General features: G+C 39.5%; 4 protein-coding genes and 2 pseudogenes across 4 annotated transcripts; 3 read left to right on the plus strand and 3 right to left on the minus strand.

Moving 5' to 3' along the window:
• Positions 1-2,683: 2,683 nt before the first annotated feature.
• On the minus strand, positions 2,684-16,037 carry LOC139644130 (gap junction alpha-1 protein). Its single transcript, XM_071519505.1, has 3 exons — positions 15,956-16,037; positions 14,112-15,011; positions 2,684-4,975 (listed from the first exon to the last, which is right to left on the minus strand). The coding sequence occupies exons 2-3, from the start codon at positions 14,988-14,990 to the stop codon at positions 3,794-3,796; spliced, it is 2,061 nt and encodes a 686-aa protein (XP_071375606.1). The 5' UTR covers positions 14,991-15,011; positions 15,956-16,037; the 3' UTR covers positions 2,684-3,793.
• A 3,017-nt stretch (positions 16,038-19,054) lies between these two features.
• On the plus strand, positions 19,055-21,470 carry LOC139644131 (gap junction Cx32.2 protein-like). Its single transcript, XM_071519506.1, has 2 exons — positions 19,055-19,159; positions 20,141-21,470. Exon 2 carries the CDS (start codon positions 20,154-20,156, stop codon positions 20,901-20,903), a length of 750 nt encoding a protein of 249 aa, XP_071375607.1. The 5' UTR covers positions 19,055-19,159; positions 20,141-20,153; the 3' UTR covers positions 20,904-21,470.
• Positions 21,471-26,262: 4,792 nt separating this feature from the next.
• Positions 26,263-39,842, minus strand: slc25a27 (solute carrier family 25 member 27). Its single transcript, XM_071519507.1, is given in 10 exon segments — positions 26,263-26,368; positions 27,127-27,229; positions 29,407-29,499; positions 29,695-29,779; positions 29,862-29,974; positions 30,127-30,249; positions 31,807-31,891; positions 35,364-35,394; positions 35,396-35,535; positions 39,755-39,842. Coding segments are annotated over 10 exon segments (933 nt in total). The 3' UTR covers positions 26,263-26,296.
• Positions 39,843-41,722: 1,880 nt separating this feature from the next.
• On the plus strand, positions 41,723-61,453 carry cyp39a1 (cytochrome P450, family 39, subfamily A, polypeptide 1). The gene is made up of 12 exons (XM_071519511.1): positions 41,723-41,899; positions 46,366-46,501; positions 48,934-49,108; positions 49,545-49,694; positions 50,552-50,645; positions 51,239-51,334; positions 51,614-51,704; positions 53,177-53,310; positions 55,213-55,308; positions 56,141-56,229; positions 58,378-58,465; positions 60,388-61,453. The coding sequence occupies exons 1-12, from the start codon at positions 41,723-41,725 to the stop codon at positions 60,454-60,456; spliced, it is 1,395 nt and encodes a 464-aa protein (XP_071375612.1). The 3' UTR covers positions 60,457-61,453.
• A 3,630-nt stretch (positions 61,454-65,083) lies between these two features.
• On the plus strand, positions 65,084-67,542 carry LOC139644133 (zinc finger BED domain-containing protein 5-like; annotated as a pseudogene).
• A 1,860-nt stretch (positions 67,543-69,402) lies between these two features.
• LOC139644134 (putative nuclease HARBI1) overlaps positions 69,403-72,089 on the minus strand; it is a 3,880-nt pseudogene continuing 1,193 nt past the window's right edge.

Here is a 72,089-nt window from a genome sequence, read left to right on the forward strand (position 1 = left end):
ACTCTATCTCCCTCCTACATCTCGATCGTGTCACGGTTTATGTGGTGCGCATAAGGCCTTGCCAGTATGAAGCTGGACAGAGTTTAGCTCTATTTTGAGCACATGATGCAATCCTCCATAAACGTTACAATAGTTCCTCAACCTGACGCTGACACAATAGAAAAGACAGTGGACTGCTGCAATGGAATTTCGATTCTGTTCTATTCTCAACTATTCTAGACACATACACACACTTAACCCATAAGGTTACATTCCCAAAGAAGCACATTTTGAGAGCAGAGCAATAGAAATCACCATTCATACCTATCTATTATCTTTATTCTCAACCTTATTCATATCAAGGACTCCTAATTTAGTCCACAATAGGGCCACGGACCCCCATTTGATGAGATTTTGTATGTCTGAGAATATTGTTATTGTTAGATATAATTTTGTCCAGAATTCCATGACTATCTGTATTGTAGGTAGAGAGATAACAGTGAAACTATGATCAAAACAGTCATTCTTCTACATTCTCTAATCGTGTTAACTTCTTGTAAGGGAAATAATGATGAAGTTTAACAATTCATCACTTTGCTTGGGACCCCCTGAAACCCCCTCAAGGACCCCTGGTGGTCCCCGGACCCCATGTTGAGAACCACTGCCCTACGGTGTAGGCTTCATTTCAACTTTGGGGGGGGACACACTCTGGATGAAACCCTGAGCAACAAATCACACTGACATACTATGAGCATAGGAGTGCAGGTATGAGTGAGAGTGAGGAGATTTATTGTTAAATGTGAAATACAGTGCATTGCTAAACTGAACCCCTGATCTGAAGGGCAAATATTAATCAAAATATGAAACATGGCGGTCTAATTTATTGTCAAAATGCCTTTAAAGTCGTTAAAGGAATAGTTCACCCAAAAATGAAAATTCTGTCATCATCTACTCACCCTCATGCCAAATGAAACACAGGTGAAATGTGTTAGTCCATATAACACACAGGGAGGTTGCCAGCACAACTTGGTAGCAGCCTTCTCCAAAACAACTGAAGTCAATGGGAACCTGTTCTTTAGAGTTCCAAAACAAAAACAGCCAAACAATCACACTGTGAAGAGAAGGATCTATACACCATTATTTGTTGCAAATCAATCAGCTGTAGTTAAGATTTGCACTAAATGATGGTGTAAATATACTGTAGGTCTTTTTGGAACTCTGAAGAACTGGTCCCCACTGACTTCAGTTGTTGTGCTGGCAACATCCCTGTGTGTTATATGGACAAACTTCACCTGTGTTTCAACTGGCATGAGGGTGAGTAGATGATGACAGAATTTTCAGTTTTGGATGAACTATTCCTTTAAGTTAGTTTCAAACAACTAGAAGGGCTCCATATTTTAAAAGGGGAAGGATATGTGTGCTTGTGACCAAAACCAATCCAAAATGGGCTTCAGTAAAACTCAAGTGTGCGTATGACCAATCAGAATGATGTAAAATTATGAGAAAATAGGGTCCAATTCGAAAATGGTTGGAATGGAAATTACTTGGAATTATGTTTTTTGACACTGTTGTGTTGCCTTTTTCTAGATCATGTAAAGTTTTTACCATGTGTTAAAAACTACACAGAGCCATGGCTCAATTTATCATTTAAACAACGATTGAAAGATTGAAAGATTGAAAGATTCAACCATGCACCAGTCATATTGGGCCAACAGACCACACAACTATAATAAAGACAAGAGAATGGCCAACTGGAATTAAACAAATCAGTCAGATAATTAAGAAAGAAAAATCTTTATTGGTTAAAATAGCTTTTCACAGATACAATTAATGAGTTTTTGTTTTGCTATCATGCACTTACACACTGTACAACAGTGGATCCCCATGGATTGGCATCGTCTGACCAACTGCAACAAATGAATACTCCTGTTCTGTGAATGGAAGACATCTGTCATCCAGCCCTTCAATGAAACCAGCAGTCAAACGAAAGCACTGTTTGAATGAATGCACTGTAGTGATTTCTGGGTTGTAAAATAAATTAGTAACATGTATATCAGAAAACACTTGCCACTTATTTTTGCATCATATTACACCCCTATCATCAAGATCTCAGTGCAAATGCCATTGTAGCTGAAAAATCCATGAAAAATATAAGTACCGACATACTATGATGCAAAATTGAAAAGAATAAAAAAAAAAAATGAAAACAAAAACACAAATAAACATAAAAAGCCCAAATTGAGATTCATTCTAGTGTTTGGTAGTTGTGGAGCTACATTGGCATATACCTTTTTAATATAATTGACTAAATATTAGTCCAGATCTATAAGCAGTCTTCTAAAAACTCACATTTTTATTGTGACACAGTTAGCTTGATTTACAGTACTAAATATCTATTTCTCAAGCAGCAATGATTACATTGAGTTTGAAAAACAAAACAATACGAACAGAACAAAAAAAAAATCATTCACTCAAATAGGTAAAACACAAATAATAATCATTCTACTGCCTTCCTCTATCACCCACAAAAGAAGAAAAAAGAGAACACGCTCTTTTTTTTTTAATGGAAAAAAAAGGCCTTTTTTTTCTGGGACCCAGATAAAAGCAGATAAAAGGTTTGCTGTGTGATTGTGTCCTACAGCAGCCTGAAACCTCTACCCCTGCCCCCCCACCCCCCCACCCCAGAGAAGACAAATAAAAACCACAAAATGAAAACATAAACTGACACCACATAAATTCAAAGTTTATCAGGAAACAACAGTCCATGGTAAGTGAAAAAAAGCTGAAAGATTCTTACTTTAAGAAAAAAAAAATGCTATCTTATTTTACTGTCAATAAATATGCAGTTTTTTTGGGGAGTGCCTTGACATCTTTTTCTGTGAATAAGAGACAATGGATAGTAGTCAAATTTTACTCTTAGTGGTGGGTGTCCTGCAGATGCCAAGCAATAAATAAATAGTTATTGAAACTGATATTGGGCATTCTCCTCAAAACCCTGTTTTACTATAAGTCATATGCAGAGGATGGTAATAGGAGGATCCAAGTGGTTAACACTTAACATAAAGTTGCTCTTTGTCTATGCAATGACATTGGAAAAAAATAAAACAAAAATGCCTCTGTTGTGACTATTCGGAAACTGAAATGTGATTATATATGGGAACTGGGATTAGATAGTTATGATGTTAAGTGGAAATAGAAAAAGTTGTATAAATAATGCTGATTGACAGATAAATTCAGCTTTATTTCACAAGCACAAGAGCGACTCAATGCAAAGTGTGGCCAACAAGTCTATCAAACTACCCTTCAAGACACTGAAAAGAAACATATCGGAAATACATTGAAGTGCAATATTTCTAAACATGGAATGTTGTGTCATTGAGTGTGTGTGTGTGTGTGTGTGTTGTGTGTGTGGCAACTGAAAACCAAATTAATCACTTTCACCAATGTGGCCCTCTGCTCTTAAACTGAAAATCAGGGAGTGTTTTAAGGACCGTTACTGTTAGAAAGACTCTTACACCATTCCTGTAGCTGTTGTTCTGTTCTGTTAAAGCTGGGTTAGCTCCACTAACAAATTTCAGTAAAGTTCATCAAAATAAAAACATTTTGTAGTACCTTCGACAGTGTTAAGTAACATTTTTAATGTCTCTTTTATCGACTAAGAGTCTCTAGGTTGAAGACAGTGATTGAGGTTAGCCCCGCCTCCTCTATGAGAACTTTCCCCAAGTACTTCCTGATTCTCTGGCTGTGGCCACACCTCCTGTCGGCCAGGTGAGCGGGAGCTAGGTCGAGGCGAGGAAGGGGGAGGGAAGCAGGGCTAGACGTCCAGGTCGTCCGGCCGGGCCCGGCTGCTCATGCGGCTGCTGGCCCGGCTGCAGGGCCTAGCGTCCATCAGCGCCAGCGGCTGCAACTCGTGTCCCGCCGCCGACGAGGACAGTTTCTTGTGCTCGTGGGTGTCGTCGGGGAAGTCAAAGGCTTGTGCGTGGGAGTTTGAAATAGTGCTGCCTCCGCCGTTCTGGCCGAGCCGGTTCTGCTCCGTGGAATAGTTGGCCCAGTTCTGCTCGTTGGCTTGCTTGTTGTAATTGCGGCACGAGCCGGTGCCCCGTTCCCCCGTGGCGAGCTTGTAGCCTGGCGGAGACATCGGGGAGAGCGGGGCGGTCGGGGAGGAGCAGCCGTTGTAGTACGCGTACTTGGTGGTGGACAGATCTTTGGGTGTGGGGCTCAGGGTGCCTCCGGTGGGGTAGAGCGTCGGCTGCTGTTTGCCCTTCACGCGGTCCTTGATCCTCTTAAAAAAGACGTAGAAGAGCTCAATGATGTTGAGGAGCAGGGAGACCAGTGAGACCACCAGCATGAAAATGATAAAGACGGTCTTCTCTGTGGGACGAGACAAGAAACAGTCCACCCTGTGTGGGCAAGGTGACCTCTCACAGGTGTAGACCGCAGCCAGGCTGAAGCCGTACATGTACCACTGGATAACCAGGAAGCCCACCTCGAAGATAGACTTGAAGAAGATGCTGACGATGTAGGTTCTGAGGAGGGCGCCCTTCATCTTCACCTTGCCGTGCTCCTCAAGCCCGTGCTTGAGCTTCTTCATCTCGATTTTCTTCAGCGGGATGTCCACGTCGCCTCCATCGTTTTGCACCGCTTTGAGCTCCTCTTCCTTCCTGTTCAGCTTCTGCTCCTTCCTCATCAGGTAGAAGACATGCGCCAGGTAGAGGAGGGTGGGCGTGGAGACGAAGATGATCTGGAGGACCCAGAACCGAACATGGGAGATGGGGAAGGACTTGTCGTAGCAGACGTTCTCGCAACCGGGCTGCTGGGTGTTGCATTTGAAGGCGGACTGCTCGTCTCCCCAGGCCGATTCCACGGCGGTACCCAGGACCAGGATCCTGAAGATGAAGAGGACCGAGAGCCAGATCTTTCCTCCTGCGGTGGAGTAGGCCTGGACCTTGTCCAGCAGACGACCCAGAGCACTCCAGTCACCCATCCTCAGGGAGCGTTAACTGGAGAAACAGGAGAAAGAAAAGGGAAATGTGAATATTGTTAGAAAAAACTGAAACAAATGTGTTGACAACATCATATCTGGTAAAGAAAAATGTAAGGAAAGAAGATTAGTGATCAGCAATCATGCAATCAGTGTCAGAATGAAGTGACACTGTGGGCCTGTTAGAAAGCATACTGGGTGAACTATATCTACACAGCTACTGTGTAATGTATGCTAATAAATCTACCCCAACCAGTAGTTTTAATTTTTTGCAGGAAAGATAAATATCCTTGGTTTTCCTGTTAGGTGGTATTTTCAGCTACATGATGTGATAAAACACATTCGTTATTGGAGGAGACAGCATTACAACTGGAGATTTCATGACGCAAAACGCAAACTAATCCAATTACTGAGAGTGGGGAAAGAAAAACAGATTTTGGTCCCTCTATGCAAGACTGTGTCTAGGAAGACTCCACTTCTTATGCCCACTTTAAAACAAGGCAAGGATATCAAAAGATTAAATGTTTTTTTTATTTCGGAAAAATGTGCACATCTGGCTCTAAATCTGGCTCTAAATCTGGCTCATCAGGTAAAGAACACCTCGAACACTCTGCACGTTCGTTAAAATGCTGCGGTAATAAGTTATAAAAGTGTGTTGGATAAAAGTGGTATGAGAGGTTTTAAGAAACACTGACATACACCAAGATTTTTGAATCCCTTTCATCAGCAAGACTATAAAACCCTGCACCCGCGAGCTGGTTTTCATCAGCCCATTGTTTGTTAACAACTCCAATAAACAGAGAAGAATGCAGAAATAAAGGATGTGGAGGGAAAATTAAAGATATCAAATACTATGTTTGTGAGTGTTTAAATGCATAGTTTTGGCCTCGTGCGGTGCTAAACATCTAAAAAGAAAGTAAATTGCTCTCTCTGGTGCAAAACAGACCTCGCTCGATTCCAAGTACAGTCACTCACTGGGTTCACTTTCCCCTGAAGAAGGCCACACTTCAGTCACATGAGTAGACTCTGTGCTTTTCAGTCGGGACTAAGGTGCAGACCAAACATTTTAGGAGTCACATTTGTTCTCAGGCAAACAAAAGATGAAACCTCCAGCCGGAGCAGCGGATATTGCCTTGACGTCGACAAGGTCAAAGGGAAATAACTGCTAACTATGGGACTGTACAGCTGCTGGACCAGTTTGTATCCCAAAGTTTACACACATTAACAAGTCATTATAAGTTACAGTGGAGTCTTTAACTCCTGCTCCCATTTCTCAATATTGTCATTGTCCGTAAAACGAAGGGAGCCTCTAACTATCTCTGTTTCACCTCCCTCCCAAATTTGACACTCATTTGCACGTCTTGGATCTTTGTAAGTACAAGTTCTCTATTGTTTTCCTTCTCTGTGAGCCACGCAGAGTGAAAGGAGCTTGTGCATATTGTAAACTAAATAGATGGAGGTATAGAAGACACAACGCTGGTCCATCTGCAGAACTGGGGGGCTCCGTTGCGTCTGCTGGGCAGCAATGCAGAAAGGCTTCAGCAAATGCTACAAGATTTATTGAACATCGTCCTTAGCCAAGCTGTTCAGAATGGGGCTTGCTGGAAAAAAAAAACAAAAGCCACTGCTGTGCGACTCTATACCCAATCTGATAAATGCGTGTGGTGGGAAAGTCACTGGAGCTAAATCTGGTCCGAAAATCTTGTGGTGAGCTTCTTTCCTTTCTTACTTACAAAGAAGCAATGGAGAGCTGTAAGAACATTTGCTCTGGGCAAAAGCAGCCCATTAAATGGTCTGGGATCAGCTTAGTTCCTATTGACAGTTTAGTCTTGACCGAGGTGACAAAATATGAATTCAGCCCAGAGTCCAAAAGATCTGTATTTCATAGACCGCTCAACAGATTACACCCTGGTTTCCCCAAAAGCATCTACTCGTTTGTTCAATTGACCTCCAATGGACCTGAGGCAAACTGATCTGTGCTGATTTGTCTCTGTGCTTCAGTCTACACCAGTGGTTCTCAAATTGAGGTCCAGGGTCCCAATTAGAGACTGTATAAGAATGACTATTCTAATGCTAGGTTTCACTCTGGAGTGAAGCCTAGCATTAAAATAGACGAAAATAGTATGCATACAGAGTAGACAATCCAGTACTGAATCAGCAACAACAAGAATTTTCCCTTCCCTCAGGCAAAATCTTATCAAACTGATCCTGAGTGACATGAAATATGTTCGAGAACCCATGGTCTACAGCAGTGGTTCTCAACATGGGGTCCGGGGACCACCAGGGGTCCTTGAGGGGGTTCCAGGGGTCCCCAACAAATTGATAAATAAAGTGAACACAATCACAGGATGTAGAAGAATGACTATTTTGATCATAGTTTCACTGTTATCTCCCTAACTACAATACAGATAGTCATGGAATTCTGGACAAACTCATATCTAACAATAAAAATATTCTCAGATTTGGGTCCGAGAGACGAAATTTCATCAAATTGGGGGTCCGTGGCCCTAATGTGGACTAAATTAGGGGTCCTTGATATGAAAAAGGTTGAGAATCACTGGTCTACAGCACTGTGCTCTTCCTCTGATTGTGAAAAGCAGTGCCCCTGTTGGTCAAAACTAACCATGAGGGTCTCCCATACATGCAACATAGATGCATTAGTACAGAAAATACAACTACCACAGCTGACATAAGGCACACAACACAAGGAACTGAACAAGGAACAAATGAAATAAACAGTGGTCCCTGGTTAGTTATATTCAGTACAGATATCAAACTTTGTGTTAGAGCAGTGGTTGTCAAAGTTGGGTCAGGGGACACCAGGGGTCCTTGAGAATGTTCCCAGTGGGTCCCCAGCAAAATGAGGAATAGTTTTAATTGAATTCACTAGAAATTAGAGATTGTATAAGAATGACTGTTGTAATCCCAGGCTTCACTCTCATTACTATTAAGTGTAGAAAGTTCTAAAATTCAGTACTCAGATCTTCTCATATGTGTTCCTGGGATTAAATCTGATCAAATGGGGTCTAATGTGGGTCTAATTTGGGGAGAGCTACGACAATATTAGAGTAGACCTTTTGGAAATATCTCATGAAGAAGAAAGAAAATCCTGTGTGAATGTAAAATATATATGAACACATTTTAATAGGCCTACCATGGAAATACAGAGAGCAGGCAGTATCTCTGCCTTCCCTTGATAAGGCAGTTGCTATGTATAAGTAGGGACCTTCAGTCTAATCCACATGATACCAAACTAACAGCATGTGCCCTCACTTATCTTATAATAAACCGCATACACTGTATCTTATGCCTGGAGACTATGTAGCCCATTCACTGTCATAGAAATCACCCTCAGTTTGTAAATCTTCAACCTTCAAAAGAGTAAAAAAAAAAAAAAACTGAGGTATTGATCCAAAATCGATCACCGGGGAGAACTTTAACCCAAACCCAAACGGGGGGAATGGAGATTTTGAATCAGACCCAGGACGTCCCGCCAGTTTCTACATGAGTGAATTTGTCTGGTGGAAAATAACTAAGACAGAGCAGGAACAATAGACTGGCCCCCTCCGATACAATGACCCCCACATCGAATTGTAGCCACATTCACATAGAGAAGCTTTGAAATGTCACTGAAAACATGAATTAGTTGTTATTAATGAAAAATCACATAAAAAAAAAAAACATTCCCAAACCACAGAGGTTCTTGTGCAGGTAAATTTACCTGGTTTTAAAAACATAAATCCTCTCCTTTGATTTCTAGTGCCATGAGGCTACTGGATAGTGAATAGTGATTTTTATTTGTTTGTTTTTTTTACAGTGTAGTTATTGGGTTTTGGGACTTTCTGTTCAATATCAAAACCCAATATCTCCTTCATGGCCAGAAGATTTAAAAGTCCAGAGGACAGAGAGGAGTTGTACCACAAGAGTCATGTTGTACCATAAAATAAAACCATCAGTATAATATATTCAAACGGAAATATTTGGATGGAGCCGCTCAATTTCGCCTGGTTTGATCAATGAAGCGAAAATCCCAATAAATGAAAAAGGCACGTCTGTCTCCTTTATCACATGTTGCTCTCAGTAGATTTGAGCCTCGGGTTATTTTCCTGGACCATACATTTAACGGGAAAAAAAAAGTTTAAGGCAGTCATTCAGTTAGAAGAAGAGAGAGAGAAAAAAAAGAAAGAAAGCAGAGAAACAGACAAGGACGGAGTTTTCCTTGAATGAAGGGAAATCCTGGGCAAATAAAACAGTTTCAGAGAAGTGGATAAATTCAGAAAATAGAAAACTTAACAGTGTTCGTCTCCTCATTTACACTGTGTCCCGTTTGGGAACGCGCACCAGAGTTTCTCGGACTATTTCTAACAGGAGTGACGACAGGAGGGGGGGAGAGAGAGAAAGTTTCTTCATCCCAGACTCTTTCAAGAAAATAAAAAGGTGAATTTCGTTCATAGCTTACCTGGAAAAGTTACAGAAAGCTAGAAGAGAGCCCGGAGGGACTTTCTCCGTCACTCCTTGAAATCTCAATCTCTGGCTGGCTTGAAATCCAAGTTTGGGACCGGGAGGGAAACTGATTCCAACTTGTCAAACTTCCCTTATAAGAGTCCCGTCAGAGAACTTGGGAGTCACCTGATCCTCCTACGTCAAGGCTGGAGGCTCATGTCTTTTGCTGGATGGATGGAGAGGAAAAGGCTCAAGTTTTGTTAGAAAAACAACCACGGCGTGCGGGGAAGCGTTATTATAGTGCGGGGATCACGCAGGATAGACGCAGCCTGTGATTAGAGAAAATCATTTAACACGCGAAAACAAAGATGGGCAATGGATTCCCAGGCTTTTCCCAACAACACGCATATTTAAATGATAGGCCAGGCATTTCGGCCTGCATCGGCTTTTGCCTGTTTTCCTCAAATGTTGTCATAGATATTAACAACTTAAGAAACAGTTTACCTGAATTTATATTATCAGATTATAATCGCATTAGCCGCAGAGATAAACTTTTCCCATCAGATTAACACCAGAAAATTACATTCAGTTTAATATTAACTGCCATTAACTGTACAGTTGACCAATAAAGTATTCAACCTCTTACATTTTTTAACTCAGGTGTTTATTATAGGCTATCATGTTCTGATTATAATAATTTGCATGTGCTCACTGTGTGATTGCGCTTATAATGCCTTATAGTGTCTTATCATGCTATATGATGCCTTATAGTATCTTATGATGCCTTATAATTATGATTCCCTATAGTGTTTTATGATGTTTTATAATGTCTTATAATGTCTTATGATGTCTTATGATGTCTTATAATATCTTATGATGCCGTATAATTATGATTCCTTATACTGTATTATGATGCCCTATAGTGTTTTATGATGTCTTATAGTGTCTTATGATGTCTTATAATATCTTATGATGCCTTATAATGACTTATAATGCTCTTATGATGCCGTCTAGTGTCTTATTATGCATTATAATTATGATTCCTTATACTGTATTATGATGCCTTATAATGTCTTATGATGTCTTATAATGTCTTATATTGCTCTTATGATGCCGTCTAGTGTCTTATTATGCATTACAATTCTGATTCCTTATACTGTATTATGATGCCCTATAGTGTCTTATTATGTCTTATAGTGTCTTATGATGTCTTATAATGTCTTATGATGTCTTATAATATCTTATGATGCCTTATAATGACTTATAATGCTCTTATGATGCCGCCTAGTGTCTTATTATGCATTACAATTCTGATTCCTTATACTGTTATGATGCCCTATAGTGTCTTATTATGTCTTGTAGTGTGCGTGATGCCTTATACTGCTCTTATAATGCCTTACGATGCATTATAATGTATACATTCCTCTGATAATGCCTTTTGATGTCTAATGATGTCTTATAATGCCTTATAATGCGCTCATGATCACGAGCTCAAGTGTAACCAAAACTTCCTGACGGTGAACGGATCCTCTGCATTAGAGCAGCCGTTCTCACTGAGAAACCGCTCTAGTCTCCTGTATAGTCATCACCAAGTAAACAGCGCCACCCAGTGGTGGAAATAATGTAGTGGTAGTAGTGTGTGAATGGGACGATCCATAATGCAACATAGACAGTGCATCTGCTGTGCCAGTGGTTTAACAAGATAATGTCTGGTGGACAACAGGTGGCATAGTGTTTAAGAGACAAGCCACAATACAACACACACACACACACATACACACACACACATACACACACACACATACACACACAGAGGAAGAGGCTTCATTTTTAAATTTAACCTCCCCTACTCTTTACAGTGTAGTGAAGAACGCTCAAGATAAAGCAAAACAGGAGAACACAAGAAAAGCTGCATATGACTTAGTCAAATAAACAATGTATATACACTGCCTGTCAAAAGTTTGGACACACCACATTTTTCTATATTTTCACTATTTTCCACATTTTAGAATACTAGTTCAAACATCAAAACTACTTGTACCTTATACTTGTACTACAGTACATGTGTGTTGCTTTTACTGATTCACACCAAGTCAGTACAGTAACGTCAATACAGATGTGTGTGACCCATATGTTGGTCCACAGGTAGGCAAATTTATCTGGTTAGGTTGGGATAGACTAGGTAGGTGTGTGTGTGTGTGTGTGTGTGTGTGTGTGTGTGTGTGTGTGCGTGTGTGTGTGTGTGTGTGTGTGTGTATGTGTGTGTGTGTGTGTGTTAGAGTGTTTCCGACACATGTAACATAAGACATAAATTGTAAGCTGAAATCAAACCCACAACAAGCTGACCAGCAATAAGGGCTGTCCTTGATAATATATTTTATTCAAAAGTTAACAGCTATGACATTTTGGTGTACATGGACACTACAGTACGACTGATATGAGACACCGATATTTTTAGATTGAAGCTGCCAATAGCCATATTATGCCATAAATTCCATGTATTCAGAGTTTTTCCCAGAAATGTATTCCTGTCAGGGTGGAAATTAAAGGTAAATTCTGGGATACATTAGGTCTAAATGAATAATTAATTTACATAAAACATTACTGAACAATTAAATAGAATAAACAGCGAGGAACCTCCATCATATCAAAGGTGGTCATGGCCGATATTTAATAAAAGGCCAATATTGGCACCAGACATAATATTATATTCATTGCTGTGCAATTTCCTTCCTGTATCGTCAGTTATACAAACAAATATATTAAGAAGATGGTGTATATCAGTGGTTCTCAACGTGGGGTCCGGGGACCATCAGGGGTCCTTGAGGGGATTCCAGGGGGTCCCCAGCAAATTGATGAATTGTTAAAATTCACCATTTTTTTATTCACAAGAAGTTAACACAATTAGAGAATGTAGAAGAATGGCTGTTCTGATCATAGTTTCTCTGTTGTTATCTCTCTACCTACAATACAGATAGTCATGGAATTCTGGACAAAATCATATCTAACAAATTTGGTTCTGAGAGACAAAATCTCATCAAATGGGGGTCTGTGGCCCTAATGTGGACTATATTAGGGTCCTTGATATGAAAAAGGTTGAGAATCACTGATGTAGATGATAATAACAGAGAGCTCTTATTTCCGTAAAGATCCCCATTATAGGAATTCAAATTTCCCTCTAATTATATACAGTACATATATGATCAAAGATGTTTAATGAAGACATTGTTAAATTTTGATTTCTGTATTTATTTGCATTTTCAAAAAGCCATCCCTTTTTACAGGCAGTTTCAGACAGATATTCAAGTTGTTGCTGATATTTTGTGTCCTGTCTAATGTTTTGTTACAGATTTTAGTATAATATTGTTTTTCCAAGTTCCACGCATGGGTATTCATGGTGGTACTAGGCTGGGGTTCAAATACCTAACAGAAGTGTCTGTATGCAACAATGGTAACACTTTAGATTAGGGAACACATATCAACTATTAATAAGTTGCTTATTAACATGCATATTAGTAGTGTGCTGGTTCATTATTAGTCATTACAAACCACTTATTAGCACCTTATTCTGCACTATTGTATTCTACAAGTATACCCCATTAACTATGAGTTTTCCCTCAATCACCTCCTAATTAGCGCTTATAGCAGTCAGTAAGGAAGTTATTGCACATGAATTGGGCTCTTAGTCTGCTTTGCTCAGTATGGGGCTTATAAGGTGCTAGTATCACATATTATTGAGAAAAATTATTAAACTATTGAGGTAAAGCCCATAGTTGGTAGTTAATATGTGTTCCCTAATCTAAAGTGTTACCACGACAATAAGCACATCTAACATAGTTAAATTGCTTCACAGAGATCACGTGCTTAACTACCAAGCCGACTTGGAAATGTTATTTCAGACCTCTCGCATTTGGCCAATTCAAAAAGAAAACCTAATAGCGCCCCCTGCATTTTGTGCGGTTATAGTCACCCCTCTATGAACAAACTCGCCAGTTTCCTGGAAGTTCTGGGTGCGAGATTGCTCAGCAGGTTTACCTCATTTATATTAGAGCAGTGGATCAAAGTGGGGTCCGCGGATTACCAGGGGTCCTTGAGGGGATTCCAGGGGGTCCCCAGCAAATTGATGAATTGTTAAACTTTAGCATTATTTCATTTACAAGAAGTGAACACAATTAGAGAATGTAGAAGAATGACTGTTTTGATCATAGTTTCACTGTTATCTCTCTACCTACAATACAGATAGTCATGGAATTCTGGCCAAAATCATATCTAACAAATTTGGGTCTGAGAGACAAAATCTCATCAAATGGGGGTCTGTGGCCCTAATGTGGACTAAATTAGGGGTCCTTGATATGAAAAAGGTTGAGAATCACTGTATTAGAGGAGCTGGTTTTGTTGGCCAATCAGGGTCCAATATTCTGAGGATTGAGTCTTCAAATTCATTCAATTTAACTAACTGAAATAAACTTTTAACGAAACATTTATTTGAAAAACATCATGGACAACAGCATTCTTATCCTGAGCCATAGTAGATTTGAAAACAAAATGATGAAAACTGTATACTATGGAGCCTTTACTGTAATACAATCAAGTGGGTATTAACTATATAAAAGCAGTATCAATTTGGCAAGAGCAAATGTTACATTTTGAGAGGATGATAATTCACACATCAGCTGAAATATAAAATGTCGTCAAGTCAAACCGTTCATGTGTGCTTCTCTTTATTGACTAAGTCAATGCAGCTGTCGTCATTGCAGATGTCCGCTACACTCAGAAGAGGAGGAGGAGGCGATGATGGGAAACCTCCATGGCGGCTCGTCACATTGGAGCTCCTCGCCAGGTCGGACTGGTGCTGCTCAAAACTCACAAAATGCTCCCGAGTGTGCCGCTTCTTGGCGTCTTTACACCTGACGCACAGGAGGTAGATGATCTCAACGATGCTGAGGAGCACCGAAACCCCGGCCACCACCAGCATGAAGATGATGAAGATGTTCTTCTCCGTGGGACGAGATATGAAACACTCGGCGCCGCTGGAGCGGGCGCAAGGTGGACTCTGGGTACAGTGGAAGATGTCGTCCATGAAGATGGAGCCGAAGATGTAGAACTGGCCCACGCTGAACGCCACCTCCAGGAGGATCTTGAAGACCAGCTGGGTGATGTAGCTGCGGAGGAGGATGCCTTTGATCTTCACCTTCCCTCTGTCGTCTGTGTACTTGGGCTGCTTCAGGTACACCCCCGTTCCTGCAGTTTGGTTCTGCAGCTGCTCCCTCATCCGCTTCTCCCTGTGGACGACGTGGATGGCGTGGCCCAGGTAGAACAGGGTCGGCGTCGACACGAAGATGATCTGGAGGACCCAGTAGCGGACGTAGGATATGGGGAACTTCCAGTTGTAGCAGGCGTGTTGGCATCCCGGCTCCTGGTTGTTACAGTAGAAGTCGGAGTGTTCGTCTCCCCAGACGTTATCGGCGGCAGCGCCCAGGACGAAGATCCTGAAGAGGAAGAGGACGCTCATCCATACCTTACCCACCACGGTGGAGTGAGACTGAACCTTGTCCAGCAGACCCGACAGGTAAGACCAGTCACCCATGGCTGGAAACTAACCTGTGAACTATATGAGAGAACACACAGACAGCAAACTCACTATTAGGTTTTGATAAGAGGAAAAATGTGGTCAAGTTTTAGGGGAGAATTCCTGCACAGATAAAAAGATACAGAGGAGAAATAAGAGACTGTAAAACTTTAAATGGAAAAAAATGTGGAAATGTTTTAGCTGGACAAATTCCTTGGTCAGACTCAATCAGTGTTTGGGTTAAACTTTTAATTTGAAGTGAGATTAGTACAAGGATGCAGTTATATATTTCAGGTCATTTGCAACTCTCGTCCACTTAAATTTCAGACATTATTAATGCCAATGAGAACGAAATATGAAGACTATATGGTAGGGCTGATTTCTCATCAGGAGAACAATGCACCAGGTAACCACAGCATTTTTAAGACCTATAAAACTGAATTTAAGACTTACAGAGATTAGACAATATAATTATATAATAGACATTTTAGGGACTCAAAATAGTAGATAACTAAAAACATATAGGGGTAACACTTTACAATAAGGGTACACTAAGTTAAGGGTTAGTTAATGCTTAATAATAATAATTAACAGTTAACTACTGTGTAATTTACTAATGGTGTTCATGTTAACTAAGGTATTAATTTATACATTATTTAATAATTTATAAAGATGACTATTAAATAATGTATAGTTAACATGAACACCATTAGTAAATGATTACCAGACACATTAGTTAACTGTTAATTAAAGTTAGTTAACCTTTAATTAACTAACCCTTAATTAATGTACCCTTATTGTAAAGTGTTACCCATATGGAAGAGAGTAACTTGGAATAGCTATTGATTTGTCTTTAAGAAACACTAAAATACATAATATTCAATTTCTATTACTGACTTGCTGCACTGCTGAGAAATAATAATACTGAAACAATGTCCTTAAATTAATGTTTTCATTAGAGGTTATTGTCAAAATGTACTCGCCTGTTTGGGCTTCAGCATTGAAAGCACAGAAGAGGAAGAGTGCCGGTAAGTAGTAGACTTACTGACCAGGATGAGACTTAAATACTGCTAACCTCTATGGGTTGGATCTGCCTGACTCAGGCATCTACACTTCTGCCTGCAGCTTCTCCTTTCACTCAGCCCAACTCCCGATAGTTCTTGGAATGTTGCATCACACTCAGTTCCTGTTAAGAAAGACTTGATGACCCTTATAACTAGATATTCTCATCATAAGGCATGTAACATAAAAAAATTTTTTTTGCTTTACCTCCCACGTTGACCGAGGGATATGTCACGCACACACACCGCACCCAAGTTGCTGTCACAAATACTCCCTATTCATCTGAGATAAGGCGTTTGAACAGATGTGTACTACTCTCTCAAAATGAAGACGTGAAAGAGTGCACGTCAAGTCCAAGACCGGGTGCAACTGAGTCTAGACCAAGTCCTGAACAAATCAACTCAAAAAAGCATGCTGTGCATCTTTTAACAAACCATAGATATGCTGAGAAAAAGGCAGGTAAAACAAAACATAGAGTCCACATCCAATAGTGACGGAGAGCAAGACAAGTCCGAGTCTACAGAAAAGTGGACTCAGGTCCGGACTCGAGACCAAGTCCGGATCGAGTAGCTACTATAGCCTTTACATCATCAACTTGATGTATGTTGTGTTGATAGCGTGTGGTATAGGAAGAATGCAGAAGTTAAATTTTCATTTTTTTCATTTTTTTCATTTTGGTGGTTGCTTGTCTTATGATGATCACGGACTGGAAGTCATGATTTATTATGCTGATTTGACAGTATTTTGACATTGTACATTGATGTGTGTTGTTGGTCTGCAACTTTTTCCCTTTGTCATGCTGCTGCTTTCTTGGCCAGGTCTCCCCTGAAAAAGGGATTCTAAATGCCAGTGTGACTAACCTGGTGAAATAAAGGTTAAATTAAAGTTAGAAAAGACTCCTTATTGTCTACAATGCCTCTTCCACACTGGTGTCACTTGCCACCATGACAGGGATACTGATTGAGGCTGTAGATCTAAATCCTGGGCCACCATAGATACTCTATCCCAATCACTCAGGAAACCAGTATAAGAGTAGGGCACTACTGGGAACTGTGGTCTCTCTACCAAGATGTGCCATTAGACAAATAAGACTAGTAGACTAATTACAGTAGAATATTAAATCTACCACAGTAGAACATCTAATCTACCATAACCCTAACCCTCCTGCTCCATACTGGACCTACTGAATCGTCACCACATCACTTGAAAAGTGATTGAAAAGCATCTACAAGCTGACCAGGAATAGCTTGGAACCATCCACTATGGAACCTGGTAGTTTGTATTTACTGCACTCTCTTGTAAATCCTAAACACTGCACTGTAAAGATACATTACTATGCAACAAGCACAGCGTGTGTTCAATTAAATTCAATTATATGAATTAAAGCAATGCGACACTGTTATTGCTTAAATAATTCCACTAACGTTACTTAAACCTGCAATAAGCGATATCAAACCTTATAACCAATCCTGAAACTAACGTGTGCTATTTGGAGATTTCATTGAGACATAGTAATATAAACCAATATCCACACATCGGGCCAGCTGTGTTGTTGTTTTCACCTCTTTTCTAAAGCTCGTTGTCAAAAGTCGGACCGACTCTAAGCTCCTCCCAACCCATTCAGTAGCTTTTCATTTTTTTAAAACTAGCTTGTCTCCTCCCTCGCTGTTTAAAACCCCCTCCCATTCCTGAAAAAAACTCTTGTATCGGCGGAATGGATGAAGCGGGCAAGTAAACTTGTTAAACTAGTAAACTTGTTAAACTAGTAAACTTGCTACCTACCTCTTCACTTGTCACTGTGGGACATATAACCTTCAGTGGGAGAAAAATGTGGCAAAGTGAGACTGGTAACCGGCGACTCTTCTCTCTCTTTATGCACGGTCCTTCACTAGGTTTGTTTTTAGGGGCTTCCGTAGTCCAGCAGCTTTGCTGTGCTTTATTTACAAATGTGTTGCGGTACCTGTCACCCTCTAGTGGTCGGAAAATTGCTTATCACAGATTTTTTATTTTATTTTATTTTTTTGAACTATTATCTATTGAGTTTTAAATTTCATGTTAATGACAAGCAGCAAGCAAGAACAACAGTATAATCCTCATCAAGGATAATGAAAATATAAAAGTGATAGCTAACAATAAAAGCAAACGAAAGAACAAAAAAACCCCAAGAAAAACAAGAAAACAGTAACAAACAATGAACAATCATAACAACAACAACAATAACAAAGAATAACAAAGAATGCCAACCTTGGTTAAGATGGATAGAAAGAAAATTAGAACGGAGTACTGAAGTGAGTAATAGTACGGGTCCAATTGTCAATGGTGTTACTGTGAGCATTATTAACCTTCGAAGTGGACAACTCAAGCTGTAATATATCAATAAAGATTGTATTCCAGGTCTCCTGTAGTGGAAGATTTTCCTCAAACCAGCTCTTGATTATTGTTTTTCTTAGCAGCTGTTGAGGCTGCCAGTAATATTCTTTTATCCTGATAGGTTAAAACTAAATTAGGATTATAACCAAACAGAAACAAGGCTGGACAGAAAGGTAGAGATTTAGAGAAAAATTCCCCCAACAATTCAGCCACAGATGTCCATAGATGCCTAACCGGGTTACAAAACCAAAACATATGGGAGATATTTCCTATAGCAGAGGCACAACACTTATCACATATATCACTGCTGATGATATTTAATTTATGTCTACAATCAGGTGTGAAATAGTGGGCTTATCACAGCTTTAAATACCACAAGATTTACCTACCGTTAACATTTGTAGGGCAGCAGAAAATGTATTATCGGGTTACTGTTTACAAACCCTGTTAACACAGACTGATGGCTGTTTTGTTTGACATATCTTGACCTTAGGCCAGAGTTGTCATTTCTTGACATTATATATTTCAACACAGTGGTGATACTCATAGATGAATGCCTGACAGTCTAGTCACAGCAGGGGGGAAGAGGGGGGTGTCTGGGTGTGGAGAGTCTGTCAGTGGCAGGTTGCACCAGATCTAGACTGGGAGGAATCTGATGATTCTGCAATGTAAATCTTCAGAGCTATAAGAGGGAAGCGAGAGAATCAAACTCAGAATACAGGAACTGGTTGAAGGAGGCAATACTCACTACTGAGGTAGGAACAGTTGCTATTCTATGAAGATTATAAAATATACTGTATGTCCAGAAAATATAATATCAGTTTATTACCAATCAGCTCAAAGGCAAGCAAGGCTAGTGTCAGTTCACTTTTTGTTTAGTTTAAAAAGTTTAAAGCGATTTGAGGTAAAGGTTTCTTTTTTTTTTAAAATACTTCTTTAAAATTATTTGTTTCTTTTTTCCACATAGAACAGGTGAGGAAGTTGCTAGAGATCATCTTGCATATATAATGATTCAATGTCTAATAAAAATATGGAATTATTTACATGTTATGCAGTTTCACATATAGTTTCCACAGGTTATTTTGAACAATTTTACATATTTATTTTGAAGGCATCCAATTGTATGTAAATGAATAAGCAAATAACTAAACATAATGAGATACATACATACAATGAGATAAACAAATCAATCAAAATTAATGTCGAAAAGGTTTGTAATACCCAGTGTGAACATAATGATTGAGAATGAACGTTATTTAACCATGGTAGAATATTTTTTCAAACCCTGCAGGAATGCAGGTTTGGATAAATGAAATGTTCAGAACACTGAAATGTATTGGCATTTTCAATTGAATTTTTTAATATCCCATAATGGTCTAAATCCTGTTTCTGAGGCTTTTTTTTGCCCTGACCAGAATCAAATTTGGGGGGAATACTTTTTGTTTTAGTATGAACATTTTAAAATTTAAAGATATTGAATATTGGCACAAAATTGGCTATGGTCAGTCCAGTAATATCAGTAGATTCAGATGTCTGAGCTGCAAGTTTATATCTTTTACTTACTGACATGACACAAACACAAGTTAATTCTGTATCCATAGTTGTTTTCTTTGCTTGTTCAGGGTAAATATCTGATGGGAAAAGGGTTGCATGGGCAACAAATTCTTACATTTTAGTGTAAAACACATATTCTATGAAAATTAATCTCCTGTTTCTCTTTCCTACTGTTGCTGCAGCCACACTGTCATCATGGGGGAGTGGTCGATCCTGGCCTCCTTGCTGGACAAGGTGCAGTCACACTCCACTGTGGTAGGAAAGGTCTGGATGAGTGTTCTATTTCTGTTCAGAGTCTTCATCCTGGCTGCTGGGTTAGACAAGGTATGGGGAGATGAACAAGGAAACATGGACTGCAACACCAATTCCCCCGGCTGCAGGAACGCCTGCTACGACAAATCCTTCCCCATGTCCCACCCACGCTTCTGGGTCCTCCAGATCCTCTTCGTCTCGACGCCGACGCTGATCTACCTGGGCCACGTCCTGCTCGTCATCCGCAGAGAAAACAAGCTGAGGAGTCGCCTGGAGAAGAAAATCGGTAAGAACGGGATGATGAAAACTCCGAAGTATTCCGACGAGCACGGCAAAGTTCAGCTCAAGGGCTGCCTGCTGGTCAGCTACATGGCCCAGCTATTCTTCAAGATCCTGCTGGAGGTGGCGTTCATCGTGGGCCAGTACTACCTCTACGGCTTCATCTTCATGCCGTCCAAGATCACGTTTAGCACGTACCCCTGCAAGGGCGAGGTACAGTGCTTCATAACCCGTCCCACAGAGAAAAGCATCTTCATCATCTTCATGCTGGCGGTGGCCTTCGTCTCTCTACTCCTCAACATCGTGGAGGTGTTCTACCTGATGGTTTCCAAGATCCGGGAGAGGAAGAGGAGGAACAGTGGAACTTCCTCAACAGAGATGTACTGCCTGAGTAAACCAGCATACATGCCATGACAAGGCCACATTTTGCTGAAGGACAAGCTGTCACTTGTACATTAGTACTACTGATGAGAGTCTTTAACCCTGAAATTAGGACATCACATCTATCTTGAGTCTGTCTTCAAGTGACTCCTGCACACATTCACAGTCCTTGCTTTGCTGCATGTTATCTCTGCTAGACATAAACATCTACCTTGGATCACCTTATGTATTATTGTAATTTACTTTTTACTACCCTGACTGTGAAGCACTTTGTACCTTTGCCTTTGAAATAATTAAATGACCATTATCACAAAATAAGCCACAAGTAGTCCAGCATGACTCTCTGCAGTAATGTAGTTACAGTAATATAGTAATGTTGCAGTAAAGAGAAATGTTGTTTTGGCAAATGTTAATTTGTTTAGACATCAACAAAATGGACTGGATTTCTTGACTGCAGAATGACATGATTAGAAATAACAGACCTCAGAATGCCTTCATTGGCCAATCAGAAGTGAGTTTTCAACAAAACTGTAATGATGTCATTTACTTTTTTGTACCTTCCTGACTATGAAACACTTGAAACATTTGCTTTTGAAATAAACGAATAAACTTAAGTTTATGTTATTATTTTGCTTTGTCATTGTGATGAGATGTTATGGATGACCTAGAACAGTGATTCTCAACCTTTTTCATATACACATTGGGACCAATAACCCCCATTTTGTCTCTCAGAGCCAAAACTGAGAATATTTTTATTGTTAGATATGATTTTGTCCATGACAATTCCCTGTATTTTAGTTAGAGAGATAATAGTGGAACAATGATTAAAATAGTCATTCTTCTACATTCTCAAAATGCGTTAACTTCTTGTAAATTAAATAATAGTGAAGTTTAACAATTCATCAGGTTGCTGGGGACCCCTCAAGGAACACTGGTGGTCCCGGGACCCCATGTTGAGAACCACTGACCCAGAAAGTGGAGTAGTGTAATAGTGATCATTTCAATGACTGAATCACTCTTTTTTTGCACATGCTGGGAATGGCTATAGATGTCACTACTGTCTTTGTAAATCATGTGATATAATGTGGCTGTGTGAAAAAAATGATGGAACATGAAACAAACGTTATAGTGGTTGAATGTGTTATTCTACAGATTTAATGTAAATTATATGATAAATACACTATGGCAGAATATTGGATCTCATCTGAAACCATGAAAACATAACCATATCATTGTGGTGTTATGCTGTTTTTATTGCCATAACACTGCTGAAACACAGTTGTGAAACAGCATTGAGATAACCAGTGCCGTTCCACTGCAAACTGGTAATAACGAGTTAGGCAGAAGAAGAGGAAATGGAAATCTGACTCAGACTTTCCGTCATCAACACCTCCTTTCCACCAGCTTTCACTATACAGGGGGTTAATATATGGATTTTACGACCCACACATCTAAAAAATGATCATAATGGGGAACACTTATACACACAAATAAAACTGAAACTGTTTCTGAACCAGTCATACCGTCATGTTGTCTTTCTCTCTCTTTCCTCATTTCTTTTTTGTTATCTTTTTGTTACATCTGTTTTTTAACAAAATGTGGTAACATTTTACAATAAGGGTACATTAATTAAGGGTTAGTTAATGCTTAATAAACATTAACTAACCCTTAATTAACAGTTAAATAATGTGTCTGGTAATCATTTACTAATGTGTTCATGTTAACTAAGGTCTTAATTTATACATTATTTAATAGTCATCTTTATAAACTATTAAATAATGTATAAATTAAAACCTTAGTTAACATGAACACCATTAGTAAATTATTACCAGACACATTAGTTAACTGTTAATTAAGGGTTTAACTAACCCTAATTAAGGGTTAGTTAATGCTTGTTAAGCATTAACTAACCCTTAATTAATGTACACTTATTGTAAAGTGTTACCAAATGTTTTTTGCAAAAGCCCATCTAGGGACAAACATCGCAAATTAGCTTAGGCTATAAATGTTATGATATGTGACATCAGACTATTTTCGTTAAAATGCTCTATGTCTACGCATCTGTCCCTATTCAAATAAACATTGAAAATGGAAAAAAAACATGTATCTCCAAACAGTCAATGTTTTAGAAAATCAAAAATTCCAAATCAGCAAAATGGCAACCTTGCAATCGCATACAACGGGTTAGACATATAGACAGATAGATTTGACAAAAATTGAAAAACATACATGATAGACTAATCATGATAACAGTCCCCATATAAGATTTTTTAAATTGTCGAGGATTAAAATACACAAAAAAGCTCGAGGGCTTATTTCCATTGTGGTCCTCTAACACACCACGACAAGACAAACCATTTCAAAAGTGTTCCAAAGGGCTGTAGGGTGGCAAGTATTAATCATTGCATAAAGGACCATGAAAAGACCATGAAAGGACCATGAACTAAAAACTTATGGTCACATAAGTATTGCATTTGAGACTTTTAGTTTAGTTTATTTATTTGACAATTCACTTTAAAAGGACAATTCCATGGTTGCAACACCAATCTACACCAATGTATGACTGTTTTTGAAGTTAGTGCATTGTCATCATTATCATAGTGCATGATTATAGTGACAGCTTGAAAATCACAGTTTGATGGAATATGGGTGAAACCTATTGCACATTTAATATGCAAAAGTACATTTCATTCATTATTAATCATTATAGTCAACTAACGTAAGCTACCTGCTATTTGATAGAGGCCCTCTAGTGGGAAAATGGGCTGGAAATGCTACAAAGACGCATCTGATATAAAAAATCATGGTGGACAATCAGCCTTGGCAAAATGAGAAAAAAACATTTTAAACATGTTCCAAAGGGTTGTAGGGTGGCAAGTGTTAATCATTGCATAAAGGACCATGACTTAAAAACTTATGGTCACATGTGTAAGTATTGCATTTGAGACATTTTTGAAGTGCATTGTCATCATTATCCTTATCATTGTGCATGATCACACTGACTGCTTGAAAATCACAGTTTGTGTGAATCAAACTAATTTCTGCTTTTTTAAGCAGAAATGAGCTCATTTCTGCTTTTGTCTTTTAGTTAGCTGGAAACCTATTCCTCATGTATTACTCATGGCTGCATCTATTTGATAATATAACATATAAGAAGTTACAGCCTATCCTATAATAATAATAATAATATTAACTAGAAGGGCACTCAGAGAGCGCAGACCTCCGCCAAGGTTCGTGCTATTATTGCTTGTTCGTGAGTCGGATCCGGATCCGCTCCAAAATTTAATGGGTTCTTCCTTGGCCCATGCTACACCCTTCCACCAAGTTTCATGAAAATCGGGCCAGTAGTTTTTCCGTAATCCTGCTAACAGACAAACAAACAAATGGCACAGAAAACATAACCTCCTTGTCGGAGGTAACAATAATAATAATAATGCATTTTATCTGCACTTTTCATTCACAGTGAATCTCAAAGTTCTATAGAGTTAAAAACAAAACGAAAACAACAAAAGAAAATCACTGAACAAAAGTTAACAAGAAAAAGCCTTCCTGAAGAAAAAGGTTTTTAGGTCTGTCTTAAAAGAGTTCAAGGTCTTTGGTGCCCATATTGGTTAGGGAGGCTGTTCCCAGGTGTAGAAGAAAGCCCGATCCCCCATGGTGTGGAGCTTGGTACCGAGGGCCCAGAGGAGCAAACGGTTGCTAGATCTGAGAGTGTGGATGGAGGTTTGTGGGGTAATCAGTTCCTTGAGGTAGGGAGGCGCATGTCCATTTACGCAAAGGTAAGTAGCAGGACTTTGTAGTCAACCCTGAAAGAGACAGGGAGCCAGTGCAGTAAAAACAAAATCGGTGTTGTGTTCCTATTCTCACACTCTCATCAGGATCCTGGCAGCGCTGTTCTGAATATACTGGAGCTTCTGGATGCTCCTGCCAGGGATCCCCGTGAGGAATGTGTTGCAGTAGTCCAGCCGTGAGAAGATGAAGGCATGGACAGCAACAACGATGGGTTCTTTTGTAACAGGAGGAGGATTCTATTCACAAAAGTCGCCTCATGTTCCCCAGAGCTGCGGTGATGGAATATGGGTGCAGTCTATTGCACTAATCACTGAGGAATCCTATGAAAGAATGTCAGCACATTAATGATGCAAAAGTACATTTAATTCATTAATAATCACTGTAGTCAACTACTTACAATGTAAGCTACCTGCTATTTGATAGGCCCTCTAGTGGGCAAATGGCCTGGAAATGCTACAAAGATGTATCTGATACAAAAAATCATGGTGGAGAACAAAGTGGTTCTGCCAGTCTCGATTAAATTCTGTGCAAAAAGAAATTATTAATTTCACATCTTTACTAGCCAGACGTCGCCTTCTCCTACAGTGGAAATCAGAGTGACTCAAAGACACTTACTGTCACTTACTTCCTTACTGTCACTTTTCTATGGTAAAAAAATTCTAAAATGTACACCCACTTAAGGGGGGGGTAAAAAATGTACGTGTATTGTGATGTATTTTGTTGATTTTCAATAAAAAACAATTGTTCACAAAAAAATGTACACCCACTTGGTCATTGTTGTCTTTTAATACTGTTTTCAATAAAAATATTTTGCCAAAAAAAAAAAAAAGTCGTTCTGCCAGTCTCTAAACCCTGTTGCCCTGAGAAGACCCTTCTTGCTATGCGTTGATTCAATAGTATCTCCCTGTGCAGTTATTTTTACTACTTCATTTGAATGCAATGTTCTAGGAGTTGATTAGTGAGGTTACCATGGTGATGTACCCCGCTTAAAAAAAAATCTGGAAATCCAGGTTAAACCTGAAGTTAACTTGCAAACCCCATAGTCTAACTTTGTAATATACCCCTCTAGTGACAGTAAATAAAAAGAGAACAAGGAAAGGAACATGTGTCCCTTGCTTGGTGCTTGGTTGTACGACCAGGTCACATCCCAAGGGTTGCTCAGTAACTTCAAATACTTCCTAAGCAGACCTTTGTCACCAATGGCAATGTCTCTACAGCTCGCAAAACAGATGTCAATATCAGCTTTACACAAAAACATTAGCTACAGATTCCAGTGACACCATAGTCAGATGACTATGGTGGTGACCATGGTTATGATGGTTATGTTTATAGTGCAACATTTCCCATATTTGTGGCAGTGCTGGGATTAGAGTCAAGTACCACAAAAGACTCATTTTATCTGTCAGTGAATACAGGAAATACTGCAGTGATAAACTGTTTCACCATTTATAATAGAAACCTTGAGATCTCACTACAGGGGAAGGAGCATCCACAGATGAAACATGTAAACTTGCTGTTCCTGTTTGTTAATATGTATTTTTTTAAGCCATCATCCAGCTACTAATGTAGACAACCAAACATCTGACAAGAGTAGCAGTTTCTTGTCATGAAAGCACATGAAGGTAATCCAGGTGTCAGAATGAGCTGACGCCTACTGCCTTCCTGATCTGTTCAAATGTCAGCCAGAATGTCATCGACCATGGCGCCTGCAAATGGAAATGATAAAACAGTCAGTTGTTTGAATTCAATTATTTCTAATTCAATTGATCTCGCTGAGTTATCTGTAACACACAGGGGCGTAGCTAGGATTTTTGGGCCCCCTCCACTACTCTGTCATCCCCACACTGCCATTATTCCATCTATGACAAACACACCTCCACACCTTCATTTTCTGATCAATTATCAGACACATCCCTAATTGAAATCATAGGTTTTGGGCGCTACCTTTAGCTAATTGGATGTCATAACCAAACTTTCACCTGTAGTCCCTTGTTCAAAATCTGTCTTTCTGTCAAATTCTGCTTTTTAGTCTGCACTGGAAAAACAGAGCCAAAATTTATTCCTGCTTCCTACTTTTTAACACAATAAGATGTGCTGTTTTTATTGTTTGGCACACACTCAAAATGTGGCTTTTGGCCCCTTTGGATGTAATTGCACAGAATGTAGTGGCACCAGTCCAAATAAAGGTTGAGATGTGATCGTTTTTTAGATTTCAACCAAACCCTGTTTCAAAGAGCAGTGTGAAATGAAAGTATACAGTATATATTACACACTTTAGGACTACAAAAGGCACTTTAGACACTTTAGAGGCCCTCTGTCAGCTTGGGGCCCTGGGTATTCGGTACCCCTATTTCCCCAACTACTGCACCCCAGGTAACACATTCTAGATCTTGGCCTTCATTGAGAACTTTATTTGACCACGTGACTGAAAGATTGCAAGAAAGATAACAGTATTGTGCAATACCATTCTCATCCATGTTGGCAGGAATCCTTTGTAGAGAGAAGCGAATCCCTCTCCTCTGACAGACTGGACCAAGCAATCAATAGATGACTTGTAGAGCCGGCCGCTGGGAAGATAAGTAGTGGTTTATTAGTGACATAAGATCAGGGCTGGATTCAGAGGTAAAGTGTAAAATTATGCAGGTCTTACACAGATTGAGATCTGCACATTTGAACAATTCTGATTCAGACGACTATTCAGTGCAGAGGAAATAGAAAACTAGAAATAACCGCCTCGTGGTTGTATGCCTCTGCCAATAAACTTTGTTTTATCATTGCAAGGACAGTCTTTATTTATTGAACATATATAATTAATGTGATTATTAGGTCAACTTCAAGGATTTTGGTGTCTGCAAAAGTAAGTGACAGCACTTCCACCGTTTTTGTAGAATGACCCAAGATGGTTTTCTCAGCTACAGTGGTAAGCAAAACATTATGATGTCACAGTGAAGTTGACCTTTGAACTTTTGGATATAAAATATCATCACTTCATCATTTTATCCTATTAGACATTTGTGTGAAATTCTGTCATAATTAGCCTATGAATTCTTGAGTTATGGCCAAAAACATCTTTTGTGAAGTCACAGTGACCTTGACCTTTGACCTTTGACCACCAAAATTTAATCAGTTCATCCTTGAGTCCAAGTGGACATTTGTGCCAAATTTGAAGAAATTCCCTCAAGGCGTTCCTGAGATATCGCGTTCATGAGAATGGGACGGACGGACGGACGGACGGACATACGTAAAAAAGCGTATCCAAGGCACTCTTCTCACACAAATATTTAAAAAAACCTTTATTTGAATGGCTAATGCATGGCATAAATATTAAAAACCTACACCGACGTGTTGCGGTACACGATGGCATTCCTCAGGGTTCCAGCTGTGGAGGTGCAACAAATCATCTGAACTGAGACACATGATTGGTTTCTTGAGACACGAGTGGTCACATGATTGGTCTATAGACAACAGCAGCTTCCCATAAGGGATATTTCACATAAATACATACAGTATTCCAAATATTTAACACAGAGTTCATTCAATGGGGAAAAAAGTTAAATATTTGCGTGGGTTTCCTCCTACAGTGACTGATATGCAAGTCAGGTGAATTGAAGACTCTAAATTGCCCATAGGCGTTATGTGTAATAGGGCATATGATTTATAGTATGTATATGAATTATGCATATGACTATTGGATGTAGCCTATATGATGACATGTCACACGATTGTATGCAAAGCCCTTTGAGACTTGACTGTGATAAAGGACTATATAAATACACAAGACTAGACTTTGAGACAGATGTTTAACACATCATGAAAGTAATTCCTCTATAGGAACAGAGGTATGTAAACCTTGCACATCCATTTGCTATACAACACTAGGGGGCGCTACCTTACGTCTACTGTCTAAGCAAGCAAGTGCCATCTGCAGGCCAGTCTGTATTACCACCAAAGCTGCAAGCTATGACAGATAACTTAACCCACATCCCCATCAGCTGACACCTAAAGGTTACTACCACAGTCATTTCAGACATAAGCAGTTCATCACCAACTTCAACAATCCTTCAATTACCAACAAACCAAAATCAAGATGCTAGCCATAACTGCTTCCTAGGATTAAAGGTCTCATTTCGTGTAAAACTGGATTTCCCTTGCCTCTTTGATTATAAAGGAGTTGGATGTGCTATCTAAACATGGTGAAAGTATCAAAACGCACAACTAAATCCACACAATCCATATTAGAAAAGCGAGCCTCTAAACGAGCCGTTTGGACTTCCGTAACTTTGTGGCATCACAAAGGTTCGCTCATTATCATTTTTGTAAGAAATAATAAGCTAACAAAGTGTTTTTTTCAAAGCGGTTGAGCGGTTGTCATTGTTTATCACCGGAGAGTTTTCCCTACCTGTAGCTGAGACGCCGCGGCCCAGCGTCTCATGTTTCACTCTTGAAACGATTAGCCAATTGGAACAGAGGGTCGTTAATATTAATGAGCCTTAAAGACACAGCAACAGAAATAGTGTGTTCTTGGTAAGGCTCAGAGAGATGCTGGAAAATAAACGTGTAAAATTGGATTGCGAGTGTTTTTGGTGCATGACACCACACACACAGCTCTGAATGGACCTCAAGAGATAAAATGAAACACTGGGAAGTGTAGAATATGGGACCTTAAAAAAATTTTAATGTAATGGTAATCTTGAGGATTACCACATGAACAAGTGCACTTCATCTTGTGATCGAGTAACCTCACCTGCCATTAACGTCCCTGGGCTGATTCATGATTCGGGTTTTGATGACATCAGCAGGAGTTCCCATGGTGGCCGCTACCAAACCTGAACATGTGCTGGATGCGGCAGGAACATTTAATGAAGTTGATTTACTGAAATCCTATTTGTTGGTCTTTTATACTAGATCGTTCTTTCAGAATTAACACTGATAGATAAAGAAACACCACAATATAATTAATTTGCTGAATGCAATAATGTATAGTTAAAACATTATTCACACGATAGCCACTATAATCATTACATTATCTTACCTTGCTAAACCATGACAAAGGCTGTTGTCTTGTAGTGAGGTATTTCTCAGTAGAAAGTGCTTCACAGTGTCATATGTTGTGAGATCTGATGAAAAAAACTAAAGTGAGAAATATTGAGCAGGATTTTACTGTAATCCCATTTTACATGTTTCCATTTACGCTTGTACCTCCTAGGTTGACCAGGGCAGCTCTCTGTACATTGGGTACCCATCCAGCCCACAGTCCCCGGATTCCCCCCTCTGAGAATATCTTCATGAACGCATGGTACACTCCATGCACTCTGCAATGACAGTTCAATTTCCTCTCATACATTTGGAGTATGACACAAATGCTGTACATGACAGTTTTAAAACACACACACAGGCCCACTAAGAACTGCCATGCACTACAGAGAGAAAGAGTTCTAAAGAGAAAAAAAGAAAACATACACACCGTGGTGGTTTGCCCTCCAGCCTACGCCTTCCCTCCATTTGCATCTGGACCTTGACCAGGTCAGTAGGACTGGCCAGGAACTGCCCCAGAGCCCCAGCCAACATACCCCCGATTACTGCCTTCCTGTGGGGTATTTACAAAATACACTAGATCAAAGCCATTTATCCAAAAAAACCTAAACAGAAACTGAGTTTTTAAGCCCATATTTACTTCCTGGAATTAAATTGCATTTTTCAAAAAGTTGCTCCCCAGTTGGAATTTTAGGATGCACTATTTGCACTAGGACTTGGACATATGTGCACAAGTTATGGTATTAATTTTCACTGTTATGCTGACAATACGCAGCTTTATGTTTCCACTAAGCCCACTTATACTCTCCCCTCCAGTATTCTCACTGCTTGTCTCCATGACTTACAGATATGGATGACAAACAACTACCTAAAATTCAACAGTAGTAAAACTGAACTACTCCTCACTGGCTCTAAATCTACTCTCTCAAAAACTAATATTTGTTCAGGCTGACATGGATGGCAGATGACCAAATTTTCATTTTTGGGTGAACTATTCCTTTAAGTCCATGTCACTGGAGCATGCTACTGCCAGAAATCATAGGGGTGGGCGATATGAACTCAAATTAATATCACAGTATTTTCCACTGTCTGGACGGTATCGGTATTATATCACGGTATTCAAAATGTAATATTTAATTTTTATATTAATGTATATGAATTTAATATTTGGTAATAAAATAAATACATGTGTTTTATCTTTATAATACCAAACACAGTGAGACGACGGACAATATTATGCATCTAAATGTTTTCATTGTGCAAATGTTTTCTTTCTCCCCAAAGTCGCCAGAATTGTCGCTAGTATAAATGCCTTATATTTTAATTAATTTATCACAGTATCCATGGTATTGCAAAATCCATATCATGGCAGAACATCATACTGACTATATACAGCTCTGGAAAAAATTAAGAGACCACTGCAAAATAATCAGTTTCTCTGGTTTACTATTTATAGGTATGTGTTTGAGTAAAATTAGTAAAATGAACATTTTTGTTTTATTCTATAAACTACTGACAACATTTCTCCCACATTCCAAATAAAAAATATTGTCAATTAGAGCATTTATTTGCAGAAAATGACAACTGGTCAAAATAACAAAAAAGTGTTTTCAGACCTTGAATAATGCAAAGAAAACAAGTTCATATTCATTTTTAAACAACACAATACTAATGTTTTAACTTAGGAAGAGTTCAGAAATCAATATTTGGTGGAATAACCCTTATTTTCAATCACAGCTTTCATAATTGACAAAACATTATTGTGGCCAAATAACTAAATAAATAAAATATACAAAATACATCAAAAAAGGAAAAAAGAAAAAATTATACACTGGTGAAAGTAAAATACTAAATAGAAATTGAGAAAAGAAAAAGGATAGTCTCACCACTTAAACATTTCCCGTTTCCTCAGCCCCTTGTGGCGCTTCAGACATATCCATATTTTCCATAAAGAGAATGAATGGTTCCCATATGGAATCAAAGGTCTCCCTTTTACCCTCCAAAATATAGGTGATTTTCTCCATTGACAAGCAGGAAGACATCTCCACTTTCATAATACTACTCACATCCATATGTGATAACAGTATACAACAAACATCAGCTTTCTCACCAGAGAGGGAAACTGTTGTCGTCAGACCGGCCAAGCACAGACTCCCTCAGCTGCTCATACGCCAACATTCGCCCTCCTGAGTACACTGGACAACACACACACACACACACAAAAGTTATTATACACACTATTCAGTGTAACAGCACACCGTAACTGTAGGAGCCAAACAAAGGGAATGATTGGAGGAAATTAAATTGTAGTACACGCCTTACATCAATCAGGGATGTGATCAGGGCAAACACCCAAACACACATAAGAACGGCGATGATGCAGCAAAAAGGCCACGCCTACAAATGCGAAATCCTATTAAATTTCTATCAGCAAAACAATAAATCAACATTTTCTGTGGTTGCCTTTTCTGTGTTATAATAATTTATGTGAAATGTATATGGTGTAAATCAGTGGTTCTCAACGTGGGGTCCTTGAGTTGACTATTTTGATCATAGTTTCACTGTTATCTCTCTGCCTATAATACAGATAGTCATGGAATTCTGGACAAAATCATATCAAAAAATATTCTCAGATTTGGATCCGAGAGACAAAATCGTATTAAATGGGGGGTCCGTGGCTCTAATGTGGACTAAATTAGGGTATGAAAAAGGTTGAGAATCACTGGTGTAAATAATTTTGTGACTTCCAGAAAAAAAAAAAAAATAATGATAATGCAGTTCTTTGATAACAAATTATTTACACCATACACATTTCACAAAAATTATCAGAACACAGAAAAAGCAACCACAGAAAATGTAGATTTTTTGTTTTGCCCATAGAAATAGAGCGGTAACCCTATACCAAGGAACATTATATATTATATTTATATGATAAGCCCAGATGCAGTAGCCTGGCCTCAGCCCTCCGAAGCACCTGTGTTTATATAGTTTTTTCCTCAGAATCGTTCGTTTGTTTCTGCATGTTAACCATACGTTGTTTGGTAGGACCGGTCGCCTCCTCGTCAAAGGGGTTGATCACTGGGATGCTCTTGCATTTTGATTGGATGACTCAATTGTGGGGCAGAGTGTTAGATGATGACATAATCAGTCAGCGCAACGTCTGAAGTCGAGAAGAAGCGATGACGGGAAGCAGTTATCAAGAAACGGAATTCTATACCTGCACTGAAACCCAAGCAGTATACGCTTTTAAAAGCATTTGCTGGGGGACAAGATTTGTTGTCTTGCCAACGGGCTTCGGTAAAAGACAAAATTATCAACTAGCCCCTCTAGTACATGAAGAGATGGGTAGCAATAGGTCAATTGTTATGATAGTTTCCCTTCTCGTAGCACTTATGGTGGACTACGTAAAGGAGGCTAACAAGCTTGGAATAACAGCACTGCAAAGCAGTGGTGGAAGAAGTACTCTGATCATTTACTTAAGTAAAAGTACCAATAGAGCAATGTAAAAATACTCCATTACAAGCAAAAGTCCTGCATGAAAAATCCTACGAAAGTAAAAGTACATAAGTATTAGCAGCAAAATGTAGTTAAAGTATTAAAGTAAAAGTAATGGTTTGGTCCCTCTGACTTATATTTTATTATATATGACATCATTAGATTATTAATACTGAAGCATCAGTGTGTAAGCAGCATGTTACTGTTGTAGCTGCTGGAGGTGGAGCTAGTTTGAACTACTTTATATACAGTTAGCTACTTTAGTCCAGTGGTTCCCAACCTAGGGGTCGGGCCCCTCCAAAGGGTCACCAGATAAATCTGAGGGGTCGTGAGATGATTAATGGGAGAGGAAAGAAGAAAAAACAAAGTTCTGAGACACAAATCTGTTTTCAGTTTTTGGACTTTTTCTCTAATGTTTGATTTTTGCTGAAATATTGGATCATTTGAACATTTATTGAAATGAAGTCATGTGAGGTTTAGAGGGAAAAATCACTATTTGGTGGAACTGTTAACAACTCATAGACATCTGAAATGTGACCCCGACTACACACTGCTTTTTGTAAGACGTCAAAAGCCAAAAAGGTTGGAAACCACTGGTTTCATCTTTATCAATGTGTTGTATTTTAAAAGCTTGTTATATTATCCATTGTGTCAAATCCCCATCTGAAAAGTAACTAAAGCTGTCAAATAAATGTAGCGGAGTAGAAAGTACAATATTTCCCTCTGAAATGTAGTGGAGTGGAAGTATAAAATAGCATCAAATGGAAATATTCAAATAAAGTACAAGTATCTCAAAATTGTACTTATGTACAGTACTTGAGTAAATGTACTTAGTTACTTTCCATCACTGCTGCAAAGGTTGCAGGTTCAGTTAGTGAACGATATTTTGAATGGACATTGTTCACTAGTGTTTGGGAGCCCTGTAGAATAGATGATGAAGGACAAGTGGAGGCAGATGCTGCATTCTGAGATGTACAGGAACAGACTGTGTATCACAGTGGATGAGGTCCATGTTACATATAATTGGTAAATACATATTTTCTTGTTTTGCAGTGATATATTAACATCACTGCACTAGTGCATTATTTGCAATAGCATTATTGCATCAAATGACTTTATAATAATATAATTTATAATTCCACAGAGCCGACAGAAATGTTTATTTTGATTAGTGGTATCCATCATGTTTTGAAATGTGAGGCGAGCGGCACTTTGCAGTAACGTCATCACCTTCCTTGCCTTTTTGGGCAATCCAGTCGCTGCCAATGCACCCACCTCTGTATCGACATCAGAGAAAGTCCCTAGATGGACAATTCCACCAGACCTACGGAGCGCCAAAAAATTAAAATGAACAAAAACAAATGAGAAATGCCAAATGTAAACACAGGAGGGCTGGGGTCAGGCTACAGATGCGGCACTCTATATTCTCGGTTTCTTTCATCATGTCGACCTGCATGTTTGCAAACATTCCATCCAACTGTCAAATGAATATTACTCAAACTTTTGAAATGTTGCAAAAAATTTAATTGGAATTTAGTGTGTTTCAATCAGCTGGATTGAAGATGAAAACAAAGAAATGCAAATGGAAATATTTGAATGCAGCGGTTCCCAACCATGTGCCATCATGACCCAAGAATAACGACCAAGGCTTGGCATGAGCCGATTTCACTGATTAATTCCAGGACGTCCAAAGCTACTTTTGTGAACTGTTGCGCAATGAAACTGAACCAGTCACGCCATTCCTTATTAATTCAACAAATGCCTTTCCAACACCGTGTATCACATAATTTATTTGACAAAATAATTTGCCAAATTTCCATCCATTTTTTCTAATTCATATGGAAGCCCATTTCCGCCAGTGTGATGAAAAAAAAAAGATCCTGTAAGTCATTATAATGAGAAACTTTCTCAAAATAATGAGTTAGTATCTCAAAATAATGAGTTAGTATCTCAAAATAATGAGTTAGAAAGTTTCTCATTATTTTGAGATACTAACTCATTATTTTGAGATACTAACTCATTATTTTGAGATACTAACTCATTATTTTGAGATACTAACTCATTATTTTGACACTGGCGGAAATGGGCTTCCATAAATTCAATATGATGTGATTCCCAAAAATATACTTGGATGGAACCCCAGCTAGTGTGTCTGAAGGTAGTGGGTTCCACCTATGTGTCTGTAGATAGCTGGTGTGACCCCCCTGCCACAGTTTAAGGGCCCCCTCCTCCCTGACGATCCCTACTGCGGTCCGCAGCATCCCACGATACGGAGCCGTGACACCACTGGCTGCCTCTCCCTGGATCTGCAGACGAGTCTTGGTCAGGTCCAGAGGAAATGTCACTAGAGGAAGGAAGGAGGGAGGGAGGGATAGATTAGATAGATAGATAGAGATCAGCAAAAATAGTAATGGTGAAAGTGAAATGACTACAATAGTCATTCTTATACATTCTCTAATTGGATCATTTCTAGTGTATTAAGTGAAAGTGAAATGAAATTATTCCTAATTTTGCTATGGGACCCCCTGGAACCCCTTCAAGGTCTGTTGGAACCCTCTTAAAGCAATATTCCACTTAGTTTTAACATGGGGGTTATTTGGCACTTGACCACCATGAAAACCAGAATATATACTACTCACCAAGATCGGATGCAGCTGGACGACTGTGTAGTGTTTGGATTCTTACTTCCCATTCATTTGAATGAGGCCAGGAAAATAGCCTGAAAACTGACACGTTCGTGAACATGTTCAACAACAGATCCCGCTTTTAAGACAACAATGCAGTCCTGGGTCCTTCATCATTTTGCATTTCTATTCTTGCTTTACACTAAAATTAGTATTTAAAAATCAAAGTAGATCCGTTCTCCCAAACAGGAACTATCTCTCCTAAATGGCATCCTTCCGCTATGTCCTCTTCTATCAGTAAAAATGCTATTTGGTGAAATCATATTCTAAAACTTTGGACAGGGTTCCTACACATTTTCAATTAAAAAATGCCATACTTTTTCCAGACCTTGATGTGTTTTGAAGATTTTGTCTGGTGTTCAATATGATTCACGCAGATAGACATCTTGCCCCTGCTAACTAGGTCATATCACTGTATAGATGAAGATTGTTCTTCACAGCGACAAATGTCAGAATATGTGAGATGATTGGCAGGGTTCCTACACGGTTTCCATTTTAAAATTCCATATTTTTCCCAGACCCTATGTTCTTGACTGGATTTGATTTTGGTGGGTATTTGATATAATGCATGCTGACAGCGGCTGGGTAATAAGAGCGTCCCTCTATCTGAACATTATTCTTCACATCAACAAAAACTGTGGACTCAAAGTGGCTCTACAACAACATAAAAGCTAGAATTATGTGTGTATCGGACCTGAACCGCAACATTTTCCATACTTTTCCAGACATTTTTTTCAAATTCCCAACTATTCAAGACCTGGAAATGGTCAAATTCATTTTTTATACTTTTCCAGACTTCCCAGACCCAGAAAATCACAGTAGCAGGATCTGCTGTTGAATCGCTTCACAAACGTGTTAAATGCCAGTTTTCAGGCTATTTTCATGGCCTCATTCAAATGAATGGGAAGTAAAAATGCAAAAATGTAAGAACGCTACAAACTCGTCCCAGCTGCATCTGATCTTGGTGATTAGTTATAAGTGATTATGGTTTTCATGGCGGTCAAGTGCCAAATAACCCCCATGTTAAAACTAAGTGGAATATTAATTTAAGTGGGTTCGAACAGATCTTGAAGAATAACCTCCAAGTCAGCAGCAGATAAGAAAGACCTCATTTTGGCAATGCTTGAAAGAAGCAGGACTGAACAACTCTCTTTACTTGATCATCAAAGCAGAGTTCAGAAGAAGGTTAATGGAGTTTTGTGGGCCAACTAGAATAATCTCAGATTTGTTGTCATTGAGTTGTAGAACCTTCCGGGACATCCAGTACTTGATATCTGACAGGCACTCCTTAAGATAAGATAAGATATTTATTTATGAATCCCCTTGGGGAAATTCAGGTGCCACAGCAGCAACTGGCAGAACAGTACCAAGGAAAACAAGTACAAAGAAGATAATAAAAGAGAAGAGGTACTAAGATAACAAAAATAGAGGTAATGAACATAATATAAAAACTATAGAGACAGTGCAAAAATGCAAATAAATGCAAACAATAAATGCGTGCGTTAATAAATGCGTGTCGGTATATACTGTATATACTGTATGTACATAATCAATTGTCAGGAGTTCAGTTATTAGTGCCGGTGAGGGAAAGGGAGGGGGGGCTCTGAGGGGCTAGGGTCCATATCCATATATACAAAAACATATTGTATGGGAATAAAATCATGCATTGTATTGCATTGTGCCTGTATAGTGGCTTGGTCAGTCTTTCAGGTTTTTACCTGACTGCCTGATTATGTGTAAACATCATGACATGACATTTATACATTTGCAAACTGTTATCTGCCATTGTATGAAACTGTAAGACTCAACTGGTGGCCTGTCTAGAAACATAGCTCATTTGAGTGAAACGTGACCCACAAGAGGTAAGTAAATGCCCTTACTATGAAACTGGTAGTAGGCTGTGTGTGGCATATGAATTTCTGGGGAAGATCAACACTGACATCTAAGGTTCTGCTTTCTTTATATCACTTATAAATGTAATTGTTTTACACATTTTGTTCAGATGGAATGATGTAAAGCAGTATGCATATTCTAGCAAGTACTGCACAGTATGAACCATCTGTGTTGGCAGCTGGATACAAAAATGACTTTGTCACGGTAAGGAAACTTCAGGAGAGTTCACGTGATATGAGTTCTCCAGCGGACAATTCCGACTTAATTCGCTGAGTTCAATGGTTCTGCCAGCCAGAAAGTGAATAAGACTTCTGACTTCTGATCTTTGCGTGCAAAAAATGTATATTCATCTGTGCACTACCTCATTGGTTTTAACAATTAAATTAAAAGAGATTAGGAGAAATATGTTTCAAATGTTTAAACTATTGTGCTTTTATTCTGAAGGCTGAACGCCAAAACCGGACACTGCCAAAACGGCTGCAAATGTTTTCACTGATGAAGTTTGCAAAATGTGTTTTGCACAGTTGCAAATGGTTATTCACAACGACGAAATTATTAACTTTGCAGATTGTGTTGCAAATTTACAGCACATGGTGCACACATGCACCTTAAATTTTACAGATTGGAGTACACAATTGTGCATTTGTGTTAAAAATTTGGAAGTCATGTCACAACCTTGCACATCTCATAATACAAATACGACAGCTTCTAGCATGATTTTCCGTGGGAGAATACGGTCAAAAAGGCTGCAAATGTTTTCAATGACTTGCGAAAGGAAATATTGATTATAGCATAATGTCAAATGCATTCCTTTGAAAATGTAGCTACTTCACACATTTGCAAATAGCTGTTTACAACTACAAAATTAATCACAAGTTAATTGTGGGAGGTAAGCTAGTAGAGTATGAGGCTTGTGCACGTGCGTATCATTTCAAGATTACTGGGATTTATAAATGAGGAATTGCTTTTTAAATAGTTGGATTTTATAAATCCAACTATTTTGGCCATACATACATTTCCTCTTTTGTGCGCATGTAACCTTTTAGTGTGGAATCTACGCTCAGTTTTACAAGCCTACCTAGCCTACCTATCCCATCACATCCAAATAGCTGCAGCCACTTAGCTAGCTCGTTAGCGTAAAGAATAATTTCAAGAAATTGCAAGATTTCTGCAGACATAAGATTAGGATTATATTTGCAGAAAATGAAGAAAATGATAAAATGTGAAATTGATGCCCGGTCCACCATGTTACAGCAAGTGATTATTTGCTTGGATGCATACCCCCAGAACACGCCGACAGGGGTGATTTTACCATTAGGCAAAGGTAGTCGACTGCCTTGGGCCCCGGCAGCCAGAGGGCCCCACAGAAGACAAGAATAGAACTAATGTAAACGTATTTTTAATCAATATAAAAGAAATGTACATCCCTCTCTGTTACAATAAATGATTTCAATCTTGACCCCCCCACCCCCCAACCACTCAGGCTATAATGGGCTATCTAGTGTGATTTTGCCACTTGACTTTAAGATCATTTTGCTTGCCACTACATCAGTATCTGAGAAAAAAGTAACAAAAAAAAAAAGTGCCCTTGCATGCATACTTTTCTCAGCCCTAGCTTGAAGGTAATATATAGAAAGGATGGATTAAAATTATAGAGTTGGGATTCAGGGGGCCCCTTGCTTGCCTTTGCCTAGGGCCCCCAAATCACTAAGTCCGCCCCTGCACGCCGAATTAAACGCCCACAAACAAGACCTTTGATCGAGTGCTTGGTCTTTTCCAGTTTCTTAAGAAGTTTACGAGGAGCACTTGAAGGCAGCATATTTCATATGCCATGAACGCAGCATCAAGTGACCATTCTCCCAAATATCGTGCCTCATTACTGCAGTGTGACAGTATTATTCATTCAACATTCCTGAGAGACTGGCAGGTTAACGTGCGAGTCGAGAACGAGGCTCACAAAAACCTCTTCAGTTTAGCTTAGCTTACCTAGCTCGGCTACCGCTGCTGCACATGCCGACAGAGTAAATTTGGAGACGAGTCCACCCGCAGTCTCCTCCTTCTGCGTTAGTCCCATTTCAGAAACGGACAGATTTCTTCGACACCGGCAGCGCTCCGACTGCACCGACACGCCTGGTGAAGCCCGGGTCAGCGGGTGAGTAACGTTAGCAGCGCGAGGACTTTGTTCAAACTTTTAAACCACAGACCTTTAGCCGTGGAGCCGTTGACGCCAGTTGTAGTTTTGGAGTACAAGGGCCGTGTTAAACTACATGTCCCATCAAAAGAGGCATTAGGCTACCTGCTCGTGCTGCATTCACGGAATATATGACAGACGGTGATACGTTTAATGTTAACTATCAAGTGTGTGCCGACAATTATGTTTGCTGACTTTTGTTGCACTACATATACTTCCATGATTGCTACATTACAATGAGTGTTGCTCGTTGTTGTTGTTGTTGTTGTTCTTCTTCTTCTTCTTTTTCTTCTTCTTCTCCTTCTCCTTCCAGTAGGCCTACCGCCACCTACTGAACTGGAGTGTAAACCTAAACGAACTAAAAAGTGCTGTTGCAACCCCACGTGATGAAGTCCCTCGCTATGAAATCTTAATATTTGTCTAATCGATTCCCCTTTCCCTCAGATTTCTTCCTCAGTCTCGTTTTCATGTGTGCGCACTGTATTAGGCTATAACATGCTCCACTGTCTCCATCTCCTGGCAAAAATCATATTTCCCTGTGTCATTTTTTTCCCATTCATTAATAGTGTTTTGTTCAGTACACTGTGCCCTTTTTGTAATCTTGTATACATCGTCTCTTCCCTTCTGTTTTGCGCTTATCTGTAGCATTAATAAACTTTCACTTTTTACATTCAGCTCTCTATCTGTCTATTTCTTTTATTTATCTTTGGCTACATTGGACCACTTTCCCCACTGTTTATATATATATATATATATATATATATATATATATATATATGTATATGGATACCTCTACACTCGGTACAATGTTTTTCTATGAGAATAACTGTTCTAATCATTTTTTTTAAAGCTCCCCTTTTCTGATTTACCGACTGCATTGTTGATTTTTGTGTAAAATAAATGTTTTAGTCAATATTTGAGTACTGTGGATTTGTTAAAATTATGCGTTTGTTCTGGGGGGAAAAAAATCCATATTGAGCCAATATGGCATGCAATATGGCACGGATGGAATGTTATGAGTCTGAAATGTATTCAAGCTGGCTATAGCGACTTAAGTCACAGGCAGTTGTCACACAGTAGAACTAGAGTCATTCTTAAAATGCCCTTCAGACACTCATAATCCACCAATGTGCATGTGGACCTCTACAAGCATAACCTACATCATTTCCGCCCGGATTTATCGAGATCATTCTCTTGGAATTATGAGCTCATTATTTCAGAATTATGAGATCTTTTCTCAGAATGTGATAGCCTATCATCACTGAATATTCTTCATTAATTCTATAATAATTACCCTACTATAATTATTACAATATAAATAGAATCATTATTATTCATTAATATTGTAATTTTAGACAGTTGTACAGGTGAAAAATGATGTCCCCGGCCACAACTCTTAGAATGCGATGGCATTTTTTTTTTTTTTAGTTGACATTGCAATGTTTAATTTTCTGTAAACTAGCCAAATATATCACCAAGTATTATCACTTGTGACAATACAAATGATTGTGTGTTAAATGTGAAAAGGCTGTTCAGGAGCAACTAAAGTCTGCAGAAAACTATAATCATGGCGTCTTGTCGGCTTCAAACGAGAACATTTGAACACCGGTGTCTGCCCAGTATCCCAGTGTGACCTGAACGCAGCAGCAAACCGGCACAGTTTTTTTTTTTTTTTTTTTTCCAAACTACAAGCTCCGCCTGTTGGTCAGTGTCCCCGTCCTGCTGTCAGGAGCTCCCAGGCTCCAGATCCCTGCAGGGTTACCATGGACTTGCTCACTCTCACACTGGCCCTCGTTGTTGTGGTTATTTCGGCACATCTTTTGTTTGGTGGAAATCACCCCAACTCTCCACCTTGCATCAGAGGATGGATACCTTGGTTTGGTGCTGCCTTCCAGTTTGGAAAAGCTCCCTTGACATTTATTTCTCAAGCTAGAGATAAGGTAAGTGATTTTACCATTGGACATTGCCCGATATAGCTCCAGTCATCATCATCGTTCATTAGGTATGGCAAGGTGTTAAACCCAACTGAGTCCAATTTGCACATATTCTGATCTTGTGAAAGATCAAGCACAAATCGTCAGAATCTAAAAAGGACATACATTCTCTGTAATAATAATAATAATAATAATAATAATACACTTTATTTACATAGCACCTTTCAAAACAAAGTTACAAAGTGCTTCACAAGACAAAATAAAAATGGTGGACAACAATAGTAAAAACAATTTTAAAACAGTTTAAAGGTTATACAACATTGGGAAGGAAATATGGGAGCAAAAGAGCTACATATGAGGAAGAGTATAATAAGTAAAAATAAAACATTATAAAATAATTAAAACAATCAATAAAATAAGGAACAAGAGAATTACTTTGTATAATAATAGGTTTTAAGAAGTGACTTAAAAGGTGAAAGTGAAATCAGACCACAAGCCCTGAGAAAGTACACTTATAAAAATATGTCTTCAAGAGGGATTTAAAAGAGGAGAAGGAGCTCGCCAGTCTAAGCTCTAATGTGCCCCCTAAGACTCACAGACATGTATTATGACACCCATGGGTGGCTTGTTTCTAGGTTGGCCCAATGAGATGAGATGCTGTTTCTGAGCCACATAGCTGCAGGGAATTGGATTCATTTCAATACAGATTTCCGTCTCACTTTTGATGTCATTCTCAGTGTTAGTTGTTGGTTTTTATTTTTCATTTAAAAAAAAAAAAAAAAATTCTGTTTTGGCTGAAGTTCTAATGTCTTATTACCTAGCAGAGTGTCACTGTTAATAAATGCACATGTAAAATAATTCTCAGTAGTTGGAAATGTTCCTTAGGATATTCATTGTTTATATGCTTTACGTATATGGATAATTTGTGTCACTAGTATTCATTTCTAGGTAGGTTTCTTAACCTTTTCTTAACCGTTATTATTAGCCTAATATTATTACTCACTGACTTACTTCGCTCAGTTTTGGAGGCAGAGATTCACTTTATTTTTTTCTCCTTTTCCCAAATACTCAAGTTTTTATTTTTTATTGTAAATTTCAGATGACTAAAATATTTTTTCATGTCTTCCTTTTAGTTACCTATGGTAAACAATAAATGTATTGGCCTACATGGTATAGAAATATCCTCTCTCTCTCAGGGGCGGACTTAGTGTTTTGGGGGCTCTAGGCAAAGGCAAGTACTGGCCCCCCTGACTCCCAACTCTCTCACTTTTCAATCCATCCTTTCTATATATAATTTTGGGTAGCTTTGATTAAAAAAAATTTTTTTAACTTAGTAGTAGCTCATCTACTGATGCAGTGTCAATGAAAATGAGCTTAAAGTCAAGTAGCAAAATCTCACTAGAAGTTGTATAACCCACAATAGTCTGACAGAGTAGGGAGTAGGATTGAAATGATTTATTGTAACGAAAAAAGGGGTGTTTTTCAATAACAAATTGATTAAAAATAGGTTTACATTGATTCTATTCTTGTCTTTTGTGGGGCCCAAGGCAGTCGCCTACCTTTGCCTAATGGTAAGACCGCCCCTGCTCTCTCTCTCCTACAACTATGCCATGGTGTGATCAGGAGTCAAGTTCACCTCATTAACTAGTAATGAACTCTGTGGCCTCAGATTCACAGCATTAAAGACCCTGTCCGTGTGTTTGTCTGTGTGTGTTTGTTAAACACACTACCCTCCATGCACATGGTCATGTATTATCAGCTGTCTACTTTATCATCTGTCTGCAGATTGGAGTTTGACTCACACAAACATTCTCGGAGGCAGAGCTTCACTGGAAGTAGAAATAATGTCATTGGTTGAGTTAAACGTCAGTGGGCGGAGCCATAGAACCACATTTTTTCTGTCTGAGTAACATTAGACTGAAGTCCATTGAAAAAAAACAACAAGGGGTAGCGGAGGTAGCTGATACTATGAAGCCGAACTGCTACAAACCGAAAAAAAAAATCATCTAGCCATACTAAGTTGTCTAGGTCAGTGGTTCTCAACGTGGGGTCCGGGGACCACCAGGGGTCCCTGAGGGGGTTCCAGGGGGTCCCCAGCAAATTGATGAATCGTTCAAATTTTACAAGAAGTTAACACAATTAGAGAATGTAGAATGATTATTTTGGTCATAGTTTCACTGTTATCTCTCTACCTACAATACAGATAGTCATGGAATTCTGGACAAAATCATATCTAACAATTAAAATATTCTCAGATTTGGGTCAGAGACAAAATCTCATCAAATGGGGGTCTGTGGGCTTAATGTGTAGGCCTACTAAATTAGGGATCTTTGATATGAAAACAGTTGAGAATCACTGATCTAGGTTAGCTAGTTAGCCTAGCTGATCTACCAATTTGAAACTGCCATACTAGCCAACAGCTATCTAGGTAAGCTAGTTAGTTGACCTGCTGACCTTCCAAGATCACATATGCCATGGTCATGAATGATAAACAAAGTAATTGCCATTTATATTGACCAGTGTTCCTTCTTCGTTATTGAAGCTAGCTAGTTAACTAGTTTAATTGCGCTCCAAAACTGTGGCTATTTTGCTCCGTCCACTGAGGTTTAACTCAATCTATGACATTATTTCTGCCTTCAGAGCAGCTCTGCCTGCGAGAAATGTCTATTCTGTCCACCACATAGTAATGGGGCTTGACAGGGGCGGACTTAGTGATTTGGGGGCCCGAGGCAAAGGCAAGCAAGGGGCCCGAGTGATGGGGGGGGGTTCAAGATTGAAATTATTTATTGAAACAAAGAGAGGTACATTTCTTTTATATTGATTAAAAATAAGTTTACATTCTTGTCTTCTGTGGGGCCCTCTGGCTGCCCAGGCCCAAGGCAGTCGACTACCTTTGCCAAATGGTAAGACCGCCCCTGGGGCTCGACTCTCAAATTTCTCGATTCCAACTTGGATTCTAATTGTGGAACTCGCTCTAAGTGACTCCTCAACACCTATATATTAAACCATAGGAAGCTACATTTGAGACTATCGTGTATGAAAGGCTAAACCGTAACTCGTTCATGAATAGCCTAAAGCTAATTTTTACCTACCTACCTTTTACCTACCTAAGATTTACCGTTGCCAGGCGTCACATACCTTTCACTGAATGTTCTGTTTATTTCTACTCTATCTTTAGCATTGTGTTTTTGTCTTTAAATGTTAGTGTGTATTTTCACATGTATGCATTGATTACATAACGCCAGCTGCTTGCAGGTGCGACAAAATCAGAAACGGCATGTGGAAGTCCATGTGGAAGGACATGCTTTATGGCTGTAGAGCATTCCACCTCTGTGGTTTACTGCCTATATATCAGTCTGTATCAACTAGCCCTTTTGTCATAACACCAGAGGATAACCCAGTACAGTTGATACCAAGCCTGCTTGTTCCTGTTCAGCACATTGCTAAACAAAAAAGCTGATGTTGCCAGAAAAATAGCACATTCAGTCGATGAAAAGCAGGCAACAGGGCAGATTATGTCTCAGTAAACCTCATTCCTGCCATTGAGTCTCTAGACAGACAAGTGTTGTTGTCGACTTGTCTCCAGTGTGGCCCAGATGAACTGGACTGTGTTATTCAGAGCCACAGGAGATCTGAGCCTGGAATAGCCACACTGCATGGCTCCACACACAGTCAGAGACATGTGCATGAAAGTGCATGAGAAAGTTTATTGATTTGTTACCCTATCTGGTAACACTTTACAATAAGGGTCACTAAGTTACATGTTAGTTAATGCTTAATAAGCCCTTAATAAGCCCTTAGTAACCCTTAATAAGCATTAACTAACCCTTAATTAACAGTTAACTAATGTGTCTGTCTGGTAATCATTTACTAATGGTGTTCATGTTAACTAAGGTATTAATTTATACATTATTTAATAGTCATCTTTATAAACTATTAAATAATGTATAAATTAATACCTTAGTTCAGTGGTTCTCAACGTGGGGTCTGGGGACCACCAGAGGTCCTTGAGGGCATTCCAGGGGGTCCCCAGCAAATTGATGAATTGCTAAACTTCACCATTACATTTCATTTACAAGAAGTTAACACAATTAGAGAATGTAGAAGAATGACTATTTTGATCATAGCTTCACTGTTATCTCTCTACCTACAATACAGACAGTCATGGAATTCTAGACAAAATCATATCTGACAATAAAATGATCTTAGATTTGGGTCCGAGAGACAAAATCTCATCAAATGGGGGTCCGTGGCTCTAATGTGGACTAAATTAGGGGTCCTTAATATGAGAAAGGTTGAGAATCACTGCATGAAGTGTTTAAGTGTGTAGACAGCACAGTTATGCCACAATTACTGGTGACAGATTATACAATCATCTGTTATATTTTTATCACACACAATCTTTTTGTTTATTTGTCATGATTGAATACCAGATATGTTTGTGTATTTCAGTGATGTTTCCTGTGTTGCAGTATGGTCCGGTGTTCACGGTGGTGGCGGCAGGGAAGCGTCTAACCTTCGTCAATCTGCATGAAGACTTCAGAACGTTTTTTCTGTCCAAAGACGTGGACTTTGAACAGGCGGTCCAGGAGCCCGTCCACAACACAGGTCAGAGCTGGAGAGCAGCCTGGATGTTTTAGTCGGGTCAGGGTTCCCACCTTGGCCCTGATGTAAAATTCCATGACTTTTCCATGACTTTCCATAACTAAGTCGGAGCACTTTCATGACCTAATCTACCACCATCTAATCAGTGGTGCTAGTACTCTGATCCTTTACTTAAGTAAAAGTACCAATACAGCAATGTAAAAATACTCCATTACAAGTAAAAGACCTGCATGAAAAATCCTACCAAAGTAAAAGTACATAAGTATTAGCAGCAAAATGTAGTTAAAGTATTAAAGTGAAAGTAGTGGTTTGGTCCCTCTGACTGATATTTTATTATATATGACATCATTAGATTATTAATACTGAAGCATCAGTGTGTAAGCAGCATGTTACTGTTGTAGCTGCTGGAGGTGGAGCTAGTTTGAACTACTTTATATACAGTTAGCTACTTTAGTCCAGTGGTTCCCAACCTAGGGGTCGGGCCCCTCCAAAGGGTCACCAGATAAATCTGAGGGGTCGTGAGATGATTAATGGGAGAGGAAAGAAGAAAAAACAAAGTTCTGAGACACAAATCTGTTTTCAGTTTTTGGACTTTTTCTCTAATCTTTGATTTTTGCTGAAATGGATCATTTGAACATTTATTGAAATGAAACCATGTGAGGTTTAGAGGGAAAAATCACTATTTGGTGGAGCTGTTAACAACTCATAGACATCTGAAATGTGACCCCGACTACACACTGCTTTTTGTAAGACGTCAAAAGCCAAAAAGGTTGGAAACCACTGGTTTCATCTTTAACAATGTGTTGTATTTTAAAAGCTTGTTATATTATCCATTGTGTCAAATCTCCATCTGAAAAGTAACTAAAGCTGTCAAATAGATGTAGTGGAGTAGAAAGTACAATATTTCCCTCTGAAATGTAGTGGAATGGAAGTATAAAGTAGCATCAAATGGAAATATTCAAGTAAAGTACAAGTATCTCAAAATTGTACTTAAGTACAGCACTTGAGTAAATGTACTTAGTTACTATCCACCACTGCATCTAATGCAATGAATTTGTGAAACAAGTGCATTCTGGTATATTCCTGTGGGCTCAGTGCCAAGGCGAAGGGTGGGGTTGGGTGCAATGCCTGTTCAGCAAAGTGCAGAGGTGGAGTAAAGTTAGGCGTTTAGTTTTTATTTTTTGCACAATTAAAAAAATACACAAATGACAAAGATAACAAATAATATACAGTGCGGGGAGAGGCAGAAAACCCAATGGGCTTATTTGAAGCTTCCACCTAAAAAATGTTAAAATTTCACAATGTTATAGAGAACACAAAAGTAACATACAGAAAATAATATGCCTACATAAAAGTGATGGCAAACTAATAAAAACAAAATATATAAGCAACAACAACAATAATAACAATAATAATATCAAAATAAAAGCAAAAAATGGTGTGATATGTATGAGTGTGTGTGTGTGTGTGTGTGTGTGTGTATGCATGTGTGTGCGTGCATATGTGCGTACGTGTATGTGTGTGTGTGCATGCATACATGTGTGTATGTGTGAGTGCGTGCGTATGTTTGTGAGGGGGATATTGGTTTATACACCTGTACTGACTGTACTGTACTGAGCAATAGTAATGATACATCACTATGAGTGAAACAAATAAGATAAGAATTAGCTAGTGCACAATCAGATGTGTCTACAACTAAACAGTGATGACTAGCTGACCAGACACTATGGTTAGCATGGTAACAAGCTGACGTTATCTAAACACAAAAACAATCAGATGGATCAGTGGGGAAATCATCACAAAGCTCTCATAACTTCCCCATGTTTATTCAGTTCTGCTGAGAAAGCAAAGTTGTACATTTCGAAACACGATCAGCTGTTGTCCAAGAGCTGTTAACTGCCAACATGGTTGCCAGGGGGTCCGTTACTTCACTTGAAAGCCCTCTATTATATTGAACATGAAGTTTTACTTTTGATACTTTAAACATTTAATATCAAAAACTTCGAATTTTCATGAGGGTGCTGTCTTTTATAAGTCTATCTCAGTAGAGTGCTTTACCTTAAATACTTTTTGTCTATCTTCCACAATTGTGTTTCCTGTGTGTGTATGTGTGTGTGTGTGTGTGTATGTGTGTGTGCGTCTGGACCACTTGTGTTCAATGAGAATTGCACACAATGCTCCAATAAACCACCTTTATACATTATTTACATTGACGCTATGAGTTCACTCAGGTTTATAAATCATTAATAGAGCATCAGTTTACATACGAAGTACACTCTGTATTGTAGGCTCACTAGGACTGAGTACCTATGCACTTAAAGAGATAACTATTCTATTTACTAACGTAGAGAATTTACTTTGACAGAGGCAGTACTTCCATATTATAATAACTTGATAATAATAGCAACTTCATTTATATCTAATTGTGTGTGCAGCATCCATCAGTAAGGAGAGCTTCTACAGGTTCCACCCAGCATGCAACACCCTGATCAAAGGCAGGCTGACCCCAGGAAATGTGGCCCAGCTAGTCAGCCACCTCTCTGAAGAATTCAACTACCATCTGGAACTGCTGGGGCCTCAAGGCGAGGGAGGACTCAGTGAATTGGTTAGGTAAGACACACACCCAAATTCATCCATGCCAACACACACACACACACACATACACAATGCCATGAATTAGACATAACACACCCAAGCACAGTAATAACAAGCTGGATCTGCTAAACTGGAGTCACGAGACTGCTTATGTCATATGACAAAATCTAGTGTATTTGCATAATATGTATGATAAACCTGCATGGCAACCTGGATGGCATCAATCCATGTCATTGTTATCACTGTAACTTCAACTTGCATAACACTTGGAACATCTTACAGCTCAGGTTGTCATCTCCTCTCCTTTTTCCTTGTTATTTTTCTTTTTGTCATCTTTTCTGTACCTTTCTGTACTTTGCTTGCTTTCCCTTTTCTCTCCCATATCATTTTTCACTTTCCTTTTCCCTTCACCACATTTCCGTTGTCTTCCTCCTCTCCTCTCCTCTCTCAGAGGAGTGATGTACCCAGCAGTGATGAGTAACCTCTTGGGAAAGAACAACTCTCCAGGAAGTCCCTTCACCATGGAGCAGTTTAAGGAAAACTTTGCCATCTACGATGAGGGATTTGAGTATGGATCCCAGCTACCCGATATATTCCTCAGGTGTGCAGGCTCCTCCAAACCACAACCTCATGAGTTTATTTATTTATTTTTTATTGTAAATCTTATATTCAGATTTTAGTTTTAAATACCATCTAAGTGACAGTAGACATTTGCAAAACAGCTGGCTCAAGGTGAGGGGCTACGGAAGCCGAGCCGTGCTTGCAATTATTTTTTTTAATGCCATTATCTCGAGATCACAAGTTTATTATCTCGTGATCTCGAGAAAACAAGCTTTGTTATCTCGAGATAACGAGATAATCAACCCGTTATCTCGAGAAAACAAAATGTCGTTCTTGCTCTTATTACTTTATGTTTATCAGAGATCAGGAGTGCCATGCATAGATGGCGTCTTGACAACTGACAACAACGTAACTGCAGCAAACAAAACTACACATTTATGCCTTGACTTCCTAATCAGTTATGAATCCTCCCCGACAGTCATGACAGTGATCTTGAAGGCTGAAATCAGGTGTGATCAAATGAACCAGACGCTCATTTTCGAGTTCTCCATAATTCTCCCGTGATCTCGAGAGAAAAAAAGTTGTTTTCTCGTGATAATCGGCCTTTTGTTTTCTCGAGATAACGAGATAAATTAACCCGTTATCTCGAGAAAACAAGCTTTGTTAACTCGAGATAACGACATAATTAACTTGTGATCTCGAGATAACGGCATTAAAAAAATAATTGCAAGCGCGGCCGTTCTCGGCTTCCGCACTCTGCTTACGTAGTTCTCGGCTTCCGTACTATAGAGTTAGGGCAGGCAGAAGAGGATAAAAATATCTTTGTGTTTGCCTGTTCTTCGCTTTTTTTCATGGTTTTACTCTCAAGTATGACTCTGTTGTATTTTTCTTATTCAGGGAGTGGGCCAGTTCTAAGCGCTGGTTGTTGTCCTTGTTGAGGGACATGGTAAACAGAGGAGAGGAGGATAGCTCTACTGAGGACGGCAACAGAGTAAGGCCCGGCTTCAGACCCCAACCATTAAAACTTTCTCTCTCTTTTTCTATTTGTCTCTCAGATAGAGCAGATACAGACTTCTTCTGCATCTTTAAAAAGTCCACTGATTGATGCTGGGTCAGTGTAAATTTCATAGTACGATTATCTTGGCCAAAATTATCTCGATATATGATATTATCCCAATTACTATTAATAAGATGAAAACATTACTGTATATTCTTCAATTACTTAAAAACGAATTCATCATAACCATCATTTTTTTTTGTTTTAAACACATTTTAATGTAAGATATATGTAAAATATTAGACTTTTTTCTTAAAAAACAAAATGATAAAATGCTGGTTTAGCTTCTAAAAACTGTAAGGATAGTTTTAAACAACACATAAAAATCCACATAACAGCATCTTAAAATGCTAAATGAAGTCAAATGAGTCTCAAAAAAAGTATTTCTCTTACACCTGTATAGATCACCATGCATTTCACTGTCATGATGTACGGTATGATTCTCTGTAATTGTTCAATGCCCATTCCATATTTTGGAAATATGATAACCTAGTTATAATATGCTCATAATTTGTCTCTGTCTGCAGACTTTACTGCAGCACCTGATCACCACAATAACAGATAGGTTTCTGCCCAACTACGGATTACTGATGTTATGGGCCTCGCTAGCCAATGCCATCCCTGTGAGTGAATACGTTTAGGCATTTTTAAGTGTATTTATTCTTATATATATACCTTAACTTTATGAACCATTTGAATCTTAGTTCTGAAGTTTAGTTAAATTTCATAACAGAATTTGCAAATATAAAGAGATCCCAGCTACTTCACCCATGTACAGTATATATTTGTTATCTGCATTTGTTTTACCCTTATACTTATGTAACATCCCCAATTGTAAAATGTCTTTTCTCCAGCTAAAACAGAATGAAGTTGACTGACTGATTTTTTTTTTCTTTTTTCAGATCACATTCTGGGCTATAGCCTTCATTTTGGACACTCCCCAGACCTATCAGAAAGTAATGGAGGAAATCACAGTGGCACTCAAAGGCCAAGGTAGGGTAAACCCCTGCATCAACTCAAGTATTACCTTTTACATTACTTTTTGGTCTTTTACTGAGGCTCACACCAGAGCAGTTTAAAGGATCATTTTGATTGGTTGTGTTTTTACTTCACTGTAGAGCTTGACATAGCTTCAGTTTGCCGGGAGTGCTGCTGTCCAATACACACATACAGGGCCAACAGTTGAACCCAACAAGCCATTGAAACATCCTTTCAATACAATAACACTCACACTACAATGGGAATGCCACGTCATTGACTTCGACAGATGTTTGTGTGAGCTTTGTATGTGGTAATCACATGGTAGACCGAGGCATGTGTCTGAGCTCATGCTTCAACACGTTATGCTTTGGAAGACGGAGACAGTATCGTGAGTACTGCTTCAAGCGTAACATCCGTAGTGCTGCTATCTAAACAGGAATGCTCTGTGGTCCATCCATGGTAAATCAGAGCACAATGGGATTCTCAGTCAGGTCAATACTATAAAACACCAGCAGATGTCAGTACATGACGGCAAAATACTACAAGCTTGGCAAATAATTTTATCTTCTGTCTAGAAATTATCAACCTTAGTTGAGAATATTTTTTGTCAAGGTATCTTACCACAGTAAATTTCAACCTTTTTCATACCAAGGACCCCAAATTTAGTCCACATCAGGGCCACAGACCCCCATTTGATGAGATTTTGTCTCTCAGACCCAAATCTGAGAATATCTTTGTCAGATATGATTTTGTCCAGAATCCCATGACTATCTGTATTGTAGGTAGAGAGATAACAGTGAAACTATGATCAAAACAGTCATTCTTCTACATTCTCTAACTGTGTTCTTGTAAATGAAATAATGCTGAAGTTTAACAATCCATCAGTTTGCTGGGGACCCCCTGGAACCCCCTCAAGGACCCCTGGTGGTCCCCGGACCCCACGTTGAGAACCACTGTCTTACTACACTGGCAAATAATTTTGCTGGAGTACCTTCTTTCAAGATGTTTGCTTGAAACAAGGGAAAGTGCCTTTAAGGTTTCTTGTTTTAAAATGTAATTCCTTGTTGTATGATTATTTCATAAAATAAGTCATACTGACATGAATCCAGTAAATATATTGAAATTAGCAAAATAATCTGCCAATGCGGCAATTGACTAAAACGTCTGCATACAAGATAACATTTCATACCAAGCTTGTCATGTTTTGCAGCAAGACAGCAAGTCTTTTAAGCTTCCACTGGTCTTAATTGTAAACAAGGAGGATCCATGTTTAGATCCATCAGCTCTAGTGTTATCTAGTGTTGATGAAACATGGGGGCATGATGCATCTCACCACTGTGCTTCCAGCATTTTACACTAAGGTCAAAACAAGGTAACATATTTGTTACTGATTGGCCCGAGTGGGACTGCATCATTGGTGGAGGACAACATGTTTACTGATTGCCTTGTTCATTAGTGTGTGTGTGTGTGTGTGTGTGTATCAGATCCATGCAGCACACGGGTCACTCTTGAGGACCTACAGCAGATGCCTTATGTCAAATGGTGCATCCTGGAGGCCATCCGCCTCCGAGCCCCAGGAGCCATCACACGCAGGGTGGTTCGACCACTCAAGATACAGGTGTGTGTGTGTGTGTGTGTGTGTGTGTGTGTCTGTCTGTGTGTATCTCTATGGTATCCTAAAACCCATCACTGACACTTCCCTCTGCAGCAACCGTTTCACCTGCTGAGACTGGTTGTAGTTATACTGCTGGATACGACTGTATCACTGATCTGGCTGTTACAGCGGTCAGAGAGGTTTTACCAATTCATCTTAAGTCTGTACAAATACATTTTATGCTGGAATAGGTTCTCTCTTTTGCCTCTCTGCTCCCTTTGGTATCCCTTGGTATAAGCATCACAGGCTGCCCGGGTTGGTCGAAGCAGGACATACAGGTCTATCAGGTATAATAATCATGTATCAGACCTTAGCTGTACACATCAGAGGTATGGGTATGCTTGTATATAATAGCCTGCATGTCTGGCAGGCTTGGACAAAAAGGGTCTAACTATTTGCAAAATTCTGCTCAGCTTCTGCTATTCATTTTTGGTAGGAAAATAACAGGTAATTGTAATAAATTAACAGGTGATTATAATCAAATGAAAGCCACAGCCAAGGCATGATAAAAGTAGGCCACAGAAGGAAGCTGTTACAATTCCTTATTTAATACCGTATTTCCTCTAATAGTGGCCGGTAGTCAATTAAAAGTCAGGTCTCCGATAATGGCCGGGGCCGTGGTCGACATGAACAAATAAAGGCCGGCCCCAAATACAGGCCGGGGAAAAAAACAAAGGAAAAAACTACGGTGGATACCGGTAAACTCCTGGTGCCTGTTATATAATGTAACTGTAGTTTGTAGTAACCCACAAGATGGCAGTATGCCACAAGATGGCATGGCTCGGCCGGCGGAAGTCTCTGGAGCGTGCCATCGTCGATTACCGTAACTATCGGTAATGCATTGCAGTAACAAAAAAACGGCTACCTACCCCAACAGAAGCAGATCAGAAAACAACTAGGCTTCGTCCTAAAATATGAGCAAATATACTTATCAAACAGAGGGAATTAGAAATAAAGGCCTCTCTCTAATACAAGCCTGCTTCCAATAAAGGCCTGGTACCCTCTGCAGCTGAGGTAAATAAAGGCCCGGGCCAATATTAGAGGAAATATGGTATTCTTGTAAAGTATGGAATGGGGGCATTCATGTATCGATTTGTGCGTGTCCTTGGAAGGTAAGAGTTTATGGTGATTTCTGGTTTGTGAGGGATAGCTTTGTAATGTTACAAGACTATCGTTAAATGAATACAATGTGACATCTTACCAACAGTAGCCTGATACAGAGCGATTAAAACCAATCGGTCCAAAAATCCTTGAGTAGCTCGATGTAGCGATGGAGATAGCACAAGACGGCAGTTTTCCACTGCTTGGTCCTCGCTGCAAAACCTCTCACCTCTGCGACTTGCCATAAGTCGGTTTATACGGAAGCTAGCCCAACGGTACCAAGGAGGTTTTATATTATCGAAAGGTACACATAAAAATGGCCGCCGCTCCGACCATCCAGGAGCATTAATTTGAATGGGAAAGACCGTTCTATCCATTCAAATTCTGTGGGGCTGTCTATGGAACCTGTTTTAAATTCTCTTGTTACAGAGACCTGACCTGATTGGCTGGTTTGGCTCAGAGAAGGCGGGCCAAATTGTTTGTAGGATTCAAACCCAAGCAGCAAGGACCATGGGGATAGATGGTCTCTGAGAGCCCTGTAATATGTTTCAGTTTAAGTCATGGTTTATTTTTGATAAGTGTAAATAAATCACTAATTTCTCCTGAGAAGCTCTTGTCTTGGCCTGAACCAATCTGTCTCCACCACTCTACCCCACATCCTACCTTGCAACAGTGTGTGTGTGTGTGTGTGTGTGTGTGTGTGTGTGTGTGTGTGTGTGTGTGTGTGTGTGTGTATGTGTGTGTGCGTGCTTGTGTATATTTCAGAACTATATCATCCCTCCAGGAGATCTATTGATGGTATCTCCTTACTGGGCCCATAGGAACCCCCAGTACTTCCCAGAACCAGAGGAGTTCAAACCAGTATGTACTGCTCTTTCTGCTGCTATGTCTCTCAATACAATAAAAATAAACAATAAATAGGTAACACTTTACAATAAGGGTACACTAAGTTAAGGGTTAGTTAATGCTTAATAAGGGTTAGTTATTGCTTAATAAGCATTAACTAACCCTTAATTAACAGTTATGTAATGTGTAATTTACTAATGGTGTTCATGTTAACTAAGGTATTAATTTATACATTATTTAATAGTTTATAAAGATGAGTGTTAAATAATGTATAAATGATAAATATAATAATACCTTAGTTAACATGAACACCATTAGCAAATGATTACCAGACACATTAGTTAACTGTTAATTAAGGGTTAGTTAATGCTTATTAAGCTATAACTAACCCTTAATGAATGTACCCTTATTGTAAAGTGTTACCCATGATTTAATAGTTTATAAAGATGACTATTAAATAATGTATAAATTAATACCTTAGTTAACATTAGTTAACTGTTAATGCTTATTAAGCATTAACTAACCCTTAACTTAGTGTACCCTTATTGTAAAGTGTTACCTTTTCTTGTAATGTAATCTTCAGACAAACATCACAAAATTACATTTAACTTAATATATCATTAACTATAGATGACCCATAAAATATTCAACCCCCTACCATTTTTGCACATTGCTTATTACATAATGTCCTAATTATAATAATTATCACGCACAATGTGCTTGTAAAATGCTTGTGATGCCTTAAAATGCCTTATGAGCTACCAAAGTAGTTATAGTACCTTTCCCAGTTTCATTTGTATACAACTTGTTTTTCTAAAGCATCCCTGCCCTCTCTGTCTTCCTACAGGAACGATGGGAGAAAGCAGACTTGGTCAAGAATGTCTTCCTGGAGGGTTTTGTGGCATTTGGAGGAGGCAAGAACCAATGTCCAGGAAGGTGAAAACAACACAACACATATAATCATTTAGGGAATCTTGCATTTTACTAACCAATGACATATATTTGTGGGGCAATTTCAACCTAGGTTTTTCTCTGTATGTGTCAACCCAACCCGGTCTCACGGCAGTTTGTGAAATAGTCATAAATTTTAATCTATTTATTTGTGTACATGGACACGATTTTTCCATTTTTTCGTGACACTCAGCACGACTTTCAGGAAGTAGTGTGACATTGAAATAAAATGGTGGCAGATGGGTGTATACGTTTGCCTTCGATGCTGACGACCTGCGTTCGATTCCCAGTGTGTTCAAAGTACATTTCAACCGTAAGCCACATTTACATTTCTAACGAACGTTTTTCTTATTTAACCATGACCAAACCATTTCTCTAACCTTAACCAAGTTCGTTTTCAAATTTGTGGTGGAGGAACGTAATTCAGCCAAACTGATTGGCAAAGTAGTCATAGGAGTCAAATATGGAACTATTTAACTTATTTCACTTACAAAGACACCCAACCAACATCAAAAAGTTGCTACAGTGCTCAATGTGGAAGCAAAACTTAAAAAAGTAACCAAACCCCACCTAAATCTTTGTTGAAGCCTGACACCTAATGGTGAAAATTGGGGTACTGAACTGGCCATCTGCTATTGGCTGGTGTTTGTGCCAGGTGATGTCACCTTCCATAGAGTACAACAGGTGGTGACATCACCTGGCACAAAGACCAGCCAATAGCAGATGACCAGTGCAGTACCCTACTTTTCACCATTAGGTGTCAGGCTTCACCAAAGATTTGGGTTTAGTTACTCAAGTAAAGCGAAGTGGTTGTTCTGTAACATTGCGTGATGTCTTTTCTTGTTTGCTGTAGTATGGTAGTAGTATCACGTTTTTAGATATTAAACTAAGTATTATTAGTGATGTCAAAATTGTAGTATTGTGACAACACTACTGGAGACAGGGACGAGTGAAAGCTATAGGTGGAGATTGAGATGAATCTCTCCAAATTATAATAGTTTCACAGATAGTTTTGTAAAGGTAGACATTGAATGAAGTTAGTGAAATATGTCAACATACAAACACACAACCGATATCCATTTCCACTGAGCAGCTACACTGGAGAAGTTTGAGGTTCAGTGACTTGTTTAAAGGATAAGGCTGGTGTTTTTTAATGCATTTCTTAAGATCTCAACAAATCCTATGAAAATAACAAAATCAGCAATTAATTTGTTTTGCTAACAAGTCTCATCCACGTAGCCGATGCCCAATAAAGCCATGTCCCAGTAGCCATGGAACTCCATTGTACTAAAAAAGCGATTAAAAACACGTCAAAGAGCCATGCCGTTGCTCTGGGCAGCATATTTCATCATTGCGATGCACCAGCCGACTTTTTCCTCAAACAACTTAATAAGCCGACCGTAAACACGTTTTCGATCAGGAAATTAGTTCTGTAGCGCCGAAAATAGTCCCCGTCGTAATGCAGAATTTGTTCCCATTTGAATTTGATTTGGTAGTAACTACAATAGCCTGACTTTTCATGGTAACAGTTAGCAATTTTTAAAATTGAAACTATGTCTTTGTGAGTTGTATTTAAAGGTTTTTAGCTTACAATTGGAGCCAATGACTTCTGGTTTGAAGGCTAAAAACGGTATGTGGGAAGTCGGAAAGTAACGGGAGCAAACGCATTGTTGATTATGTTATTTTCATAGGATTTGTTGACGATAAGAAATGTATTTAAAGAGCAACTAAACCCCAAACCCAAATCTGTGGTGAAGCCTGGCTGTTGGGTTTGGGGTTTAGTTACTCTTTGAAAACACCAGCCGTATCCTTTAAGGGTATCTCAACAGTAGCTGTTGAAGGCGGGGAGAGTATTACTCACTCTTTTCCCAGCCGGTCCAGGTTTTGGGATTCAAACCAGTAATCCTTTAATGGCAAGCCTGCTTCTCTAACCTCTAGGCTACACCCTCCATCCACCCCCCATGTGTGTTTCCTTTGTAGATGGACAGATGGACTAGGTCTCCATACTCGTCTGTGTGGGGAGCAAAGCAAAGTGTTGAATGGACACCAAAGTTCTTTGGTGGTTTAAAACCCTGTTGGGATGGCAGCTCTGAAGAGTGAGCTCACTTGTTTGACTGTGCTTGTCCTTAACAGGTGGTACGCAATAGTGGAGCTTCACATGTTTGTAGCCATGATCTTCTACAAGTACAACTTCACCCTCCGGAAGCCGCTGCCCAAACCTGTAAGTTGAATAACAGATACCATTCTTGAATTCTGTCCTCGGAGACCTCCAAGTAACTCTTATGTTGGGGATGAATGAAGTTTATTTATCTTATTTATCTTTATTTATTTTAGCATACACATGAGGGATTTAAGTATGAAAAGGATTTAATCAGTGAAAGAGTAGCGGTCTTCAGGCAAGAGCAGCTGCTGGAGAGTGAGCTAGTCTCAACAATGTGAAGAATGAAAATACAATTAAGAGAAATAGGAGCAAAAGTGCATATTAGTATTAGGCTAGGGTATGCATTATCTCAAGGACATGCACTTTGTAACGTGAGTTATTAAAAGTGTCAGACATTGCATAAATTAGCTGTCTTAGTGTTATCTCGTTCCAGCTGAGGCTAGCACTAATAGTACTGTGCAAGTGCCAACAAGATACTATATACAGTGTTTCTGTGAACTCAGCAGTCGTAATCATCAGTTATGGGACTTTAAGTACTTGCCTTTGCATGATCCTGTACAGAGGTATCATAGTAACTTACTGGTATCTTTAAAGAATCCCCCCTTTTATACTAGTTTGTACAGACTATAACACTTTCACCTGTGCAGAGTGCCATACCATTGACCCCTGGATATTAGACATGTGGTGATAAAGCAGTGTCTTACCATAACAACACATACAACAGGAGGAAATGCACATCAAGGATAACAGGAGGAAATCCACATCAAGGGAATAGTAGGCCTAAACCAATTTACAAAGAACAACATCTTTAGCCCATTCCATAAACCCCCATCCCCCCAGTCAAACATCTCATCATCTTTCCTTGGAAATTGCATAATGTATGTGATTACCTTCTGTCTTTGTCTAGTACACAGGCCGGATTATCCCTAACCTTGTGCAAATAGGGAGGGTGTGATGGATGTGTGCGTGAGGTATCATGGTCCATTCGTCAGTTAACTTTTTTTTTTTCAAAATTTAAGGCTTTTTTTTAATAGTATTAAAATGCTTGAAATATGACTTTTCAGAAGTCTGAAATTTGTTTTTTAGGCATACTGAGCAGGATTTTCCCCTTTGAAATAGCATAAACTCATCCAAAAATGATCCTACTCAATCATTGCTTATGGCCCGTTGGTAGTGTGTGACAGTGTGTGTGTCTGCAGACAGACTGCCTTCTGCCTGGATTTTCTTATTTCTGAATGTTTGGGACATTTCTGGGCATCAACCTCAGTCACATCAGATCTGTGTCACATGTAAGGGGAAAAAAATCACTTTGTAGCGAAAGTCTTGGATCACACACACCGGGAATCTACAGGAAACCAGCCCGTGGTTAAATGCCATGGAAAATTTGGTAAAGCAAATAGATGTATGCTTATATTAATAATTATGTGAAAACACTGTGTACAACAGAGACTAAAACAAAATCTGCATACTACAAATGAATGGTCAAAATAATTCTGTTTGAGGGTGCAATCACACCTGCAGTTTTTCTTTGGTTCAAACCATAAAGGAAAAGCTTACTTTGTTGCTGTTTTTTTTGGTTTGTTTAGGTTAGGTCCAATTACAAGCGAACCAGGGCTTGTGAACAACAGTCACATGACTAACAAGTAGCTTGTTTATTGGACAGAGTTTTGCCATCTTGTGGCATACTGCCATCTTGTGGCACTTGTACGTTACTACAAACTACAGTCACATTATATAACAGGCACCAGGAGTTTACCGGTATCCACCGTTGTTTTTTCCTTAGTTTTTTTCCCCGGCCTGTATTTGAGGCCGGCCTTTATTTGTTCGTGTCGACCATGGCCCCGGCCATTATCGGGGACTCGGCTTAGAGGAAATACGGTAAATGCTCCAGAGTTTGAATAAACCCCTCCAACCGTGCTTGGTGTGAATGCACTCAGAGTTGTCTACTCTCTATCTCAGTCATTATTTCTTTCTCTTCTCAGAGTCCTCTCCACCTCGTCGGTACCCAGCAGCCAGAAGGCCCCTGCACTGTGCATTATCGTCATCGATAGAACAATCACCCCGCAACTTCGCTGTGCAGCTTTCACAGCTGTAGTTCTGCATAGAGCTGGACTTGTGCCTGGCTCAACCTGAGCCCGAAAAATGTATTTCCGACCTAAACTAAGCCTGGGGAGTAATTCGCTTTTTATGTCACAAAATCACAAATAACATGAATAGCCTGTGCCTGACCCAAACGTAAGATTAAATTCAGGAATTTCAGGCTGACCCAGACAAGTCCATGGTTTCTAGACAGATCTCATGGAGCTGGACAATGAATGTGAAAATGTAGGTCTTTGTGGGTAAACTCACCTCAAGATCAGAGAATGACATCCTCTCAGTGCCTTTACCATGTTCGACAAGGTTTATGTGGTACTCTAAACACAATGGAGTCCGGAAATTAGCTCTCCAGGGTCCTGATGTTGTTTGATTGGGCCAACAATGGAGGGTTTGCCTCTGCATATGTCTGCTCATAGGCTAAGTTTGATGGTGTTACGTGAATCTGTTCAGAAGTTACAGTATATGTCTGTATGTATTTTGTGAGAACCCACGCCCCCCTTTAGCCAGTTGATGTGAAAAGTTAATCACTGCTTCCTTAAATATCCTGCTAACAAACAGATGGAAGGGAGTGAAAACATAAACCACATCCAGCTCATGCAACAAAACATGTAAGATTGAATTTAAGCCCAAATCTGTAATTGCAATTTGGTGCCCCTTGGTGAAAAACTGTTGCCCCAGTTGTGTGTCTGTTGATGTTTTGTTGATGTGATCTAATTTAAGCTGTAAGATATTTGCTCATGTTGGTGCTGTTCATAAATACTTAAGTAAAACAGTATTGTAAATTATGACGGAGTATGAAAGTGGCAAAAACATAATTTTCCATGTACAAGTCTAATTCTTAACAATTCTATGCAAATATGTCAAACATTTATATCAGCAAATAAATTCTGGATTCAGGCTTTATGGATAAATGCATTGGTCCAATGGATTTTTAAATATGCTGTTATATACCATCATGTAATCTTAAGCATCCTGTAGCTTAGTCATCAGTTTTCTGTCTGCAGGAGATTAAAGCTGCACTGTCTCAATAAACATATTTTTGCACCACTTGGAGTTTTCTTTTGTGTTGCCTTTATGTGTTTTTAGGTGGTCATATTTAAAGCAAATTTTATAAATCCAATCAAACTGAGGTAACAGAGCTGCCACCAATTAAGATGGGGTGAAAGATAAGATAGCAGAAAAGGAAGACAATGGCAATGAAAAATGGCAATAAACAAAGGCCAGTCAAAATAGGTCAAAATAGGAATGATGATATCAGACAGATATCATTTCAAGTAAAGAAATAAAATAAATAATAGCATTGTCAGTCAAGTTCAAGTGTGTTTATTTGTCATACACAGGGTAAAGGGGTAAAGCGCAATGAAATGCTTGTATAATGGGTCCTGGAACATATAATGCGCAAAGATAAAGACTATAAAGAATCCAATTAAAATAGAAAAACAGAAGTTAAAGCGGAAAATATATATATATATTTTTTAAAAAGCATAACACTAGCTGCTAGTACAGTAGGTTGTGATAAATAGTTGTAAGAACAAAACTAAAATTGGTAATGATAATAATGATGGTAATGATAAGTAATCTAAATAAACCAAGATTGTATCAGCAATGAACGTAATGATGGATTGAGATCCAAATAATTGCAAAAAGATGACTTGACCTGGCAGATGTAGCGTAAGAGGAAAAAGAGAGTTACAACAAAGAAAGCACATACAAGTTATGAGCTTGTGTACAAAAGAATTGCGTTTAAATTCTGTTGCATGTTTATAAAGCACTAAATGGTTTAGGACCAAGGACCAAAATACATTTATGATCTTCAGTGACCCCCCAGACCCCTCAGGTCTTCAGGTGCTGGTCTGCTTACTGTTCCAGGGTCAGAGCAAAACATGGAGAAGCAGCTTTTAGTTTTTATGCTCCTCATGCCTGGAACAAACTTCCAGAAAATCTGAGGTCTGCCTCCACTTTAGAGTCTTTTAAATCAGGGCTTAAAACGTTTCTGTTCGCCAGGACTTTTAAGAAATTTAGGGCAACACTCATCTACACTGGAATATTTATTCTTTTATCTTTTATACTTTTTTTGTTCCTTTTAAATGTGATTTTAATGCACTTTCACTTTTTATACCTATGTCTTTAGGGTTTGGGTTATTTTATTTATTTATGAAAAGCACTTTGAATTGCCGATGTGTATGAATTGTGCTATATAAATAAACTTGCCTTGCCTTGTGGGCTACCAAGCTATAGCTTGGTGGTCGTTGACGTTTCATGTCATCACATTGTGTGCACCAACTGTCAACATAGCTTTGTTTCTGTCTCGTTTTAATTTTATTTGGGAAATAATCATTCTTAATTGAAATAATTTATCAATCACACCAAATTTGGTGTGCGTGATCGTCTCTTCCAACTGCCCATATGTGCCAAGTTTGGCGCCCCTAGTGTCTTCCTTTGATATAGCTGCCATGGACTCCCATTCAAAAAAGTTTCGAAAATTTCACGTGTCAAAATTTTTATATCTCTGGAACGGAAAGGTCGTAGCCGTTCGGGACCAAGACCAGTGTGTTCAGGGTACATGAACCCCCCCAACCCCCAGGAGTTGGTTTAAAGTCGCTATCACTTACTGTTCAGGAGTTATGAATTTTAACCTATTTTTTAATGGATATGTCATTTTTAACAGAGACACTTTTCTCATAACTCCCGAACCGTAAGTGGTACAGCCATCAGATTTGGGGTGTGTGATCGTCTCTTCCCACTGCCCATGTGTGCCAAGTTTGGCGCCCCTAGTGTCTTCCTTTGATATAGCTGCAATAGACTCCCATTCAAAAAAGTTTCGAAGATTGTAAAAAGTTAAAACCTTTTTTATATCCCGGGAACGGAAGGTGGTACAGCCACCAAATTTGGTGTGCGTGATTGTTTATTCCCACTGCCCATGTGTGCCAAGTTTGGCGCCCCTAGTGTCTTCCTTTGATATAGCTGCCATAGACTCCCATTCAAAAATTTTTTTGAATATTTCACAAAGTTTCAACATTTTTTATATCTTGGGAAGGGAAGGTCGTAGCGACATGGGACAGACCAGACCAGCGTGTTCAGTGCATAGGAAAACCCCACCCTAGGAGTTGGTTTCAAGTCTGTATCACTTACCGTTCAGGAGTTATAAAATTAAGTCCTAGTAGGTTGGGAGGAGCCTAAAGACCAAGCAGGACACTTCAGCTTCATTTGAGCTCTCACCGTGGCCAGTGATCTCGCTCTCTCTCAAGGTGGAAATTGAAGTATATTGTTGAAGTTGTGAAGTATTATATTATATACATATTATTGGCATTTTCTGCACTTTCTGTTGCTTTTTCTTGGTTTTTCTTTACCGTGTGATAGTGTGTCTGTGCGATGTATCTTTTTTTTCAAGCCTATAAGCAAGCCTAGTGCTGCTTCTACCTCTATCGATGCTGCTGCTAGCACATTAGAGGTACCCTCCACAAGCACTGCTCCTGTACCTGAAAATAAATGTTATGGAGTTGATTATGTTAAAATATGGATGAAGGTTTTTTTTTATTTTAGGGTAGCGTTTCTCAACGGGGGCGTTCAGGGAACGTCGGGGGGCGCTGGAAGCATTATTTTTGAAAGGGGGGCGTTGAGGTGTTCTTGGGGGGCGTTTGTTTAAGGCAAGTTTACACCACAGATTCACGACGAGATGAGGTGAAATTTGCAACTACTTGCAAAAGAATGTGGTCTACAAGATTCTAAAACCTGCCAGTTTACACCAATGAGACTAGATATGACGTTGTATTGTTTCCATACTCTTTACTTAAGTGTTTCTGTCAGCTTTCTGTAGTGCAGCTTCATGCTGCCTTCACAGGAACAGGACGTCAGAGTTTCATCACCAACATGGCGTTTACTGTGTCAACTCAGGAAAATGGACGCTCTCTTGCTTGGTATTCCCCGTGGAGGAAATTAAGAGTTTCTTCCTCTTGAAAGCATTAAATTCTCCCAAGGATAATGCCATGTTATCGCCATGGTTACAAATTCACATGAGGGATATTCCACTGTCGGACTTCCCATGAAAGCAACTTAGCGTCTAGCATCCAGACACACACCATAACACTATTCAATTCAAGTGGCTTTATTGGCATGACTGTATACAACATTGCCGAAGCATATTAACACAAACTATACAATCACAATAAACATAAATAACCAATTTCCTAAAACAATATTCTAAAACCAGACACCTGCCTGACAAGCTGAGTCACAGCAACGCCATCAGCCAGCTTGATTCCAGCTGAGATGGGGGAGTTTACACCGCTGCAACTTTTCTCTGCAGCATTATAAAACGGTTTCGTCTAGTCGTGAACGTTAAAGTCTCCATTAAACATCTTTAATAAGTCTATGAATAAAAGGAAATGTGAAATCCCAAAACATGGGACATTTACCAGCACAAAACAATATCAGACCAAACTCCATTCAAAAATCCTAAATTAATTCTGCCCCATTTAATGCCAAAAAGTTACATGCTGCATAGTATGAGACATAGGCTATGTGACATATGTGACACATAGCATCTTTTTGCACATTGGAAAACCGTGAGCAATCAGCAAAATGGCACAAAACAAGAAAAAATGCTGCCAGTATTCTATTGAATACCTTAGCTATGGATTCGTACTTTCTCCCACCAATGCACAACTTCCAATGTGTTTATTGTGTGAACAATGTTTTCAAATGAGGCCATGAAACCCTCACGTCTCAAGGAGCACCTTACGAAGATCCACCCGGACAAGGCAGACAAGGAGCATCCGTTCTTCCAGGCCCTCAAAGAGAAGCATGGTAGGAGCACCATCAGCAGTCTCTTCACTAGGAAGACCAGCTAGAATGATAGTGGGCTAGTAGCGTCATATAACATCTCCCTGCTGATAGCCAAATGTGGACAGCCGTTCGCAATTGGAGAGAAGTTGGTGCTGCCTGCCATCAAAGAGGTTATCTCTACCGTGATGGAGCGCGATCCCACACAGGTGCTGAAATCCATCCCACTCAGCAATGACACCGTGGCACGCAGGATAAATGAAATGGCCGCCGATACAGAGGAGCAGCTGTGTGCCATCCTGTGGGACTCTCCATTCAGCCTTCAGCTGGATGAGACAACCACCTCTGACAACAACGCTCTGCTGATGGCCTATGTCCGCTATAAGGCCTCCAACAGTCAGGAGATGGCTTAGGAATTTTTGTTTTCCAAATATCTGGAAACAGACACCAAGGGCCAGAGCATTTTTAATGCGCTTTATGCGTATCTACAGGAGAAGTCAATCCCAATCACCAACATCCTCGCATGCGCCACCTGGTGGTGCCCCCTCCATGGTTGGCAGGTACCGTGGCTTCACCGCTCTGCTGAAGGAGCAGGTCCCGCATATCCTCACAGTCCACTGTGTCTTGCACCACCACAACCTTGTGGCCAAATCTAAAAGTCCACCTCCCCACGAGTCTCTCAATGTTGCAGTCAAGGCAATAAACCTATACACCACCTAAAAAATGTCTCAGCTACAGCACCACCTCCAACAATAAACAAGCTGTCTCATAATTTAGTCACTGTCATCAAACCTGCGATCCCCAATAGCCACACACAGGCTTTGATTGAGGGCAATGCAAAAAATTGGGAATACACAACTATGCTCATTCTACAGGACCATTACATAAATACTATGGACCTGGAGATTGACAAGTTGTCCAATCTATCCACTTATGACTGGCGTGGCCCCTTTGAGGTGGCTTCTATCTGGGCCAGGAGGAATTTGGACCGCTGTTTACACAATGATACACTGGAGCAGGCGGAGGCTCTGTTGGTTGCCAAGCTGCCGGTCTTGCCACCATCTAACTCTGATGTTACTAGGGGCGCTCAGCCACGACCCCCGACGACCCGGGCCCCTCCCCATACAATATTGAACAGACACAGCTGTTCCGACAGCTGTGTCAGGAAAATGATGAGACCTTTGAGCGTCTTCTTCTCCATACTGATGTCCGCTGGCTCTCAAAGGGAAACTGCCTCACTCGTTTTTGTGAGCTGTTTGACAGCATCGTGGAGTTCCTGGAGGAGGTTGATGCAGCTCTCGGGGAAAAGGTGTCATCCAGCCGCTGCGACATCATGTACCTCGCAGACTTTTTTGAAAAGATGAATGAAGTCACCCTAAAGCTCCAAGGGAATGGCGTTACTCTGGTCCAGCGCAAGGCGGTCATTCACAGTCTCACTTGCAGGCTGGATCTGTACAGGCAGAGCATAGGCAGGAGGCAGTTTGCGCATTTCCCGCAGTTGACCAAGGTGATCTACCATTTTTCAGAAACAGTGCTAAATAGACCGCTATTATTATAATTAATATATTTTATTTCTATGAATACATTATGTTGTAATGTTTATTATATTGACTTGTCTGAAAATATAGGCCTATATCCCTATGCATTATAAATATAAAGAAACATTTATTAGTAGACTAGTAATTAGCAATAAAATAACCAGTTCAAAATCATATAAAAATCTGCACCAGAGAACAATTTGCTGGTTATACTCATTGCAGGTGTCTGAGGCTCTTACCGATGACCGCCTCCTCATTTACATCGACCACCTGAGGATGGTTAAGGCCGACATGGAGATCCGCTTCAGGGACCTCCTGAACTTCGATGTTCCCGTCTGGGTGGTGCAGCCCTTTCAGGCGGACGTGACCGAATGCGAGCCCGCTATCCAGGAGCATCTTATCGACATCCAGTGCGACGACGAGGCCCAGGCTACTTTCCGCACCTCTGGCTGGGGCAGCATGTGGGTCAAATATGCCCAGCGTTACCCGGCTCTCTGGGAGAAGACCAGGCTGCTGCTTCTTGCTTTCCCAACAACATATTTAGTTGAGCAGGGATTCAGCCAGGTCCTCCACATGCAGTCCAAGTACCGCAATCGCTTGGACTTGATCAGGGGCCTCAGGGGCACTACGGCTGAAACTAACTTCTCTGCAACCCGCAGTGAAGAAACTAGCAGAGAACCACCAAGCGCAGGGCTCACACTAACTTTCAAAGCAATTTAGCTTATTTCCTTTGAAAGTCAAGATATATCCTTCTGCTTTTTTCCAGTAGTCTCAGACGTTTTTCTTGGTGGGCTGCTCTTGTTTTCCGTTGGAACAATTAATAAGAATGCTTCTTGTTTGGCATTTCTGATTGGCTGCTGTTTGTGATAGGCCTACGCCTACCTAATTAAAGTTTGAATGTCAAATTTCTAACCGTTGCATTTGTTTAACACTCATAAATATAATTTCTATTCACATGGCTTTTTTGCTCCCTGGGAAACTAATGATAATGATATTCCAACTGTCCAGTTAAATCAAATGTTATTTGGCATTCAATGACATGCTTGTTATGATATAACACAGAATAATAATAATACTAATACTACTACTACTAATAATAATAATAATAATGATAATAATAATATAAATAAATAATAAATATATAGGTGTAATATAAATATAATAATAATAATAATAATAATAACCATAATAATAAGAATCATAATAATAAACAGGATAATAATCAACATTAATATTCAGGGAAGACAATTAGCCTACATTTTATTTGATGGGGGGTGGTAAGGGACCTGGATAATGGATAGGGGGGCGCTGGCCCAAAAAAGGTTGAGAACCACTGTTTTAGGGTAAGTCAATCTGCTTTCAAAGTTGTTTTCTTTGTCACTTTTCAGTTTGAGTTTGAATAAGACTACCTTCTATTTTTGTAAATATTGGCTATGGTGAGAAGTCTCACTGGATTATGTTTTAATTTTATTTGTTTAATATTTATTACACAATGACACGAGCTTGCATCTGATCTTGACTCTGACAACCCTCTGGTTGCCAGCTGTCATTTTGCCAGATGTTTGTGCCATCTGGCCAGGGATTCGAACCGGCAACCTTCGGACTACTAGTCTGCTTCTCTAACTTCTGGGCTACCTACCGCCCAAGTTGCCCTATTTCTACCAGCCCACCCTAATATAGCAGGCTAAAACCGGCCTTGGCACTAAGAATAAACCAAAAAGGTATTTTGCTGTCCAAATAGTATTCAAGTAAACTGTAGAGGAGGCCGTGTCTATGTAAATAATATTAATAATATGAATAATAACTTTATTTGTGTAGCAGTTTTCTAAAAACAATGTTTACAAAGTGTTTTGCATACAAGAAAACCCAGGACAGTGATGTAAAACTACCACAATTAAATAAATAATAGAGCTAAATAATAAAAACAAATAAAAAATGATAATAATATAAATATATATATTATATAAATACCTTATTGTGTAACAACTTACTGAAGTCACTTTTCCTGTGGCAATCACCAAGTTTCCTTGGTTGACCGCCTCAGGGAATTTTGACAATGGTGTCTCCGTTGAAGGAGGGCACAGCAGCTCCTCTCCTCTTTGGCACTCTCCATCTGGTGTCCTGAGGTTGCTGGAACTGCGTAAGTGGTTATAAAATGAAGTCAATTTGTCAGCATTACAGATATGACATGATATAGTTTTCTGGTTTTTAACTCCTATAACACCTCAATCAGTCAATTTAAATGATAATTTTGGTTATTTTCAACCTGGACCCTATTTCCCTAGTTTTTGCTATTATGATGATTACTTGTGTTGAAAATTTCACCAATTACTTCAATGTAAAGCTTTGAATATACCTTCAGGTTGCCGGGAGCACTGCTATCCAACACACACACAGGGCCAAAGCGGTAATCTCCAACAGTTGAATCCAAAAAGCGACTGAAACGCAATAACACGCACATTGCAATAGGACCTTCCTAGGTTTTCAGTCCAACCAAACACAAATACTGATTAGTATCTGCTCTCTAAGCAGTAAAATAAAGTAAAACAAGGTAGTGTCGGAGCAACGAATGGACTACTATTACGGCCAGCCTTTGGCCCTTTCGGTGTGGACATCAGCACTCGGATCCGGGCAAGCTGGAGATATGTAAAATGACAAAATTGTAACACAATCAATCGCCATGATGGCAAAAACTAGGAAAATAAGGCCCAGGTTAAAAAATACCGGAATTAGCAATTAATGCAATATTGTTTGAAACTTACTTACTTTCGTGTCTTTGGAAATAAATATATATACATTGCTGGCCTGTCTGAAATTACGCAGTAGATAGGTACTGCCTGTTTCAATTGCCCCATCGGGGGCAACCACCTTCACCGTCCGGTCCCCATCCCACAGGTCACATTGTACAATTTCTTCAGACCTTGAAGCCATCAGCTCGCCCTCCTCCATCTTGAACTCCTAGACCTTTGTAATGATAAAATAGTAAATTTGTCATTAATAATAATCACAGATGGACAGATGTCAAATATATGTGTTGAGCAGTGGCCCACAATCTGGTGCACTGTTTTTTTTTTTAGGTCGGATCCACTAGAGGTTGCTAGCGCACTGTACAGTAAATTGTTTTGACAGGTTGTTACAAGAGGTGAAGTGAATAGATGAAACCAAACTGTCATGTTATGTGGGAGCTTGAGCTTTGCGATTGTGGCTCTGTTAAAAAAAAAATATTTACCAACTTTACTACAACTATGTACATGTATTCACCAGGGTTGGATAACATTGAAATTGAAATGAGGAAAATCAGACAACTCCCTGGGTAAAGGTTAAAATATATAAAAACTTAACAATAATCATGTTCCTGCAGTACAGGGATCCGGTCATTTGGAGCGGACACTGGAGCTGCGAGCCTGCTTCTGAGGGTGTCCCCAGACTCATTGGCTTCGTCACAGTCATCCCCATCATCACCATCACCACCTTCGTCAGGCTCCAAAATGTCCCCATTCCCGATGCAGAGGTTGTGGAGGAAAAGGCAGTCAATAATGACCTCCGACACAAACTCCACCTTCACCTCTAGCGCCTTCAAAAAGATGGAGCGCCACCTGGTCTTCAGCACCCCAAATGCCCTCTACACCACACACCTTGCCTTGTGTTGTACCTGCCCTCAACAGCATTCCAGACAGGCTCACGGAATGGGGTCATCAGGCAAATGGATTGAGCCAAGCAGGGATACCCTCCGTCACCTATGAGGCACCATCCTGGAGGTGGGTATAGCTGGTGCACATACAAGGGGCTGCACCTGAGGACCCTGGCATCGTGCACACAGCCAGGGAAGCCCACGTGGACATCCAGAAAGCGAGCCTTGTGGTCACAGATGGCTTGAAACTGAATGGAGTGGAACAGTTTCCAGTTGAAGTAGTCCGCCGCAAACCGTCCAGGTGGTACAATGCGAACATGGCACCCATCTATGCTCCCTGCCGCATTGCTGAAAGCTGGGGAACCGGACAGCTGCTGGAGCCCAGCCCCGATTTCCTCCAGCTCATCCCTGTTGGGGAAGCGGATGAGCCTCCTAAATATGCCTTGGATGCCCTTGCTGACCCGGTGCACCATGTCGTGACACGTGGTGCGGGGAATGTCAAAGGCCTTTGACACAACCATGGGGACACAACCCTGTAGGATGTGCCACTAGCCAACCAGTACACAAATACAAGAACCTCAAATGCCTTCCCCCATCCATGGTCGGTGTCCCCCTGTAGTAGAAGGATTAGGTTCTCCATTGTTGGCTTTGACAGAAGGAAGTCCTTCCTAAGGTCACCTTCCCCGAAATAGAGGCGCAACAGGGGAACATGAGGATTTACCCTGCAGTATGGCCCTCTTGCAACAACCTGTAAAGGATATTTATGAAATTATTTAGATTGATTCTTATAATTTCTTTGTCTATTAAATGATTTATGATTACTATTTATTTTGCTTATTAGTTACTTATTTGTTTATTTATACATATCTATTAATGATCAATCAAACTGTATGTATCAATTTCTATGATCATGTAATGAGGCCTTTTTCACCTTTAGAAATGTGTTTGATGCATGAAGATTAAATGATCACTTCAAAGATTAATTTATTCATGAGACTGTCAGTGTTCTGATGCTATAAGAGATTGTAATTTAAGAAGATTCTCACTTTTTCTCTCATCTCAACTGTTCACATCACATTAATATACTGGGAGCTAGTGAGCTGACTGAAACTAGATAATGTGCTAATACTTTCTTCTGGGGGAAATCCAAAAATCATGTACATCTGAATCATGTACCGCAGACGACGAGCTGATTGCCTCCGTCGTCTGGTAAGAGGCATGGTTGGATAAAATTATAAGATGTTGATGGCGAGTGAACATGAAGCAGGAGCTACTCTAGTCTGGACACAGCACGTTAAGGTACAGAAATCTCAAATCTCCGAAAATGTCACAGCAGATTTACAAACAGGCATTATTTGGATAAACTGACCACATATTGGGAATCTACATGGTTACTTCTTGCCATTAAAATTATTAAAACTTAATAAAGTGACATATTAACAGTCGTAGAGCCAAAGTTACAACAGCTTTTAGCCTGCTTTAAAATCCCCGCTATCGCTGCCGGCTGGTGCGAAATGCATTCTGGGATACTTGGCTGTATACTTAAGTGTGAACAGTCAATTTCATAATTTCAATCATTTGGTAGGCAGTATGCAGTACATACTCATTGAGTATGTAGAAGGCAGTACGTTAGTAT

The sequence above is a fragment of the Centroberyx affinis genome, unplaced genomic scaffold, assembly GCF_046629955.1.
Source record: "Centroberyx affinis isolate AG114_WGS23_722 - 3 ecotype Tasmania unplaced genomic scaffold, CSIRO-AGI_Caff_v1 ptg000712l_1, whole genome shotgun sequence".
NCBI classification, from domain to species: domain Eukaryota; kingdom Metazoa; phylum Chordata; class Actinopteri; order Beryciformes; family Berycidae; genus Centroberyx; species Centroberyx affinis.

Bases quoted from the DNA above. Each gene is read 5' to 3' on its own strand.
- LOC139644130 (XM_071519505.1), bottom strand. From the start codon at position 14,990: ATGGGTGACTGGTCTTACCTGTCGGGTCTGCTGGACAAGGTTCAGTCT. The intron at 4,976-14,111 runs TGAACGGTTTGA...TTCTCCAGTTAA, and splicing joins TCAATAAAGAGAAGCACACA to CGCTCCCTGAGGATGGGTGA.
- LOC139644131 (XM_071519506.1), top strand. From the start codon at position 20,154: ATGGGGGAGTGGTCGATCCTGGCCTCCTTGCTGGACAAGGTGCAGTCA.
- cyp39a1 (XM_071519511.1), top strand. From the start codon at position 41,723: ATGGACTTGCTCACTCTCACACTGGCCCTCGTTGTTGTGGTTATTTCG. The intron at 46,502-48,933 runs GTCAGAGCTGGA...TTGTGTGTGCAG, and splicing joins GGAGCCCGTCCACAACACAG to CATCCATCAGTAAGGAGAGC. The intron at 56,230-58,377 runs GTGAAAACAACA...TGTCCTTAACAG, and splicing joins AAGAACCAATGTCCAGGAAG to GTGGTACGCAATAGTGGAGC.